Source organism: Hyla sarda, chromosome 12, assembly GCF_029499605.1.
Source record: "Hyla sarda isolate aHylSar1 chromosome 12, aHylSar1.hap1, whole genome shotgun sequence".
In the NCBI taxonomy this organism is placed as follows: Eukaryota; Metazoa; Chordata; class Amphibia; order Anura; family Hylidae; genus Hyla; species Hyla sarda.
Window position 1 is genome coordinate 52541814 of NC_079200.1, and position 72089 is coordinate 52613902.

Genomic DNA, 72089 nt, shown 5'->3' on the forward strand with positions numbered 1-72089 from the left:
GGCAGGGGTGCCACCCCTCCTATTCCTGCTATTGGTCGGTCAGAGACGACTGACCAATAGCAGTTCGGGGGTGGGGGAGTTAGAGTTCGGTTCCCCGCTCTGTCCACCGACTTTTGTCCTGGAAGAGTGGGGGAACTGGTGGTCATCGGCGCCAGAGGTCACTTACCGGGCGGGCAGCGATGAGATATGGCTCCCTGGTGCATCTCCCTGGTGCGCGATCCTATGGAAGCCAGTGAGTTGTTGCCTAGCAACATATGGAGGGCTACAGTTAGAAGACCACTATACAGTGGTCTCTAAACTGTAGCCCTTCAGATGTTGCAAAACTACAACTCCCAGCATGCCCAGACAGCTGTTTGGGCATGCTGGGACATGTAGTATTGCAAGATTTAGAGGGATACAGTTTGGAGATCACTGTGCAGATCAGTACATGTTGAGAGTTGCAATTTTGCCACAGCTGGAGGCACACTGGTTGGAAAATACTGAGTTAGGTAACAGAACCTAACTGAAGGTTTTCCAACCAGTGTGCCTCCAGATGTTGCAAAAGTACAACTCCCAGCATGCACTGTCTGTCAGTGCATGCTGGGAGTTGTAGTTTTGCAACAGCTGGAGGTTTGCCCCCCCCCCCACCCCCCACACACACACACACTCACACACACACATGTTTTTCTCCTTTTACCCCTTATGAAAAGGAAAAGTTGGGGTCTACACCAGCCTGTATGTGTAAAAAAAATTAACATTTTTACACTAACATGCTGGTGTTGCCCCATACTTTTTATTTTCACAAGAGGTAAAAGTAAAAAAAGACCCCCAAAATTTGTAACACAATTTCTCCTGAGAGGGCGTAAAATTATCTGCCGACACACAACAAGGCTCAAGAGTTAGTGTGTACTATGTACATTTGAGGCCTAAATTGGTGATTTGCACAGGGGTGGCTGATCTTATAGTGGTTCTGACATAAACGAAAAATAAATAAATAAATACCCACATGTGACCCCATTTTGGAAACTACACCCCTCACGAAACGTATTAAGGGGTATAGTGAGTTTTAACACCCCACGGGTGCTTGACAATTTTTCATTAAAGTTGGATAAGAAAATGAAAAAAAAATTTTTTTAACTAAAATGCTGGTGTTACCCTAAATTTTTCATTCCCACAAGGGAAAATGGGAAAAAAAAGCCCCCCAAAATTTGTAACCCCATTTCTTCTGAGTAAGAGCATGCCCCATATGTGGATGTAAAGTGCTCTGCGGGCGTACTACTCTGCTCAGAAGGAAGGGAGCACCATTGGGATTTTGGAGAGAAAATTTGTCCGGAATTGAAGGCCTCGTGTGTCTACAAAGCCCCCATAGTGCCAGAACAATGGACCCCCCCCCCACATGTGACTCCATTTTGGAAACTAAACCCCTCACGGAATGTAATAAGGGGAGCAGTGAGCATTTACGCCCCACAGGTGTTTGACAGATTTTTGGAACAGTGGTCCTTGAAAATGAAAAATTAAATACCCCTTTTAGAAATTAGGAAGTGAGTGTAGGCATGCGTTAATAGGGGGATAAGATTTCTAGGGGCGGAGTACCCCATTCTATAACGTGGGGCCACGGCGTGGCCCCTCGTCATAGCGGGTCGGGCCTGGCACCTAGCAATGGCCAGGACCCGTGGCTAATAGCGCACGGCAGTGATCGCGGTACCGCACGCTATTAACCCTTTAGACGCGGCATTCAAAGTTGAATGCTGCATCTAAAGTGAAAGTAAACTAATGCCGGTTAGCTCAGGGAGCTGCTCGCGATCGCCGGCAAAAAAGCGATCAAAAAGTCCAATCATTACAAAAATGGTACCGCTAAAAACTTCAGATCACGATGCAAAAAATGAGCCCTCATACCGTCCCATACACAGAAAAATAAAAAAAGTTATAGGGGTCAGATCATGACAATTTTAAACATATAAATTTTCCTGCATGTAGTTATGATTTTTTCCAGAAGTACAATAAAATCAAACCTATATAAGTAGGGTATCATTTTAACCGTATGAACCTACAGAATAAAGAGAAAGTGTCATTTTTACCGAAAAATTTACTGCCTAGAAACGGAAGCCCCCAAAAGTAACAAAATTGTGTTTTTTCTTCAATTTTGTTGCACAATGAATTTTTTTTCCGTTTCTCTGTAGATTTTTGCGTAAAATGACTGATGTCATTACAAAGTAGAATTGGTGTCGCAAAAAATAAGCCATGATATGGATTTTTAGGTGCAAAATTGAAAGAGTTATGGTTTTTTAAAGGTAAGGAGGAAAAAATGAAAGTGCAAAAATGGAAAAACCCTGGGTCATGAAGGGGTTAAGGAATTAAAAAGTTAGTGTAGGCATGCCTTACAAGCAGGTAGAAAAAGAACAGTTGGGAGAAATGGCAGGATGCAAAGCAAAGTTTTGTTGGGACAGATTTTGGGTGTGTTCTCGCCCATTAAAAAATTTACTTTAGGGGGGCGTGTCTAGCCATGGTTGTATGAGGACGTGCTGCTGAGGAGCTCCTGCCTGCCGTTAGCTATTTTTGCCCTTCTTGTGCCGTGCCTATGGGGAATAGATCGAGGAACAAAAAGAAGAAGGTCTCTGGCATCCCCCCACCACTTCCCATGTCTCTCGACACTTACTTTACCCGGGCCCAGCCCTCCCGCACGGGGACCCCGATGCCTGCTCTGATGCCCGGCGCCATCTTGGAACAGCGGAGCGGTACACGCACGGCCCCTCCGGCAGCCACGGCTCTGATACAAGGCCGCACTGAAGAGGAGTGCGCCCGCCCTCGGGATCATCATTGCTCACCTCCGGAGCGTTCCGGTGCTCCTCCGGCCATCCCTTCTGAAGCGCTGCGTCCTACGGCTCCTGCCCCTGCTCTCCAGCCCTCCGGCTCTCCCAGGCAGCAAGATGGCGGCACGCAGCAGGCCCACCTTCCTGACGTGGCTCCCGCTCGGCTGGTGTGCGGTCTAGAGCCTGGACCCTCACGGAGCCAGGTAAGAGGAACCCCTGAGAGACCCCCAGCCATGGAGGTGCTTCCTGTCAGCGGTCCCCCCACATTGGACTTGCTCACAGGGGATACCCTGTTAACCCCCACGGTACCTCACCTACAGCCTCCACTAGGCCCATCCCCACCCTCCTGGAGGGGCACTACGGCTATGCTGCATCTGGATGTCCCTCTCCTGAGACCCGAGGGGGCTTCTCCCCCAGGGTCTCCCCAAGTACCTCCTGCCTTCCTACCGCCACCATCTCTATTACTTGCTGGCCTGGCAGCTGGGTCACCCTCCCCCCATGGGTGTCTGGCTCTTCCTGGGCTGCTGGCTCACATTCTGCCTCATCATCTCCTGCAGGGTCTGCACTAGCTGCCTCCCCTCAGGCCTCTGCACCTTCCAGCCAGGGGCCATCACCCTCGCCCCCTCCTGTCCCTCAACTGCCTCCCACACACCAGGAGGTAGCCTGCAGCTTGGATGCCACCCCACCACTTTTCCGCTCCTTATGCATTGTGATGTGGTAGTGCCTCCTGCCATTGCGGCCTCTGCTCCTATCACTCTGGCCGACCTACAGTCGTTGGTACAGTCTCTCCCAACTAAAGATGATATCTCTACACTGACCCGACAGGTGGTCCTCGAATGCAAGCAAGAATTGGCACAACTACGTTCAGAACTTTCCTCTGTGTCCGCCAGGGTGGAGACCGTGGAGGCGGCACAGGACTCTACTTTAACCTCCCTTCAGGCTTTGCAGGCTGTAGTGAGTGGCCACACAGACCAATTGTTCCATCTTCAGCAACACTTGGATGATATTGAAAATCGTAGCCGCAGGAGCAACATCAGAATCCGTGGTTTGCCAGAGGCGGTGTCATCTGGGGAGCTGTGGGAGGCCCTTCCTGCTATTTTCAATGACCTCCTAGACAGGCCTCCTGAGGCGCACATAGAGATGGACCGAGCACATAGAGCTCTGCTCCCACTGAGCTCTGACGACCGCAATCCAAGAGACGTAATCTGCCGGATACACTTTTATGCCCTGAAGGAGGACATTTTGCGACGTGCGAGAAGACGTCGACAGATCACCTACAAGGACGTCCCTGTCCAGTTGTACCCCGATCTCTCATGCCATACACTGGCCCAACGAGCTGCTCTTAAGCCCTTTCTGCAGGTCCTGCGTGACAGGGACTTTCCGTACCGCTGGGGTTTTCCTTTCTCCCAAATAGTGCGCAATAGGGGGCACGTGGTGTCCCTGCGCTCTCCGGAGGATCTTCCCAGCTTTCTCCAAGCCCTGGATTTACCTGAGGTGGTGCTTCCGGAATGGCCTATGTTGCATTCCCCTCCGTTCCAACGGCCAGTCCCGCCCCCTACTTCACCTCCGCCGAGAGCCCCTCGCTCTGGACTCCCTCCTAGAGGCTCTCGCGGACCCCGAGTTGCCCCTCAGTCTCGCGAGTCGCAGCTGCCCTCGGTGACTGCTGCTTCTCGTAGGGCCTCGCAACCTCCCACTTGATCTTTCCACTAGAAATGTGCTATTTAGCAGTTGATTGCTCATTTTTATTAATGTTATCTTCTGGTGCTACTGATAGTTGCCATTTGGGGATTTGGGATTATTGTATTAGAAACTGTAATGTCACTATTCTCTCCCCAGTGCCTCTAATTGTGCTTTTTGTATGTTTTTCCCCCTTTTCATCTGACTCATTTTCATTGTCCTCTAGCACTTTTGGGCTCTTTTCAGCTACTGTTACATATTCAGCAGTGTAGTGGGTTCTGTCTCTCTCGCTACCTGACTAACTTTACCCCCCTATAGGTATAGGGCTCCTGGGGACGATCTGGTCCTTGGGACTTCTTCCCTCCTTTACTACTTATTGTTCTTGTTAGTTTCCACAGCAGTAGTCTCTTCTCTCTGTCTGTCTACTGCTTATTTCGTTACCCCTCTTTTTTCTTTTCTTTTCTTCTTTCTCTTCTCTTTTGTTTTGTTGGTCTGTCTTGTGTAGGTGTTTGCTGCTCTTGTTGTGTACTTGTTCTCCTTTTGTGTTGCTCCTTTTTGTTTTTCCCCCTTGTCTTATCCCTGTGTTTTGTTTCACCCCCCCCTTTTTTTTTTATCTGACCCCCTATAATAGCACCTCATTCCTGTACTAACTCTGGTTTTTTGTTTTCTCTCGGTTTCTCTGAGTTTCTCATGGCAGATCTCAAGATTATTTCTTTTAATGCCAAAGGTCTCAACACCCCGGAATAAAGGGCTCAGATCCTTCACCATTGTCACAAGCAACGGGCTCATCTGGTATGTTTTCAAGAGACACATTTGAAGGTAGGCCACACACCCTCTCTCAAACATCCACACTACACCTCCTGGTTCTGTGCTGACAATCCTCTGTCCAGATCCTGTGGGGTGGCGATCGCCATTCACAAGTCTCTTCCCCATCAGGTTCTGAACTGTACGATTGCCCCGGATGCACGTTACTTTATCTTTTCTTTAAGTATTGGGGGACACGAATTCACGATTCTTAATGTCTACTGCCCGAATCTCCAACAGATCCCCTTTTTGCTTGACTTTATTGATGTTTCTCTCCATCTACTTAGGGGCACTGTCGTCTTATGTGGTGACCTTAATCTTACTTTGCGAGGAGGTAGAGGAAGAAGGACCAACGATAATTCAGGCGCTGCTAGCTCAAAAACACACACACACATGTTTTTCTCCTTTTAACCCTTATGAAAAGGAAAACTTGGGGTCTACACCAGCCTGTATGTGTAAAAAAATTAAAATTTTTACTCTAACATGCTGGTGTTGCCCCATACTTTTTATTTTCACAAGAGGTAAAAGGAAAAAAAGACCCCCAAAATTTGTAACACAATTTCTCCTGAGAGGGCGTAAAATTATCTGCCGACACACAACAAGGCTCAAGAGTTAGTGTGTACTATGTACATTTGAGGCCTAAATTGGTGATTTGCACAGGGGTGGCTGATTTTATAGTGGTTCTTACATAAACGCAAAATAAATAAATAAATACCCACGTGTGACCCCATTTTGGAAACTACACCCCTCACGAAACGTATTAAGAGGTATAGTGAGTTTTAACACCCCACTGGTGCTTGACAATTTTGAATTAAAGTTGGATAAGAAAATGAAAAAAAAAATTTTTTAACTAAAATGCTGGTGTTACCCTAAATTTTTCATTCCCACAATGGAAAATGGGAAAAAAAGCCCCCCAAAATTTGTAACCCCATTTCTTCTGAGTAAGAGCATGCCCCATATGTGGATGTAAAGTGCTCTGCGGGCGTACTACACTGCTCAGAAGGAAGGGAGCGCCATTGGGATTTTGGAGGGAAAATTTGTCCGGAATTGAAGGCCTCGTGTGTCTACAAAGCCCCCATAGTGCCAGAACAATGGACCCCCCCACATGTGACTCCATTTTGGAAACTAATCCCCTCACGGAATGAAATAAGGGGAGCAGTGAGCATTTACGCCCCACAGGTGTCTGACAGATTTTTGGAACAGTGGTCCGTGAAAATGAAAAATTAAATACCCCTTTTAGGAATTAGGACACACACACACAGAGTCACACACAGTCACATACATACACACACACAGTCACACACAGTCACATACATACACACACACAGAGTCACAAACAGTCACATACATACACACACACAGACACAGTCACACACAGTCACATACACACACACACAGTCACACACAGTCACATACATACACACACAGAGTCACACACAGTCACATACATACACACACACAGAGTCACACACAGTCACATACATACACACACACAGAGTCACACACAGTCACATACATACACACACACACAGAGTCACACACAGTCACATACATACACACAGAGTCACACAGTCACACACACAGAGTCACACACACACAGAGTCAGAGTCACACACACACAGAAAATAAGGCATACTTGGCACACCAGAAGGCCTCCTACATAATTCCAATACAAGAAATGATTGTGGGCAGGGGTGTAGCGCTCCTGGGTCCCCCTGCAACACACACACACAGTCACATACACACACACAGAGTCACACATTGTCACATACATATACACACACACACACACACACACAGAGTCACACATAGTCACATACATACACACACACAGAGTCACACATAGTCACATACATACACACACACAGAGTCACACACAGTCACATACATACACACACACACACACAGAGTCACACACAGTCACATACATACACACACACAGAGTCACACACAGTCACATACATACACACACACAGAGTCACACACAGTCACATACATACACACACACACACAGAGTCACACACAGTCACATACATACACACACACAGAGTCACACACAGTCACATACATACATACACACGGAGTCACACACAGTCACATACATACACACACACACAGAGTCACACACAGTCACATACATACACACACACAGAGTCACACACAGTCACATACATACATACACACACAGAGTCACACAGTCACATACATACACACACACAGAGTCACACACAGTCACATACATACACACACACAGAGTCACACACAGTCACATACATACACACACACACAGAGTCACACACAGTCACATGCATACACACACACATACAGAGTCACACACAGTCACATACATACAGACACAGAGTCACACACAGACAGTCACACACAGACAGTCACACACAGTCACACACAGACAGTCACACACAGACAGAGACAGCGACAGACAGAGAGACAGACACACACACTCACCCATCCAGCGCAGCACTCCCTCTCTCCTGGCGCCCTGCGAGTGACGTCACTGACATCCCATGCGGGCGCACAGCGGCGATGAGGGCCGGGGGGCAGCTGACGGACGTGCGCACAGCGGCGATGAAGGGCGGGGGGGGGGGGGGATTGCTGACAGGCGCACAGCGCAGGTGAATGCCGGGGGGGGGGGGGGGAGTGCTGTCGGACGGGCGCACAGCGCAGGTGAAGGCTGAGGGGGTGCTGCGCAGCGTCTTTGTGTCACCCCATTAGGTCGGTGTCACCCGGTGCGGGCCGCACCCCCCGCACCCGGGTCGCAATGCCACTGTATGTGTACATTAAACCTTTTTTCTGCATGTAGTTTAGTTTTCCTGTAGTCTAATTCGGGAGTCACTAAACTCACATAACATTGATTTTCAGACCAAGTTTTCATAGAAAACATTACCCGTTCCTCCTTACATGTGTTACCTGCTTACAAAAAAAGTCTCAGGGTCAGTTTACAAAAATCTATTTATTTCTAAGAGTTTGTAGCCTTGGGAGCCCCAAATATAAAGCTGTTTCCATTTTGTTACTATACTTCACAATTCTCGAGATATAGGGATTTTACTATTTGGGTGACTATCTGCACTTTCCCTGGAGGGCAAGAACTTTATATATAAAGTTGATCAGCAACTAAAATGACAAAAAGACAGCACCTCTTGGGGGGGGGAGAATTTATCAATGCTTACACCGGAAATCTTGCAAAGACACAGAAAAAACAAAATTATTATTATTTTTTTTTTAACAAATATTGTTTGCTTGCACAAAATGTCTTGCTTTTTTTACACCAGAAAATGGGCATGCAAGCCTTGGTAGATTCTTCCTATGAGTCCCTTACCTTCTGATCTTGTGCACATGTTTAGGCGATCCTCAGGCCTATAAAACTACTGTTAAAACTAATATTTGTTAAAGAGAACCTGTCACCAAACAAAACTTTTAATATATTGTTCCTTATGTAATTATAAGACACTTTGCTATTTACTTGCTGTTAAAATTCTCAACCTTTATATGTTTTTTCGTGTGATTCATAAAACAGCCACTAGGTGGCTCTGTTCTGTTCCCTGCCACAAGTCAAACAGTTAGTTTGGTCTCCTCCCGGCCTGGCAGGAGACCAAACTCAGGAAGTGTATGCGGGGTATGGCGAGGCACAGCTCTCGCAAGCTTCATTGACGCCGAGCAAGTGAGCAAGGGGAAAGGTATGATGCAGAGCTTTTTAAAACACTGGATTTTTTTTTAAGAGCAGGAGGGGTGTTAGGAGTAGTTAGGGAATATAATCCGTGGATACTGAGAAATAACCACAGCTTATGTCTAGAACTATATTTTTTTGTTCCTATATCCATTTTTACGTAGATAAATAGACAAACCAACACAGACAGCAAAAAGTAATTGTAATCCACGTGACCTTCATCATCATCACCTCCATAATCTTCAGTTTGTCTCCACACATCTATAGGCCGGGTTCACACACAGTATTTTGGTGAATCTTTATAACCAAAACTAGGAGTGGATCCAAAATACAAAAAAAGTGCCAATCTTCCCATTCTAGTTTTTTCTGCATTGGTTCTACACTTGGTCTTGGCTAAAAATACTGACCAGAATATTATGAATGCGACCTAAGATAAATTTGTATTTGCGATGTCTTTTCTTTATATAAAATAAAAGCAGACTTTTTGCATTATGGGTATCAATGTTTTTTGTTTGGGTCAAAGCCAAAGTGCATTTACTCATAGTTGAGCTTGACTGTAGCTGCATCAGGTTATGTAGCTTCAGTTCCAGCTTTTTACTAGCCGCTCTTGACCTCCTAGCCCGTCCTTATATCCCAACCTCATATTCCATCCTCATATACCGTCTCCATATTCCGTCCTCATATCCTGTCCTCATATCCCGTCCTCATATCTCAACCTCATATCCCGTCCTCATATCCCGTCCTCATATCTCAACCTCATATCCCGTCCTCATATCCCGTCCTCATATCCCGTCCTCATATCCCAACCTCATATCCCAACCTCATATCCCGTCCTCATATCTCATCCTCATATCCCGTCCTCATATCCCATCCTCATATCCCGTCCTCACATCCCGTCCTCATATCCCGTCCTCATATCCTGTCCTCATATCCTGTCCTCATATCTCAACCTCATATCCTGTCCTCATATCCCGTCCTCATATCTCGTCCTCATATCCCGTCCTCATATCCCGTCCTCACATCCCGTCCTCCCATCCCGTCCTCACATCCCGTCCTCACATCCCGTCCTCATATCCCGTCCTCATGTCCCGTCCTCATAACCTAACCTCATAATTCATCCTTTGTACTTTCTAACTTGTGGCCATATCTAATGACATATTGTGGAGGGACACTATGGTGCCTTTGGAGTGTAGTAAGAATTGTTTTAGGTAAGACAAAAGACATGACATCTTTTACATATATAACTAAATGTTTTATTTATTTAGGTTTTTATGAATCTGGTATTGAACTTCTGCTCTGAAGCCTGTAGACGTGCCGACATTGCACATATAGTCGGTTACCTGGAATAAGAGGAAATAATATAAGATTTAGATGTTAAGTAACATAACATTTTTCCTCAGCATTGTCACATTGCATCCCAAATTCTCCCACTTTTTATTTACCCTAGAATGACGTCAATATCTGCAAGGTACGATGACCGACAAGCTGGTATACAATATATGAATGTATACAGAGAATTGGCTAAAGCATCTCAGTCTTTAGTTTCAGACACATTAAAGGGGTTCTCCGCTGCTCAGCGTTTGGAACAAAATGTTCCGAATGCTTAGAGTCGGCACCGGGAGCTTGTGACGTCAAAGCCCCGCCCCTCATGATGTCACCCCCGCCCCCTCAATGCAAGTCTATGGGAGGGGGCGTGACAGCCTATATACTTGCATTGAGGGAGTGGGGTGTGATGTCATGAGGGGCGGGGCCATGACGTCATGAGCTCCCGGCGCTGGCTCTAAGCATTCGGAACAATTTGTTCCAAACACTGAGTAGCAGAGTACCCCTTTAACCCCTTAAGGACTCAGCCCATTTTGGCCTTAAGGACTCAGACAATTTAATTTTTACGTTTTCATTTTTTCCTCCTCGCCTTCTAAAAATCATAACTCTTTTATATTTTCATCCACAGACTAGTATGAGGGCTTGTTTTTTGCGCGACCAGTTGTCCTTTGTAATGACATCACTCATTATATCATAAAATGTATGGCGCAACCAAAAAACACTATTTTTGTGGGGAAATTAAAATGAAAAACGCAATTTTGCTAATTTTGGAAGGTTTTGTTTTCACGCCGTACAATTTCTGGTAAAAATGACGCGTGTTCTTTATTCTGAGGGTCAATACGATTAAAATGATACCCATTATTATATACTTTTATATTATTGTTACGCTTAAAAAAAATCACAAACTTTTTAACCAAATTAGTACGTTTATAATCCCTTTATTTTGATGACCTATAACTTTTTTATTTTTCCGTATAAGCGGCGGTATGGGGGCTCATTTTTTGCGCCATGATCTGTACTTTTTTTTGATACCACATTTGCATATAAAAAACTTTTAATACATTTTTTATAATTTTTTTTTTAATAAAATGTATGAAAAAAGTAGGAATTTTGGACTTTTTAAATTTTTTTTCGTTCACGCCGTTCACCGTACGGGATCATTAACATTTTATTTTAATAGTTCGGACATTTACGCACGCGGCGATACCAAATATGTCTATAAAAAATGTTTTTTACGCTTTTTGGGGGTAAAATAGGAAAAAACGGACGTTTTACTTTTTTATTGGGGGAGGGGATTTTTCACTTTTTTTTTACTTTTACTTTTACATTTTTTTACATTTTTTTTTACACTTGAATAGTCCCCATAGGGGACTATTCATAGCAATACCATGATTGCTAATACTGATCTGTTCTATGTATAGGACATAGAACAGATCAGTATTATCGGTCATCTCCTACTCTGGTCTGCTCGATCACAGACCAGAGCAGGAGACGCCGGGAGCCGCACGGAGGAAGGAGAGGGGACCTCCGTGCGGCGTTATGAATGATCGGATCCCCGCAGCAGCGCTGCGGGCGATCCGATCGTTCATTTTAATCGCGAACTGCCGCAGATGCCGGGATCTGTATTGATCCCGGCACCTGAGGGGTTAATGGCGGACGCCCGCGAGATCGCGGGCGTCGGCCATTGCTGGCGGGTCCCTGGCTGCGATCAGCAGCCGGGATCAGCCGCGCATGACACGGGCATCGCTCCGATGCCCGCGGTTATGCTTAGGACGTAAATGTACGTCCTGGTGCGTTAAGTATCACCTCACCAGGACGTACATTTACGTCCTGCGTCCTTAAGGGGTTAAAGGCATATTCCCATCTCATCGATTGGGTTTTCTGTCCACCCCTGGCAGGTCTGCAGCCACTGGAGGTGGTCAGGAAAGCCAAAGCAATGAATTTGCGTAACCTTCATTGACTTTATTGGGAATTATGTATACAGCAGAGCCCCACGAGCAGCACTGGAGTTACATAAAGAGTAGTAGTGCACCCAAAATTAAAATTCTGGGCCGAAACCGAAAATTTAGGAAGTGCTTGCCTGAAAACTGAAACCAAAACTGACCCAAATCTCCCAGCAGGTTGTGCTATAGATCAATAATATGCAACCTGTGGCTCTGTAGCTGGGGAAGGAGTAAAACTCCCAGCAGGCAATGATAACTACCAGCAATGCAAAAGGGGCAGTAACACAATAAAGTGCATGTACCACTATAGTACACCTTTGGCTGTCAGGACATGCTGGGAGTTGTTTTTTGCAACAGCTGGAGGCACCCTGGCTGAGAAACACTGGTCTATGGAGCCTGTCTAGTGCAACTGAACAGAGACCACGGCAATCTGAGGAGTGAAGCACATAAACACATTCTTCTCCCCATCTGTTCTTAAAGGAAAACTCCAGTGGAAAACATTTTTTTTTAATCAACTGGTGCCAGAAAGTTAAACAGATTTGTAAATGACTTCTATTTAAAGTGTACTCAGGTAGAAAACAGACATGGTCGCACATCTACAATCTTGTGCAATGATCCAATTGCTTCTCAGCATAATATCAAAAACTAACAGGTTGTTAGTATACGTTTTGATCAAAAAGTACAAAGCCCCCTCGCCACGTCAAGGCCACCTATTTAGAGTGGGTCCCTAACGTCCCTAGCATAAAATGGCGTAGCACTGGGCGGCGACCACCACCGCTGCGACACCAGTGCCCACAGGGGGAACGACCCACTGGAAGAGCGGCCCCAATGCCACTCAAACCAGTCTATGGGTCGCACCTCCCCGCAGACACGGCGCCACTGTGTTTTCTATCCCCTCATTTTTTTGTTTGAACATGTGTCTGCACTCTTCCCCACCCCCTCAGCCCAACCCTATATAAGTAGTAGTTAGCTACACAAGGGCCATTTCTTTCCTAGCTGCCTCCCAGTCTGACTGGGAGAGTATGGTAAGTGAGCTATAACATCCTGTTCCCATTGGTGTGGTGCTGTGCGGTGTCCGTTGCTGCCGTGGCGCCGTGTCTGCGGGGAGGTGCGACCCATGGACTGGTTTGAGTGGCGTTGGGGCCGCTCTGCCAGTGGGTCATTCCCCCCCGTGGGCACTGGTGTCGCGGCGGTGGTGGTCGCCGCCCAGTGCTGCGCCATTTTATGCTAGGGACGTTGGGGACCCACTCTGGATAGGTGGCCTTGACGTGGCGAGTGGTTGTACTTTTTGATCAAAAATGTATACTAACAACCTGTTAGTTTTTGATATTATGCTGAGAAGCAATCAGATCATTATACAAGATTGTAGATGTGCGACCATGTCTGTTTTCTACCCGAATTCATACTTCTATTTAAACATCTTAATCCTTCCAGTACCTATCAGCTGCTGTATGCTCCACAGCAAGTTCTTTTCTTTTTGAATTTCTTTTCTGTCTGACCACAGTGCTCTCTGCTGACACCTCTGTCCAGTCAGGAACTGTCCAGAGTTACATCGTTTTTTGCACCATTTTCTTTCTAGATACACTGGCCCAGTAAAAATGCTAACAAACGTGCACATATAATGAGTTTTGATTGTTTTTGTTTCCTTGATTTGTATTAGTTTTGTCCAATGCAAGGGGAATTGTATTCTGCAACTGCATGTTCATCTGAAAGACAAGAAAACAAATGAATAACTTACGTTTATTAAAGGGGTACACTTTGGTCGAATTTTTTTTTTTAAATCAACTGGTCCCAGAAAAATAAACAGATTTGTAAATGACTTCTATTTATTAGCTGCTGTATGCTCCACAGGAAGTTATATAGTTATTTTATGTCTGACCACTGTGCTCTCTGCTGACACTCTTTTTTTATTATAAAAGTACAAAACTTATACAAAAACACAAAACAAGCTTAACCAGCTATAACATAAATAAGAAATACACTGGTACCAAAGAACAAAAACAAAACCCTGCCTAACCGGCCAGCCCAGCTTTACAAAAACCTAAAATATGCCAACCCACCTAACCGAACCACACTCACACACATAACAAAAATGAACAAAAAAAAAAAAAAAATAGCGCTTGGCTTATCAAAATGTGAAAATAAAATTTAGCACTACCTGGCTACAACTCAAAATCATCCATATTCGGGAAACACAAACAAACAAAAAAAAAAAAAAAAAAAAAAAAATTATAAATTAAAATTAAAATACAAAAGCACAACTTGGCTTAGCAAAATATAAACATAAACATAAAATTTAGCACTACCTGGCTACAAAAAAAAAAAAAAAAAAAAAAAAACCTAACAACATGAGAAAATCAAGTGAACCACGTAACATAATAACTGGTCCGACTGCCATGACTACTGTAATGCTGTAATATAGAAACAAAATGAAAACAATATATAAACAATATACATACAAAATCACATGAACATAATAATATAGTATTTAACTAAAAATAAATATATATACACTAAAGAAAACCTACAAAAACAATAGAAAACCCTACCAAAATCCCTACACTAAAACTGTACCCTCTCCCACACCACCCCTCCTGCACATGGGTCAGAGTCCATACCGTTCGTACACAAAGTCCTGTCCCTAACTGACCCATGTCAGGTCCCCAAAAGAAAAGCAAACACCACCACCCACAAATACACCCTCCCCACCTAGCACTCCTCCCAACCAACTTACACACAGACTTATACATACTAACATATACACACTAAACCAAAGCTACCTTTGGCCCAAGTTTGGTCGCCTGTAAGCCCTTCATACCATATCAGCTTAAAACAAAACAAAAAGCTAGCGTGTGCATGCATTAGCCCACCACCAGGAAGAAGGATGGCAGACTTGATACATCAAAAAAATTTTAAACTCTTTCCCTAACTCCCCCCTACAATTTTCCCTAATTCTATCCCTCCATTAAAACTGACCCTGCTCTCACCCTATCACTATCCCTATAACACTGCCCCTAACCAAAATAAAGGTACTCTACTTAAAAAGGTCTAGTACCTAGGGCACATCAAAAGAAAAACCTCTCCACAGGAGAGAAGCCCTACTGGTACCAAGACTGCCATACTCCAAAGACCTGATCTTCCCGAGGTCACCGGTGATGTTCCTACAGACCTCCACCTCGGAGAGGATTTTCTGTTGGGTCGACACTAAACACCGTGCGTTCCACGTGTAGTACCTAATCACTAAACTAACTAAGAATAAAGTGCCCCGATCTCGGCCACCCAGGTTCCTGAATGCCCCATAAGCCCACTCCGGATAGGTTAGGCCGGCAAGTTGACTCCAGCCGATGGAAGCGCCCACCCTGTTGTAAACCCCTATATTAAAGGGACAATGAAGCAGGAAGTGGTCCATGCTTTCCAGCGTGTCCCCGCACTCTTCTCGGGGACATCCCCGGTCATCAGAGTTCCTGCACTTCAGGTTGTCCCTTACATATAGCTTCCCCTGAAAGCAGCGCCAGGCCAAGTCCCAAAACTTCTGGGGGATCCTTTTCATGTTTAAAAGGTACAACCCCACCCTCAGATCCCGACCTGGGCAGTCCCTGAGCGCCAGAGGCTTCTGGAAATGGGTCAACAGAACCCGTTTGTCAAGGAACTGCCTTGACTGGGTCCTGATCTCCCACACTCCCAGACCCCACCGACGTATCGCCTTCAGAGTCGGGGTAGCATAAGCCGGAAGATATCCATGGGGCGTGCGGAGGTCCTTCACTCGCCCTCCTCTCTCCCATTCCTGGAAGAAAGGCCGAAACCATTCCCTGCAGGAGAGTACCCACGGAGGAGCCCTCTCTTTCCAGAGGTTTGCGATGTTAGCTTTCAAGAAGGTGTTCGTAAAGAACACCACAGGGTTTACCATAGATAAACCCCCTAGTCTCCTCGTGTGGTACGTAACCTCCCTCCTGACTAGGTTCATCCTGTTCCCCCATAACAGTTGGAAAAACAGGCTGTAGATCCTAGTGTAGTAAGCCTCTGGCAAGATACATACGCTGCCCAGATAGATAAACAAGGGGAGCAGGTACGATTTGATCAGGTGTACCCTTTCCCTGAGGGTCATAGACCAACCCTTCCATTGGTCCACCTTCTGAGCGGCATCCTGGAGCTTACCATCCCAGTTTTTGGTGGGATAATCATCCTGGCCGAATGTGATGCCTAAGACTTTTGCTGATTCTTGGGGCCCTGGAAGGGTGTCCGGGAGATCAAACGTGGGATCCCCCCCTCCCAGCCAGAGACTCTCACACTTATCCCGGTTGATCTTAGACCCGGATGCCTCCGAGTAGCGGTCCACCTCCGACATCACCACATCGACCTCCTCCTGTGAGGAGACGAAAATAGTGACATCGTCAGCGTACGCCACCACTCTCTGGGTGACATCCAGCTCCGCCAGACTCATCCCGACTCCCGCCAACGGCCCACAATCTACCCTCCGGACGAAGGGATCGATTGCAAACACGTATAAAAGCGGGCTCAAAGGACAACCCTGACGGACTCCGGACCCCACCTCAAAAGAGCGGCCAGACCAACCGTTCACCAGCGGGAAACTCTCTGCCCCTGCATACAAGATCTTAAGCCAATTAACAAAAGTACTCGGTAAGCCATATCTCAGGAGGACGGACCAGAGGTACTCGTGGTTCACCCGATCAAACGCCTTGGCCTGATCCAGGGACAGCAAGTACCCCTTCCAGAAACCCGCACTACTCCGCTCCACTGCCTCCCTGACACCAAGGACAGCACTTAAGGTGCTTCGGCCTGGAACAGAGCAGTGCTGAGTCCCCGAAAGGAGCCGGGGTGCAAACTTCACCAGCCGATTAAACAGTATCTTGGCCAGAAGCTTCCTGTCCGTATTGAGAAGAGCTATGGGCCTCCAATTCTCAATTCGGCTGGGATCTTTACCCTTTGAGAGAAGAATCAGGGCTGACCTCCTCATTGACTTCGGCAGAGTGCCCGAGGAGAGACACTCATTGAATACCTCAGTCAAGAGGGGAGCTAAAGACTCCTTAAAGGTCCTGTACCACTCGGATGTTAAGCCATCCGGACCTGGCGACTTCTTAGGGGCAAGCCCCTCGATCGCCAGTCTCACTTCCTCTTCCCTGATTTCTTCTGCCAAAACAACAAGAGAGGGGTCTACCCCTGGCTCAGGAATGGTTTCAGCCAGGAAAGCCGACATCCTGTCTCGATCTAGATCCTTCCTTCCCAAGAGGTGCGAGTAGAAGGATCTGACGACCTCCAAGATCCCTGATCTGGACCGATTCAGAGATCCCGTACTATCAATCAGTCCTGAAATGACTTTACTACTCACTGACATCTTACAGTTTCTGTAAGGGTCGGGCGAGCGGTACTTCCCGAAATCCCTCTCAAAAACCAAAGATGCGTGCCTATCGTACTGACACCTCATCAGCAAGGATTTCACTCTGGAGATATCCTCTCGGCTACCTCCAGTCGAGACGAGAAGCTCGAGTTTCCTCCTCAGACCCTGATACAAGCGATACCTGTTCAGGGACCTGAGGCTCGAGAGCTGGCGGAAGAACCCCGCAACCCGCTTCTTGAATATCTCCCACCACTCTGACTTACTACTACAAAGGTCCAGTAAAGGTACCTGACTCTGAAGAAAATCCTCAAAGGACTGTCTTACCTCCGCTTCCTCCAGGAGGGACGAATTCAGCTTCCAATAACCTTTTCCCATCCGGGGGGTCTCTGAAACATTCAGGGAAAACAAAATCATACAGTGATCGGAGAACTCCACCTCAACCACGGACACTGCGGAAGAGACGGCTTCCTCCTTCAAATAAAACCTATCTATTCTAGACCTGCGACTACCTTGATGATAGGTGAAACCCGCGTGGCCCGAGGGGCTCCGGATGTGGGCATCCTCTAGGCGAGCTTCTCTAGTTATGCTAATCAGTGCCACACTATCGCAAGTCAGCGGACCATTGGAGCCTCTCCTATCTTGGGACCTCGTGACATTATTGAAGTCCCCTCCAAAGATCACCTGCCGACTCGTAAAAAGAAAGGGCTTAATCCTCATAAAGAGATCTTTACGGCCCCGCTTAGTTTGCGGGGCGTAGATGTTAATGAGTCGGAGCTCTTGTCCCTTCATGAAGACATCTAAGATCAGGCACCTCCCCATTTCTAATTCAATAACCCGTCGGCATTCAACAGGAGCGGTAAAAAGGACCGCCACCCCACTATACGACTCAGCCGCAAGAGACCAGTGGGAGGGGCCGCGCCTCCACTCTCTCCTGGCTTTTACCAGGGAGGCTAGATCTGACAACCTGGTCTCCTGCAGATACAAAATGTCGGCTTCAACACGGCCGAGAAAATCAAAGGCTGCAAATCTAGCCGTATCCGACTTTATGCTGGCACAATTAATAGATGCCAGCGTCAATGGGGTGAGTGCCGCCATACAGGGTGATTGAATTAGATGGCCTCACCCTTTATTTCTTTTTCCCCTTCTTTTTAGCCCCCTCATCCCCCGAAGACGACGAAAGGGCAGGACCACTCTTACATCTTTTTTTAGACTCCGATTGGTCCATAAGGTCCCCGTGTCCGTCCGGCCCCGGTCTAGCCCTGCCCTCTGAGGAAGGTGCCTCGACAGGACAGGGCCCAGTTCCCCCCAGAGGCTCTTTCTCCCGAGGCACCCCGCCCTCACCTTCCCCCTCCAAGGAGGGGGAGGAGATGGTATCGAGGACGAGGTACCGGTTTGACAAGTCAATCAGAGGGGGGGCAGCCAGGCTTCCGCTTTGGACCTGGCCCGTAGTACCAGGAGCTTCAGAGGGCTCTGACCTCTTCTTTCTCCCTTTCCTTTTGCCCTTTTCTTTCTTTTTGGGCCTCACCCCACTTTCCTCATCCACACTTTCATAGTGGGAGGAATCGGAAGGGTCGGCCATATTGCTTTCCTCTCTGTGAAGTCTCCTGATCTCCTCATCCAGCACATTCTCCACCAGGGCTTCAGCAGTTACAGGGCCAGCTTCAGGAGCAGGGACTGAAGCTACCCCCGCCACCTGGGCACTCTCCAGCTCCCTACTCCTTCTACGATTTTCCTCCCGCCTTAGTTTGGCAGGGCCCTTTTTCCTCCTCACTAGCCCTGTTGCGCCCCCATCCCTGCCCGTACCCTCCCCAGCCGAGGCAACGTCACAGCTCTCCTCAGCTGGAGCGGCCGCCGCATGGGCGAAGGCGCTAGGACAACGGCTGAAAGGGTGTCCGAGGACACCACACAGGTGGCACCGGATCTGCCGACAGGATGCGGCCAGATGACCCACCCCACCACACAAAGCGCAGACCTGCACAGTACAGGCTGCGCTAAAGTGGGTGGGGCTGCCACACCTGTGACAGACCTTAGGCTGCCCCTGGTAGAAGACCTGGATCCTATCACGTCCAAGGAAGGCGGCTGACGGAATGTGGGCAACCGTACTCCCTGAACGCTTGAGTTTGACGGAAAACGTCCAGGCCCCGGACCAGATCCCGTGCTCATCCAAGTTTTTCTTGGGCATGTCCGTCACATCCCCATACCGTCCGAGCCAGGTCATGATATCATAACAAGAAAGTGACTCGTTACGGGTCAAAACGGTCACCTTCTTGACAGCATTCTGACGGGAAATCGCCTTTACGGCGAACTCCCGCCAGCCGGGCTCGTTTTTTGCCACTTCGTAGTTCGACCAGAAGAGTTCAAGACCCTCCGGCCGAACGAAACTGACATCAAACTCAGACGAACCATAGGGGTGAATCAGAGCAAAGATGTCATTCGCCCTGAATTCCATCTGCAGGAGGAGCTCAACCACTTTTGCGCGAGGTGGGCACGCATCCTCGCCCCTCCAAATCAGACGAACCACATTCCTACGGTTATTGTCCTGCCCGGATGTCGGGAGGGACCAGACCACCTCCCCATTCCTCTCTCGGAAAGCCCCCAAACCATGCCTCTCTATCCAGAAAGACAGGTCGACCTCACCCCTTCCCTCTACCTGGATCGACCTGTCACCCCTGCGTAGAGCCTCCAGGAGGCGCTGTTGCAAATGGCCCCCAGGGCCGGACGGAGACGAGGACCCCCCTGAACCCCCGGCAGTGACATTAGCATAGCTCCTAGGAGCAGTCACTACCGGGGGGGCAGCCGGACCAGACCCAGAACCAGAACCATCAGCATAACCACTCACACCACTACTCCCATCTTTATTTACATCCATACAAGACCTCCCATTCATACCACAACTACTCCCACCATCCTTCACTCCACTGACACTCCTCTTATCCACAAGACTTCCACACTCATTCTCACATCCTGCACTCTTATGCTGACTAACAGATTCTGGGCTGGCTGGGACTTGTAGTGTTGCAGGTTTTATCACACTTTTCTTTTCTGGCTTAGCTGCCGGGGTCGATGCTGATAGTTCCTTCTCCTTGGCTGAAGTCACTTCCGGAGTCCGGGGCTGCATCTCCGGGCACACCCCAGCTCCTCCCACAGTGCCAGCACCTGCTTTGCCCGACTGCACGGGCTCTGTGGATGATGCCGGCGCACGGACACTCCCCCCCCTCACGGAGGAGTGCCCCGCAGCGCCCACAGAATACACAGTACTTGGAGGACCGCCCCCCGAGCACACAGACCTACCATTCTCCTCCACCGGCACCCGGACACTCCCCCCCCTCACAGGGAAGTGCCCCGCAGTGCCGGTAATGCCCACAGCACTCGGGGAACCGCCCCCCGAGCACACGGCAGCATAGCTTACCCCGCCACTGCCCACCATGAGCCCATCCTGCCCCTTCCTACTGGCAAGATGGGTGGGCTTCATATCTATTGCGTCCGCAGCCTTTTCTGACGCCATGCTGTATCCCCTATGCTGGCTCCGTTCCACCACAGAAACAGAGTCTGGCAGTCTGGGGGACCCAGCAGCCTGAACCAGCTTTGCAGCTGGCCCAGACTGCTGGAAAGGAACAAACACGTACTGCACTGTTTCCTGGGTCTTTTGTTTCTTTGCCTTACGTTTCACCACCACATCCTCACACTGGTCGTCTCCAAAGGTAAAGTTCTGGAGGTGGGCTGGGGACTCCTGCATAACAATCGCCCTTAATAGACCCCCAGCCGCACTCTCCACATCATCCTCCTCACTATCACTTGGTGGTAGTGCCACCTGTGCTGGCTCGATGTAGCTGTCTTGGGTGTCACAGGGAGTAGCTACAGGAACAGCATCCATCTCCACCACTTGTGAATTTTCTTCCACCTCCTTTACACCTTCACCATCATTCTCACTTTCTTCACCGCCACTACTCTCCCCATCATCCACCTCCTCCTTACCTGGGGATTTCATGGCGGCAAACCGGTCTCCATTCACCAGCTTCTCCTTTAAGAGACCGCTCCCCTCAAGTATCTCTGCTCTCCTCTCGTCCAGCTTTGCAATCTCACTCTTCAGAGCCGTAATCCTCTTTTTCAGCTCTGGCCTATTCTTTTTGGATGCTGTGTTCGCCAGGTTCTGAGCAACACGAAGATCCTCTCTGGCCATCCTCATCTCCTTGCCACACTGGTCATATTCCGCAAACCGTGCGGCCATGCGGGAGCAGTATATTTCGCTCGATTCCTTGGGCCCTCTCTCAGCCCACATTTCCAAGCTTTTCCTCCGTGCCTTCCTTCCACCAGATTTCTGTCTTGCACCCGTTGCCGGGGGAGCAGAGCCTGCATTACTGCAGACTCTGCCAGATCTTCTCCCCCGGGCCGGAATGGCTGTTGCTGTTTGCTCTCCACCCCCCGCCAGCCTTGAAGAACGGGAGGTGGAGGCCCTGGGCTCCATGCAGGGAGGCTCTCCCCAGGAGCCTGACACACTCCTGGGAAGGCAGATGGATCACCTGCTCTGGTCTGATCTGCTGGAAGTTTGTGGAGCTCAATAAGGGACACACCCGCACGCTGCTCACACTGAACTGTTGTGTTCACAGGAAGTGCTCTCTGCTGACACCTCTGTCCATGTCAGGAACTGTCCAGAGTACAAGCAATTCCCCATAGCAAATCTCTCCAGCTCTAAACAGTTCCCAACATGGACAGAGGTGTCAGCAGAGAGCACTGTGGTCAGACAGAAAGGAAATTCACAAAGAAAAGAACTTCCTGTGGTGCATACAGCAGCTGATAAGTACTGAAAATATTAAGATTTTTAAATATAAGTAATTTACAAATCTGTTTAACGTTTTGGCACCAGTTGATTTTAAACATTTAGTTTCCACTGGAGTACCCCTTTAAAGCCGACAAATCTGCAGCAATGTGTGATGTCATCTTGTCTGTGTGAAGCTAAATCTCTGAGGAATGTTTCCAGTACCTTGTAGAAAGTATGCCATAAAGAATGAAGGCAAAAGGGGCTCCAACCCGGGACTAGCAAGGTGTACCTAATAAAGTAGTCAGTGAGTCAATGCCAAATGTTAAAGGGGTACTCCGGTGGAAAACTTTTTTTTATTTTTTTTATCAACTTGTGCCAGAAAGTTAAACAGATTTGTAAATTATGTGATTCCGAGAGATGTCAGCTCACCCGATCCTCCGCACGGCAATATGAAGCCTCCAACTTAAGAAGAAATGTGCAAAAAACCAGCGGTATGCAAAACTTCCCCTTTATTGAATTCCAAGATAAAACCTCGACATGGAAACGTCTCAAATAACAATCGATAAAACCTCCTGGACAAGCAACATGACACGTTTCAGGTCATGTGACCCTTCATCAGATGCATGATGAAGGGTCACATGACCTGAAACGCGTCATGTTGCTTGTCCAGGAGGTTTTATCGATTGTTATTTGAGATGTTTCCATGTTGAGGTTTTATCTAGGAATACAATAAAGGTGAAGTTCTACATACCGCTGGCTTTTTGCACATTTCTTCTTAAATTTGTAAACGACTTCTATTAAAAAATCTTAATCCTTCCAGTTCTTATTAGCTGCTGAATACTACAGAGGAAATTATTTTCTTTTTGAAACACAGAGTTCTCTGCTGACATCACGAGCACAGTGCTCTCTGCTGACATCTCTGTCCATTTTAAGAACTGTCCAGAGTAGGAGAAAATCCCCATAGAAAACATATGCTGCTCTGGACAGTTCCTAAAATGGACAGAGGTGTCAGCAGAGACCATTGTGGTCATGATGTCAGCAGAGGCTCCGTGTTCCAAAAAGAAAATAATTTCCACTGTAGTATTCAGCAGCTAATAAGTACTGGAAGGATTAAGATTTTTTTAATAGAAGTAATTTACAAATCTGTTTAACTTTCTGGCACCAGTTGATTTAAAAAAAAAAAAAAAAAAGTTTTCCACCAGAGTACCCCTTTAAGATTCCTCCCTCTGATTTCCCAGAGGTTATAAGATGCTCATGCTCAACATATACAAGGCATCTTTGGATTCCCAATGACCAGTGTAGGCCCCTTTTATGCCTCAAGTACATTCAAATCCTAATAGATTACCGTACACCACTGAGGTTCACATATGGCATACTTGTACCTTTGTAAAAATTACATATATTTTCCTGTTATTCTTCCAATTTTAAGCAAGGAACCAGTGAGACTACCACTAATTTAACCCTTTCACTGCCAATATTTTATCTTTTATTTTTACATAAATATAAAACTTTATTAAATGTTTTGCTGACATTTTTCAATACACACAAGTATTTCATTAAAATGAACTTTTACTATAAGGGCAATCCAGAGAAAATAAACAATTCTGCCATTTCTTGGTCCCTTAGATGAACCAAACTAGAATTTGTTTTTAATATCATGTATACATATGTCTGCCCTTTAAGGCTATGTGCACACACAGTATTTTGAGACTCGTTTGGCTTTGGAAAAGTAAATTTTTACAGGCAAAAATGAGTATGAAACCTTCAGACATTTTTCTGGCATAGTGTGTGAACATAGCCTAAGACACTGTAGGACTTTGTATAACACACGCTTGCTTTCCTTTAGGGTAGGGTCACACATAGCACATCACAGCAGGTTTCCCGTAGCTTAAATTTTGCTTGCAAATTTTTTTGTTTGCGAAATTACGTAAGCAGAATTTCCTCCATGGAAAAACGCAAGTGGAATTTTGGCTGCGAGAAACCTGCTGCGGTTGTGCTAAATGTGACTTTCCACATAGGCTGGGAAACCTATAGATCTCATATATTTCTGTATACTCGGTTCACAGGGAGTTAAAGGGTTGCTCCATTGGAAAGACGGGGGTTTAGTGGAGAAAAAATACTGCATGACCAATCTTTTTATTCCGCTCAACTCCCCTAAAATACAGTACATCTGATGGACCCCATTCTACTTAATGGGATAAATGTGGACCTGGTGGTGTCAGTTGTGCTCCGGCCCGTTTAGGGTCCATTTTACGCAAAAATAAAATAAAAAAAAAACGAGCAGACCCTGAACCAGTCAGAGCACAACAGGCAGTGTGAGCCTAGAAAGTGTTTATCCATGTAAGGATCCACATGAAATGTACAAGAACCAACAAGATGAATAGAAGAAATTGAAGGGTTCTTCTGAACGTTCTTCACGAGTTATAGAGTATGTCCCATGATCTTGTTAAATTTTATAATCCCCCCAGTTCTCTGCCCCCATCATGATAAACCACCCCCTGCCTTTATTTTTATTATTTGTTAGTTTTCCACCTTGATATTCCTCTGTATTTTCTGCTCAGTCTCAGTCAGATTCACAGACTGGGAAGGGGTGTTCCCCAGCAGGCGTGACATCATATGAAGCCATACAGGGGAGAACTTCCTCCCTCACTCTGCTACACACAGCCCAGAGCAGTTCAGTGTGAGATGGGCTATGATTGGATAAGGCTACACACACCCCCCTCAGCATTCCAGACAGCATTTTCTGATTTTGGACTTCTGTCAAGCCAACAGAAGTCCCAACTTTGTGCATGAGAAGGGGGGGGGATGTGCTTTGGACAAGTATGGAGACACCTAGTGGCAGCTTTTCTAAACACAAAATAAAACATAGAAAACTTCATTTTTTTAAAACAATGTAGAAAAGATTTAGAAAGATTTTTTATTCATCATAAGGAGTGCAATAGCAGGGACTGGTTTTAATGAGGTGCCCATATAAAGCCCATTTGGACATTCAACTTTTTGCTGCTATAAGGGTTTGGCTTAAAGGGGTACTCCAGTGGAAAATATATATATATTTTTTTTAAGTCTACTGGTGCCAGAAAGTTAAACAGATTTGTAAATTACTTCTATTTAAAAATCTTAATCCTTACAATACTGCTGTATACTCCAGAGGAATTTCTTTTTTCTTTGAATTTCTTTTTTGTCTGACCAAGGTGCTCTCTGCTGACACCTCTGTCCGTTTTAGGAACTGTCCAGAGTAGGAGCAAATCCCCATAGCAAACCTCTCCTGCTTTGGACAGTTCCTGACATGGACAGAGGTGTCAGCAGAGAGCTGTCCGTTGGCTGTCCGGGCATGCTGGAAGTTGAAGTTTTGCAACATCTGGAGGGCCACAGTTTGAGACCACTGTCTTACAGTTTTCTAATCCCATCTTTCCTGTCTCATAGTAATCGTAGATTTTCACTATGGCTGGTTTCAGGTCCTCGACTTTATTATCTTGTTCAACAGAGAATGAAAGATTGACAGAGTCTTGTCCCAACTACAAAGAAAAGGTTGGTGAATATGGCTGATCTGGAGTCAGAAATTCATTGTGTTAGCTATACCTCAAGGTGGGAAAATGGTTGCATAACAGCACATTTAAGGTAGGTTTCTACACAGATTTTTTTATAGCGTTTTTTGGATAACTTCCACTGCATTTTTTCAGCTAGAAGTGGATCCAGTAAAACAGAGAAGTATACAGTGGTCCCTCAAAATACGATGGTAATCCGTTCCAAATGGACCATCGTGCAATGTAAAGTATAGGACAGTGGTCTACAACCTGCAGACCTCCAGATGTTGCAAAACTACAACACCCAACATGCCCGGACAGCCAACGGCTGTCCGGGCATGCTGGGAGTTGTAGTTTTGCAACATCTGGAGGTCCGCAGGTTGAAGACCACTGGTATAAGAAGTTGTAATCACCTGTCCCCACCGCTCCGGATCGTCATCGCACGTCACCGCTGCCCTGGATGTCGCCTTCCATCGCTTTCGCCGCATCCCCGGGGTGTCCCCGACGCTCCGGCAAGGCCTCTGCTTCCCCGTCATCCTCGCTCTCCGTCGCTGCTCTCCGTCGCCTATTGGATGACGGGACGACGTGCGCGGCGACGTGATGATGACGATGGAGAGTGCCGACGATGCAGGACGTCCCGGAGCCCCGAGGACAGGTAAGTGATCGTCAGCGGACCACATGGGGCACCGTAAATGGCTATCCGGCGGCAGCTGAAGCAGTCTGCGCTGCCGGATAGCCGTTTGTGCGATGGCCCCGACATAGAAAAGCATCGTATGTTGAAATGATCGTATGTCGGGGGGTCACTGTAAGTCCTTCCTTTATATGTCCTATTCCTTTTGAATCCACTTCTGGCTTTGGCTCAAAAACTGCAGTGGCGGTTCCCCATATAAAATGCCAGTAAAACCTGTGTAGAAAACTAGCCTTACTCCGAATATAATATATAGACAAGCGTTATTAGTACTTATCAGCTGCTCTTCTAGTGAATGTCATGCATGTGATCTCACCTCCTGCAGATACAAGGTCACCATGTCAATCTGGATTTCACTTCTTTTTATCAATTTCTCCTTTTCTAACTGTGAAGAAAAAAGGATCAAAGTTCAGGTTATAGTTAAAGATGAGCAAACCTTCAAAAATTCTATTATTCTCGAGTAGGGATCGACCGATTATTGGTTTGGCCGATATTATCGGCAGATAATCACGATTTTGGGCAATTGCCTCCCCCATCCCCGGTTTTATAATTACCTATTCCCGGGAGCCAAGGTCCACACTACTTCTGGCTCCTGCTGCGTCCTGCTATTTTTTTTTATTCACATATACAATATGTCCACTTTATGTTTGCATCATAAAATTTAAGTTTTTTTTTACTTTTGGAAGACATCAGAGGGCTTCAAAGTTCAGCAGCAATTTTCCAATTTTTCACAAAATTTCCAAACTCACAATTTTTCAGGGACCAGTTCAGGTTTGAAGTGGATTTGAAGGGTCTTCATATTGGAAATACCCCACAAATGACCCCATTATAAAAACTGCACCCCCCAAAGTATTCAAAATGACATTCAGTCAGCATTTTAACCCTTTAGGTGTTTCACAGGAATAGCAGCAAAGTGAAGGAGAAAATTCACAATCTCCATTTTTTACACTCCCATGTTCTTGTAGACCCAATTTTACAAGGGGTAAAAGGAGAAAATGTATACTTATATTTGTAGCCCAATTTCTCAGAAGAGTAGGAGTCATATTTGGCTTTTTGAGAGCAAATTTTGCTCGGGGGCATGTCGCATTTAAAAAGCCCCTATGGTGCCAGGACAGCAAAAAAAAAAAAACACATGGCATACCATTTTGGAAACTAGACCCCTTGAGGAACATAACAAGAAATAAAGTGAGCCTTAATACCCCACAGGGGTTTCACGACTTTCGCATACGTAAAAAAAAAAATTCACTAAAAGGTGTGTTTCCCCCCCAAATTTCACATTTTTGCAAGGGTTAATAGCAGAAAATACCCCCCAAAATTTGTAACCCCATCTCTTCTGAGTATGGAGATACCCCATAAGTTGACCTGAAGTGCACTACGGGCGAACTACAAAGCTCAGAAGAGAAGGAGTCATATTTGGCTTTTTGAGAGCAAATTTTGCTCGGGGGGCATGTCGCATTTAGGAAGCCCATATGGTGCCAGGACAGCAAAATAACCCCCACATGGCATACCATTTTGGAAACTAGACCCCTTGCGGAACATAACAAGTCGTAAAGTGAGCATTTACCCCCCACTGGTGTCTGTCAGATCTTTGGAACAGTGGGCTGTGGAAAATTTTTCATTTGTACAGCCCACTGTTCCAAAGATCTGTCAGACACCTGTGGGGTGTAAATTTTCACTGCACCCCTCATTACATTCCGTGAGGGGTGTAGTTTCCGAAATGGGGTCACATGTGGGGTTTTGTTTTTTTTGCGTTTGTCAAAACCGCTGTAACAATCGGCCACCCCTGTGCAAATCACCTCAAATGTACATGGCGCACTCTCCCTTCTGGGCCTTGTTGTGCGCCCCCAGAGCACTTTGTGCCCACATATGGGGTATCTCCATAGTCAGGAGAAATTGCATTACAAATTTTGGGGGGCTTTTTTCCCCTTTACCTCTTGTCAAAATGAAAAGTATAGGGCAACACCAGCATGTTAGTGTAAACAAATTATTTTTTTTACACTAACATGCTGGTGTAGACCCCAACTTCACCTTTTCATAAGTGGTGAAAGGAGAAAAAGACCCCCAATATTTGTTAGGCAATTTCTCCCGAGTACGGCGATACCCCATATGTGACCCTATACTGTTGCCTTGAAATACGACAGGGCTCCGAAGTGAGAGCGCCGTGCGCATTTGAGGCCTGAATTAGTGATTTGAATAGGGGTGGACATAGGGGTATTCTACGCCAGTGATTCCCAAACAGGGTGCCTCCAGCTGTTGTAAAACTCCCAGCATGCTTTGACAGTCAATGGCTGTCCGACAATATTGGGAGTTGTTGTTTTGCAACAGCTGGAGGGCCGCAATTTGGAGATCACTGTGCTGTGGTCTCTAAACTGTAGCCCTCCAGATGTTGCAAAAGTGCAAATCCCAGCATGCCCAAACAGCTGTCTCAGCATGCTGGGAGTTGTAGTTGCGTACCTCCAGCTGTTGCATAACTTCATCTCCCAGCATGCCCTTTGGTGATCAGTACATGTTGGGAGTTGTAGTTTTGCAACAGCTGGAGGCACACTGATTGGAAAATACTGAGTTAGGTAACAGAACCTAACTGAAGGTTTTCCAACCAGTGTGCCTCCAGCCAGGGCCGCCATCAGGGGGGTACAGCCCAGGGGCGGACATATCGCCTGTGCAGCCGGTTCAGCTGCACAGGGGCCCAGCGTGAGAGGGGGCCCACTGCCCTCTCCAGGTCCGGCCCCAGAGGCGAGCATTAGGCCACATACCACCGCATACTCCCCGACCACGGCAAGTTTGACAGCACCCGGATGGACGCTGCGTTCAACCACCCCTGCAGTCAGTGGCGTCTCTGGGGGGGGGGGGGGGTTAGGGGGGGCCAAAGGGGGCCACGGCCCCCCCTACATCATGATTGCCCCCCCTAGCAGCAGTAGGTCACTAGCAGCTCTCATGGCCACCAGTAAGGGGCCCGAGCCCCCGCTGCACCCCCGCCCCCCGGAGCCATCTACTCCGCCATTCTTTTTTTAGATAAATCTACAGCCTGCAGCCCTGTCACCACGCAGGGGCCGCGCTATGCAGACTGAGAAGAGCAGACAGGAAGCTCCCCCCCCCTCTCTCACTCCCCTGTATACTGGACCTTGTGGAGCAGGCCCGCTGTGTGTATACAGGCCCGGACACCACCAGTATGGAAGACTTACCTGCCCAGTGCCCACTGCTGATGCTGCCCTTTTAAAGTAAGTAACTTGCTTGGGGGAGAGGGGGAAAGTTGTAGGAGACAGTGGGAGGTAGTTTAGTGTTTCCCAACCAGGGGGCCTCCAGCTGTTGCAAAACTACAACTCCCAGCATTCCTTTGGCTTTATGAGCATACTGGGAGTTGTAGTTTTGCAACAGCTGGAGACCCCCAGGTTGGGAAACACTGATCTATCTATCTATCTATCTATCTATCTATCTATTATATATCTATCTCCTATCTATCTATCTATCTATCTATCTATCTATCTCATATCTATCCATCCATCTATATCCATCTATTTATGCATCTATCTTTCTCATATCTATCTATCTATCCTCATATCTATCTCATATCTATCTCATATCTATCTATCTAGCTATCTATCTCCTATCTATCTATCTATCTCATATCTATCCATCCATCTATATCCATCTATTTATGCATCTATCTATCTCCTATCTAGCTATCTATCTCATATCTATCTATCTATCTATCTCATATCTATCTATCTATCTCATATCTATCTATCTCATATCTATCTCATATCTATCTATCTATCTATCTAACTCAGATAGATGAGAGATAGATAGATAAATAGATATGAGAGATAGATAGGTAGATGGATGATATATAGATGGATGCACAAATATATATATATATATAGAGAGAGAGAGAGAGAGAGAGAGAGAGATATGAGATAGATAGAAAGATAGATAAATAGATGATATATAGATAGAGAGATGATATATAGAAATACACATAAATAGATGGATAGATAGATGATAGACAGATCGATAGATAGAATGTAGATACATAGATATTATATAGACAGATAGATATATAGATAGATTAGATAGATAGATAGGAGATAGATGGATATGATATAGATAAATTTATATGATATAGATAGATAGATAGATCACTTTCCCAACCAGGGGGCCTCCAGCTGTTGCAAAGCTAAAGCTCCCAGCATTCCTCTGGCTTTATGAGCATACTGGGAGTTGTAGTTTTGCAACAGCTGGAGGCCCCCCTAGTTGGGAAACACTAGCTAGAGGCCCCCTGGTTGAGATACACGGATCTATCTATCTCATATCTATCTATCTATCTCATATCTATTATCTATCTATCTATATATCATCTATCTATCTATCTACACAACTAAAGATCCAGCGGCACTCCCAGATAAGGTGCAAAAACATAGTGTTTTATTCCCCCATGTATGTGTGACGTTTCGATAGCATCCCGCCATCTTCATCATACGTACAGAAGTCACAGGGGGGTACACACTTAAAATATAACTTTTAATCAGACACGTTCTAAAAGCATAGGCCCCACAACAAAATTAAGCCAGTATGGTAATTGGACACCAGATCTGTGATATGCAATACAGACCGTGTATGGATGAGGTGTGTATTGTATAGAGGGATAGGGTCTAGAAGAGCAGGGTACACAAATAATTGGTCACCCTAGTAATCCCTGTCGGGGAGATGTGGTGAGGTCTACCCCTGCTCCCACAGGGACCGTCGGAGCACTCGCCCTAGAAAGGGCGACCCCTGCCCCGATCTACCCCTTGGACTACACCCTAGAAATCCCTAGTAGTAAAAAATAGCCCTTGTTCTGGTGTACCCGACGCGTTTCAACCACATCGGTGGGTTCATCAGGGGTTAACCAGGCAAGATACAGTACAAGGATAAATATTATCAATAATTAAACTAATTACAAAAATAGAAAGATGTAAATAGTCGGGAAAAAGCGGAACCGTGAGCGCACATGTAGCTGGAGCACCTATGCGGTTTATGCAATAATGGTGCTAACACTTATGCTTATATTAACCTGGTGACAATGTTGCCCTCAGGTGGCTACTCACGGTTACCAACGCTGCCGCAGTGGCGGTATCCCTAGGTGCACTGCCACAGTGGTGGGCAGTGCCTTCAGCCGATCGGTGTCCTGGCTGGCTGGAGAAGCGCTGTGCAGGGCAGGTAAGTGTGTCTCTGTGTGTGTCTGTGTCTGTCTGTGTATTTGGGGGGGGGGGGGGCTATGGCTACCTAATGTGAGGAATCTATGCTACCTAATGTGGGGAAACTATGTTACCTAATGTGGGGAATCTGTGCTACCTAATGTGGGGAAACTATGCTACCTAATGTGGGAAAACTATGCTACCTAATGTGGGAAAACTATGCTACCTAATGTGGGGAAACTATGTTACCTAATGTGGGGAATCTGTGCTACCTAATGTGGGCAAACTATGCTACCTAATGTGGGGAATCTATGTTACCTAATGTGGGGAAACTATGTTACCTAATGTGGGGAATCTGTGCTACCTAATGTGTGGAAACTATGCTACCTAATGTGGGGAAACTATGTTACCTAATGTGGGGAATCTGTGCTACTTAATGTGGGGAAACTATGCTACCTAATGTGGGGAAACTATGTTACCTAATGTGGGGAATCTGTGCTACCTATTGGGGGGAAACTATGCTACTTAATGTGGGGAAACTATGCTACCTAATGTGGGCAAACTATGCTACCTAATGTGGGGAAACTGCTAACTAATGTAGGGAATCTATGCTACCTAATGTGGGGAAACTATGCTACCTAATGTGAGGAAACTATGCTTCCTAATCTGGGGAATCTATGCTGCCTAATGTTGGGAATCTATGCTACCTAATGGGGGGGAATCTATGCTACCTAACATGGGAAAGCTATGCTACCTAATGTGGGGAAACTATGCTACCTAATGTGGGGGGCTTGAATGAGCTGCGGCATATGGGAGGCCTTAATAAATAATTAGAAACTTATACAGCAAGTGACATATGGGGGTCCACCTGAGTAAGTGACACATGGAGGGGGGGTCCTGAACAATTGATGTTTTGGGGGGGGGGGCAGGCACATTCTTTGCACAAGGGCCCTCTGCTGTCTGTGTCCGCCCCTGGTACAGCCAGTACCCCAGTAAGGGGCCCGAGCTCCCAAGGAGGCCCGGCCCCGCTGCACCCCCCCTCTAGTGGCTGGAGGACACATACAGATCAGCCACTGTGTCAGCCTGTCAGAACTCAGGACCTGCGCACCGCAGCTACAGCTGCACACACAGGTCCTGCAGCTAACAGAGTGATACAGTGACCAGAGGTCCGGAGGCTACAGAGTCTACTATATACTGTACAGACAGGACACTCACTGCTGCCTCTACTGTCTGCCTCCTCCTCACTGGTTCTGACTCCTCCTGCTGATGGCACAGAGGAACAGGAGCTGCTCAGGGGAAGATCTGCAACACTGGGTGAGAGGAGAGCCTCATCATATTACTGTGCGAGGGAGGCTGAGAGTCCTGCTATGTGTGAGGAGGGGGCTGGATAGGGGGTCCTCTTATGTGGAAAGAAGGGGGGCAGGGGGGGCTGAGAGTCCGGATATGTGTGAGGTGGGGTCTGGATAGGGGGTCCTCTTATGTGGAAAGAAGGGGGCAGGGGAGGCTGAGAGTCCTGCTATGTGTGAGGAGGGGGCTGGATAGGGGGTCCTCTTATGTGGAAAGAAGGGGGGGCAGGGGGGGCTGAGAGTCCTGCTATGTGTGAGGAGGGGGCTGGATTGGGGGTCCTCTTATGTGGAAAGAAGGGGGGGAAGGGGGGGGGCTGAGAGTCCTGCTATGTGTGAGGAGGGGGCTGGATAGGGGGTCCTCTTATGTGGAAAGAAGGGGGCAGGGGGCGCTGAGAGTCCTGCTATGTGTGAGGAGGGGGCTGGATAGGGGGTCCTCTTATGTGGAAAGAAGGGGGGCAGGGGGGGCTGAGAGTCCTGCTATGTATGAGGTGGGGTCTGGATAGGGGGGTGCCCGTTATGTATAGAGAAGGGGGGCAGGGGGGGCTGAGAGTCCTGCTATGTGTGAGGAGGGGGCTGGATAGGGGGTCCTGTTATGTGGAAAGAAGGGGGGCAGGGGGGGCTGAGAGTCCTGCTATGTGCTAGGAGGGGGCTGGATAGGGGGTCCTCTTATGTGGAAAGAAGGGGGCAGGGGGGCTGAGAGTCCTGCTATGTGTGAGGAGGGGGCTGGATAGGGGGTCCTGTTATGTGGAAAGAAGGGGGGCAGGGGGGGCTGAGAGTCCTGCTATGTGTGAGGAGGGAGCTGGATAGGGGGTCCTCTTATGTGGAAAGAAGGGGGGCAGGGGGGCTGAGAGTCCTGCTATGTGTGAGGAGGGGGCTGGATAGGGGGTCCTCTTATGTGGAAAGAAAGGGGGCAGGGGGGCTGAGAGTCCTGCTATGTGTGAGGAGGGGGCTGGATAGGGGGTCCTCTTATGTGGAAAGAAGGGGGGCAGGGGGGCTGAGAGTCCTGCTATGTGTGAGGAGGGGGCTGGATAGGGGGTCCTCTTATGTGGAAAGAAGGGGGGCAGGGGGGCTGAGAGTCCTGCTATGTGTGAGGAGGGGGCTGGATAGGGGGTCCTCTTATGTGGAAAGAAGGGGACAGGGGGGGCTGAGAGTCCTGCTATGTGTGAGGAGGGGGCTGAATAGGGGGTCCTCTTATGTGGAAAGAAGGGGGCAGTGGGGGCTGAGAGTCCTGCTATGTGTGAGGAGGGGGCTGGATAGGGGGTCCTCTTATGTGGAAAGAAGGGGGGCAGGGGGGGCTGAGAGTCCTGCTATGTGTGAGGAGGGGGCTGGATAGGGGGTCCTCTTATGTTGAAAGAAGGGGGGCAGGGGGGGCTGAGAGTCCTGCTATGTGTGAGGAGGGGGCTGGATAGGGGGTCCTCTTATGTGGAAAGAAGGGGGGCAGGGGGGCTGAGAGTCCTGCTATGTGCTAGGAGGGGGCTGGATAGGGGGTCCTCTTATGTGGAAAGAAGGGGGGCAGGGGGGGCTGAGAGTCCTGCTATGTGTGAGGAGGGGGCTGGATAGGGGGTCCTCTTATGTGGAAAGAAGGGGACAGGGGGGGCTGAGAGTCCTGCTATGTGTGAGGAGGGGGCTGAATAGGGGGGTCCTCTTATGTGGAAAGAAGGTGGGGGCAGGGGGGGCTGAGAGTCATGCTATGTGTTAGGGGGGGGGGGTCTGGATAGGGGGGGCTATAATGTGGAGAGAAGGTGGGGGCTGAGAGTCCTGCTATGTATGAGGTGGGGACTGGATGGGGGGGTGTTATGTGGAGAGAAGGTGGGAAGGGGGGCTGAGAGTCTTGCTATGTATGAGGTGGGGTCTGGATAGGGGGGTGCCTGTTATGTATAGAGAAGGGGGGCAGGGGAGGCTGAGAGTGCTGCTATGTGTTGGGGGGGGGGTCTAGATAGTGGGGCCTCTTATGTGGAGAGAAGGGGGGCAGGGGGGGCTGAGAGTCCTGCTATGTGTGAGGAGGGGGCTGGATAGGGGGGTGCCTGTTATGTATAGAGAAGGGGGGCAGGGGGGGCTGAGAGTCCTGCTATGTGTTGGGGGGGGCTGGATAGTGGGGTCTCTTATGTGGAGAGAAGGGGGGCAGGGGGGGCTGAGAGTCCTGCTATGTGTGAGGAGGGGGCTGGATAGGGGGGTGCCTGTTATGTATAGAGAAGGGGGGCAGGGGGTGCTGAGAGTCCTGCTATGTGTTGGGGGGGTATAGATAGTGGGGCCTCTTATGTGGAGAGAAGGGGGGCAGGGGGGCTGAGAGTCCTGCTATGTGTTGGGGGGGTCTAGATAGTGGGGCCTCTTATGTGGAGAGAAGGGGGGCAGGGGGGGCTGAGAGTCCTGCTATGTGTGAGGAGGGGGCTGGATAGGGGGGTGCCTGTTATGTATAGAGAAGGGGGCAGGGGGGGCTGACAGTCCTGCTATGTGTTGGGGGGGGGGCTGGATAGTGGGGCCTCTTATGTGGAGAGAAGGGGGGCAGGGGGGGCTGAGAGTCCTGCTATGTGTGAGGAGGGGGCTGGATAGGGGGGTGCCTGTTATGTATAGAGAAGGGGGGCAGGGGGGGCTGAGAGTCCTGCTATGTGTTGGGGGGGTCTAGATAGTGGGGCCTCTTATGTGGACAGAAGGGGGGCAGGGGGGGCTGAGAGTCCTGCTATGTATGAGGTGGTGACTGGATGGGGGGGGCTGTTATGTGGAGAGAAGGGGGGGCTGAGAGTCCTGCTATGTGTGAGGAGGGGGCTGGATAGGGGGGTGCCTGTTATGTATAGAGAAGGGGGGCAGGGGGGGCTGAGAGTCCTGCTATGTGTTGGGGGGGTCTAGATAGTGGGGCCTCTTATGTGGACAGAAGGGGGGCAGGGGGGGCTGAGAGTCCTGCTATGTATGAGGTGGGGTCTGGATAGGGGGGTGCCTGTTATGTATAGAGAAGGGGGGCAGGGGAGGCTGAGAGTCCTGCTATGTGTTGGGGGGGGGGTCTAGATAGTGGGGCCTCTTATGTATAGAGAAGGGGGGCAGGGGGGGCTGAGAGTCCTGCTATGTGTGAGGTGGGGGGGGAGGCTGGAGAAGGGAGACCTGCTGTTACTACTGTTTATTGTCTTTTAATTGGGGGACAATATGAATTACACTCAGGTCACCCAGGTGTTTCAGAGTAATCATAATTTATAAATTCTGCCGCTACCTGGGAACTATTCCTTGGGGTGGGTCTCAGGACTAGTTACTCAGGTCCCTGTGCAAAATATAACTGGGAAAATAGTGTAAAAACATTTTTAACAACCGCCTCTCAAAAACTGAAACATTGCGCTGATTGTTTAAATAAAAAAAAAATATTTTTTTTAATCCTGGCTCCTAGATTCAAGACAAATTTGTTAAAGGAGTGCTCTGCTACTTTACTCCTTATCCCCTATCCACAGGATAGGGGATAAGTGTCCGATCCAGAGGGGACCTGGCACAGTGCCCTGGCTCCCTTTGCACATGAAGCGGGGTTATATACAGCGTTATGTATTTCTGGCTCTTCCATAGAGATGAATGCGTTAGGAGAGCGACATGCAGGAATTCGTGAGGGGTTTCTGTGGTCGGACCCCTTGTAATCAGAAACGATCTATCTTGTGTATAGGGGATAAGAAGTAAAGCAGCAAAGTACCCCTTTAAGCCCTGTAGTATACAGAATTAGGTCAGTAACAGTATGATGGTATTATCTATGGTTATATTTCCTTTTTCCTTCCTTACTCTTTGAACTCACGGGATCTTGTTTTTCTTGTCCTGTGCTTAAAACATTTTTTTCATAGATGATGGGGAAGATAGCAGGCATGCCAAGGAGACGGCCAAGGGGGCCCAGGCCTTGAGCTGTGTGAGGGGCCCCAAAATGTCTGATGGCATCCCTGCCTCTAGCTGTTGCAAAAGTACAATTCCCAGCATGCACGATCTGTCAGTGCATGCTGGGAGTTGTAGTTTTGAAACAGCTGGAGGTCCCCCCCCCCCCCCCATGTGAATGTACAGGGTACATTCACACTTGCGGGTTTACAGAGGGGTTCCTGCTTAAAGTTTTCAAATTTTCCATCGCAGCGCAAACTCCTAGCGGGAAACTCACCATAAACCGCTGCCAGTGCGAATGTACCCTAAAAACACTTAACTACACTACACTAACACATAATAAAGGGTAAAACACTACATATACACACCCTTACACTGTCCCCCCAATAAAAATGAAAATGTATCGTATGGCAGTGTTTACATAATGGAGCCTCCAGCTGTTGTAAAACAACAACTCCCAGCATTTCCGGACAGCCACTGACAACAGCTGGAGGCACCCTGTTTGGGAATCACTGGCGTAGAATACCCCTATATCCACCCCTATGCAATCCCTAATTTAGTCCTCAAATACGCATGGCACCCTCTCACTTCGGAGCCCTGTCGTATTTTAAGGAAACAGTTTAGGGCCACATATGGGGTATTTCCGTACTGGGGAGAAATTGCAATACAAATTTTGTGGGGCTTTTTCTCCTTTTACCCCTTATGAAAAGGAAAAGTTGGGGTCTACACCAGCCTGTTAGTGTAAAAAAAAAATTACATTAACATGCTGATGCTGCCATATACATTTATTTTCACAAGAGGTAAAAGGAAAAAAAGACCCCAAAATTTGTAACGCAATTTCTCCATAGTACGGAAATGCCCCATATGTGGGGGTAAAATGCTCTGTGGGCACACAATATGGCTCAGGAGTGAGCGCACTATGTACATTTGAAGCCTAAATTGGTGATTTGCACAGGGGTGGCTGATTTTACAGTGGTTCTGACATAAACGCAAAAAAATAAATACCCACATGTGATCCCATTTTGGAAATTACACCCCTCACAGAACGTAACAAGGGGTATAGTGAGCCTTAACACCCCACAGGTGTCTGACGAATTTTCATTAACCTCTTCAGGACATAGGGCGTATGGATACGCCCTGCATCCCGAGTCCTTAAGGACCGAGGGCGTATCCATACGCCTGTGGGAATTCCGGCTCCCACCGCTAGCCGGTTGGGGACCGGAGCCGGATGCCTGCTGAAATCGTTCAGCAGGCATCCTGGCATATCGCCCAGGGGGGTCATTATGTCCCCCCATGTCGGCGATCGCCGCAGATCGCTGGACAATTCAGTCCAGCGATCTGCGGCGATTCCGGGTCAATCGGGTCTCTAGTGACCCGGTGACCCGGAATTACTGGCTGTTCGGGGCCGTCTCTGACGGCCCCGAACAGCCAGAGCCTGCAGGGGTGAGGTGGCACTGGTGCCACCTCACGATCGCCCTGATTCGTCGGCCGGATTACCGGCCGACCAATCAGGGCGCCTGCTGCGGGTGTCACTCCCGCACCCGCCCCGCCCCTCTTCCGGAGGACGTGAGCGGGTGCGGGACGTGCACCCCGGGTGCTGGGGACCCCGATCCCCGGCGTCAATGTTGGGATCGGGGCCCCAGCAGTAGCGGCGGCGGCTGGACTGACCTCATGCGGCTGGATCGTTGGAGGTGAGTGACAGCCTCCTGCTGTTGCTTAGCAACAGCTCCCAGCATGCAAAAAGGGCATGCTGGGAGCTGTAGTTATGCAACAGCAGGAGGCAGACCACCACAACTCCCAGCATTCCCTTATGGGCATGCTGGGACTTATGGTTTTGCAACAGCTGGAGGCACATTTTTTCTATGGAAAAGTGCACCTTCAGCTGTTGTATAACTACAACTCCCAGCTTGCACAAACAGCTAAAGTGCATGCTGGGAGTTGTAGTGGTGCATCTGCTGGTTGCATAACTACAACTCCCAGCATGCCCATTGGCTGTCGGTGACTGCTGAGAGTTGTAGTTTTGCAACAGCTGAAGGCACACTGGTTGTGAAACTCAGATTTTTTTTTTTACCTAACTCAGTGTTTCACGACCGGTGTGCCTCCAGCTGTTGCAAACTACAACTCTCAGCAGTCACCATACACCATGCACCGTACATGCTGGGAGTTGTAGTTTTGCAACAGCTGGAGGCACACTGGTTGTGAAACACTGAGTTAGGTCACAAACTCAGTGATACACAACCAGTGTGCCTACAGTTGTTGCAAAACTACAACTCTCAGCAGTCACCGACAGCCAATGGGCATGCTGGGAGTTGTAGTTATTCAACAGCTGGATGTCTCCCCCCCCCACCCCTAATGTGAACGTACAGGGTACACTCACATGGGTGGAGGATTACAGTAAGTATCTGGCTGCAAGTTTGAGCTGCCGCAAACTTTCTGCTAGCTCAAACTGCCAGCAAAAAACTACTGTGAACCCCCGACCGTGTGACTGTACCCTAAAAACACTACACTAACACAAAAAATAAAATAAAAAGTTAAAAACACTACATATACACATACCCCTATACAACGCCCCTCCCCAATATAAATTAAAAACGTCTGGTACGCCACTGTTTCCAGAACGGAGCCTCCAGCTGTTGCAAAACAACTCCCAGTATTGTCGGACAGCCGTTGACTGTCCAGGCATGCTGGGAGTTTTGCAACAGCTGGAGGCACCCTGTTGGGGAATCACTGGCGTAGAATTCCCCTATGTCCACCCCTATGCAAGTCCCTAATTCAGGCTTAAATGTGCATGGCGCTCTCACTTTGGAGCCCTGTCGTATTTCAAGGCAACAGTTTAGGGTCACATATGGGGTATCGCCGTACTCGGGAGAAATTGTGTTACAAATTTTGGGGGGTATTTTCTGCTTTTACCCTTTTTAAAAATGTAAAATTTTTGAGAAAACAAGCATTTTAGGTAAAAAATTTTTATTTTTTTTTTACATATGCAAAAGTCGTGAAACACCTGTGGGGTATAAAGGTTCACTTAACCCCTTGTTACGTTCCCCGAGGGGTCTAGTTTCCAAAATGATATGCCATGTGGTTTTTTTTTTGCTGTCCTGGCACCATAGGGGCTTCCTAAATGCGGCATGCCCCCCAAAAACTATTTCAGAAAAACGTACTCTCCAAAATCCCCTTGTTGCTCCTTCGCTTCTGAGCCCTCTACTGTGCCCGCCGAACACTTTACATAGACATATGAGGTATGTCCTTACTCGAGAGAAATTGGGCTACAAATACAAGTAAAAATTTTGTCCTTTTACCCCTTGTAAAAATTCTAAAATTGGGTCTACGAGAACATGTGAGTGTAAAAAATGAATATTGTAAATTTTCTCCTTCACTTTGCTGCTATTCGTGTGAAACACCTAAAGGGTTAAAACACTTACTGAATGTCATTTTGAATACTTTGGGGGGTTTAGTTTTTATAATGGGGTCATTTATGGGGTATTTCTAATATGAAGACCCTTCAAATCCACTTCAAACCTGAACTGGTCCCTGAAAAATACTGAGTTTGAAAATTTTGTGAAAAATCGGAAAATTGATGCTGACCGTTGAAGCCCTCTGGTGTCTTCAAAAAGTAAAAACTCGTCAATTTTATGATGCAAACATAAAGTAGACATATTGTATATGTGAACCAAAAAAAAAAATGTATTCGTAATATCCATTTTCCTTACAAGCAGAAAGCTTCAAAGTTAGAAAAATGCAAAATTTTCAAATTTTTCATCAAATTTACGGATTTTTCACCAAGAAAGGATGCAAGTATCGACAAAAATTTACCACTATGTTAAAGTAGAATATGTCAAGAAAAAACATTCTCGGAATCAGAATGATAACTAAAAGCATTCCAGGGTTATTAAAGTTTAAAGTGACAGTGGTCAGATGTGCAAAAAACGCTCCGGTCCTTAAGGCCAAAATGGGCTCCGTCCTGAAGTGGTTAAAGTTGGATGGGAAAATGAAGAAAACATTTTTTTTCACAAAAATGCTGGTTTTACCCTAAATTTTTCATTTTCCCAAGGGAAAATAAGAAAAAAGCCCCACAAAATTTGTAACCCCATTTCTTCTGAGTAAGAACATACCCCATATGTGGACATCAAGTGCTCTGCTGGCGCACTACAATGCTCGGAAGAGAAGGAGCGCCATTGGGATTTTGGAGAGAAAATTTGTCCGGAATTGAAGGCTACGCGTGTTTACAAAGCCCCCATAGTGCCAGAACAATGGACTGCCCCCCCCCCCACATGTGACCCCATTTTGGAAATTACACCCCTCACGGAATTTTGTAAGGGGTGCAGTGAGCATTTATGCCCCACTGGTGTCTGACAGATTTTTGGAACAGTGGTCCATGAAAATGAAAATTGTAATTTTTCATTTGCACAGCCCACTGTTCCAAAGATCTGTCAAACGCCAGTGGGGTGTAAATGCTCACTGCACCGCTTATTAAATTCTGTGAGGTGTGTATTTTCCAAAATGGGGTCACATGTGGGGGGTTCACTGTTCTGGCACCACGGGGTACTTTGTAAACGCACATGGGGTTACAAAATTTGGGGGCATTTTCTCCTATTACCCCTTGTAAAAATGTAAAATTTTGGGGGAAAAACTGCATTTTAGTGAAAAAAAAAAATTTTCATTGAGGGGTGTAGTTTCCAAAATAGTATGCCATGTGTTTTTTTTGTTCTGGCACAATAGGGGCTTCCTAAATGTGACATGCCCCCCAAAAACCATTTCAGCAAAATTTGCTTTCCAAGAGGCAAATGTGACTCCTTCTCTTCTGAGCATTGCAGTTCGCCCGCAGAGCATTTTACGTCCTAACATGGGGAATTTCCATACTCAGAAGATATAGGGTTACAAATATTGGGGGGCATTTTCTCCCATTACCCTTTGTAAGAATGGTACATTTTGAAAAAAAAACTGCTCTTTATTGAAAATTTTCTTTTTTCATTTACACATCCGACTTTAACGAAAAGTCGTCAAACACCTGTGGGGTATTAAGGCTCACTGGACCCCTTGTTACATGCCTTGAGGGGTGTAGTTTCCAAAATAGTATACCATGTGGGGTTTATTTTATTTTTATATATTTTTATATTTTATATTTAGGGGCTTCCTAAATGTGACATGCCCCTCAAAAACCATTTCAGAAAAACTCACTCTCCAAAATCCCATTGTTGCCCCTTCCCTTCTGAGCCCCCTACTGTGCTTGCCGAGCACTTCACATACACATATGAGGTATTAATTGGGTTACAAATTTTGGGGGGATTTTTCTCCTATCACCCCTTGTGGTGGATGACTATGTGAGCTTCCTCTCTATTCATACAGGGTAAAAGAGACCTCCATTCTGGTCAGATCCCTACCAATAAGCTAGCTATTACCGATCCTGTGGACAGATGATCATTTTAAATATTGGAGTTTCCACTTTAATCCTCTCCTGTGCCTCATAGTGATCCTTAGATAATATTAGAGGAACACTTTCCAAACTCTGTAACACCCTCTCTGGAAAATATTGGTAAATCCTGGGTGGTGATAAACCCTAGAGATTACCCATTTTTAGAATCTGTCTATGGTGTAAAATAAAGACAACCATACAATGTTCATGGACAACTTTGCATTTATTATCTGAGACCTAGTAAAGAAGATTGTTCAGCAAAGTCAATTGTCAACCTGTCTACATCTTATATAGAATTTATCCTTCTCCCATAACTAAGACTGGACACTCAAAAATAATTTATGTTGCTCGGCTTAAAAAATAGGTCCTAATGGTGGTGAAGCCGTATCATGACATATATACTGTACAATAATGACTATGGACCTACAACCTAATGTATGTGGGTGATGACCACTTATTGGATGTAGCAGAACATTACAGGACCTTACAAGGCTTTATTATTCCAGCCATTACAGCAGGTACAATATCTGGTTATTCCTGCACCAGGATCATTTGGATTCCCCCACAACCGCCCTTGTTATAACCTTCCAGCAGAGTCTATGGGCACCACTGCCAACCTATACAGCACATAAAAGTCACATCACTCTGCTCCATCTACTAATAAAACAGCACTACAAGAACCAGCCATGAATGTCTCCATTCTTCTGGACACTAGGCTATCACCATGATGCGCACATTACAGTGTATATGGATGCACAGGTCCCTGGACCACTTGCAGCAGGTGCCACCTGATGTTGCTATGACAACATGTCACCTGGACAACGGCTGTTGTTGTTGTTTACCCACAACTGTCAGTTGGACCGAGCGGACGGACGTCTATAGGATCCCAAAGATGGCGGCTACTGGAGGAAGAGGAGATGGCGAGAAGGAGAGAGGAAAGAAGATGAAGAGAGAAGAGGAGGACGAGGAGGAGGAGAAGAGAGGAGATGAGAGAAAGAAGAAAGAGGTGGGCGAGGAGCTGAAGAGAGGAAAGAAGAGGAAGAGAGAAGAGAGCGAGGAGGTGGAGAAGGAGAGAGGAGCGAAGAGGAAGAGAGAAGAGGAGCTCGAGGAGGAGGAGGAGGAGAGAGGAGATGAGAGGAAGAAGAAAGAGGTGAGCGAGGAGCTGAAGAGAGGAAAGAAGAGGAAGAGAGAAGAGAGCGAGGAGGTGGAGAAGGAGAGAGGAGCGAAGAGGAAGAGAGAAGAGGAGCACGAGGAGGAGGAGAAGAGAGAAGAGGAGAGGAAGAAGGAAGATGAGAGCAAGGAGGGGAAGAGAGGGAAGAAGAGGAAGAGAGGAGAGGAGATCGAAGAGGAGGAGAAGAGAGGGAAGAAGAGGAAGAGAGAAGAGGAGGAGAAGAGAGGAGAGGAGAGGAAGAAGGAAAAGGAGATCGAGGAGGAGGAAAAGAAGAGGAGAGGAGAGGATGCCAGAGTATTGGAGGATGAGGATCCAAGACCAGGCACCAGTCAGGCCCCCGGAACATCAATCAACTACCCCAAATTTAACATCAAACACCTTACTGTCCATCAGGTATTGGGTAGGGGCAGCTTTGGAGTGGTAAGTTTATTTAAGTTTATTTTATGTTGAATGGACAATCAATGTAATTTTATCTCATATGTATTTAATGTGCAGCTGAATGTAGGCTATTGCTTTCTGTTATCAGCCCTTATGCTCATGAGGATAGCTGTACATCATGGGGTGAATAACAGACAGTCCAGTATATAACCGGCCCCCATGATCACTCCTATATATCACATATCTGCAGCACTAGAGACCTCCAGTAATGTTTATATCCCTGTGTGTGACAGATATCGGGCCCTTATATAACGCTGCACTGTAATAAGTCCCCATATTAGATCTGGTCTGCTAGAGAGGGGTATTAGACTGTATTAGAGAGTAATCCCTATCTAGTTAGTTACCTTAATAATAATTTTTCTATGTCTGGTAAAATTATTGCCAGAAAATAAATGTCGGTGATTTTCCTCCCCATAATATAGTTTTTGGGAGTAAAACTTTTTTTTACTTAGCACCAGCAAGGGCAAAGCTATAGGGAGTGCAGAGGTAATTATACTGGGGCCCTGGTGCCTAACGGGACCCCAAAGCACATCTGCCCTATAAGTGACCAGTATTATAATTGGCAGATGGGGCCCAGAAGCTACAAGTTACACCTCTGAGCACCAGTATATTCAACCACTGCCCTGTGGGATTTTCTGTTGTTTTTCTCTTCATTTATGTATTTTATGATGTATTGTTTACGTATATTTAATAAAATAATGTCTTTTTTTGAGATTGTTGTTGGGAAGTCTTCTTTGTTTCTGTAGAATTTAATGTTTAATGGTATAGTTTGTAGGACATTTATTGACAGAAATTTTGAAAATACATTGGGGGAGATTTAGTAAAACCTGTCTAGTGGAAAAGTTGCTGAGTTGCCCATAGCAACCAATCAGATCGCTTCTTTCATTTTTGAAAAGGCCTGTAAAAAATGAAAGAAGTGATCTGATTGGTTGCTATGGGCAACTCAGCAACTTTTCCTCTGGACAGGTTTTGATAAATCTCCCCATTGTTATTTATCTGCCTGGTTCTCTTCTATATATATATATATATATATATATATATATATATATATATATATATATAGAAGAAAATGGCGCAGCACTCAAAAATTGTAGAAATGTAGAAAAAACTGTGAATTTATTCCTTCATGTACAACATAAGGCTTTTTTTGTTGGACATGAAGGAATAAATTCATAGTTTTTTCTACATTTTTCGAGTGCTGCGCCATTTTCTTCTATTGCATGGACTGTGATCTGGTCGGGGGGCGCTGGCACTGTGCACTTTTGGTTCAGTAGTGCTGCATTGACTGAGTAAATATATATATACTTTTCTTTTTTTCTTTTTTTTCTTTTTCCCTTAGGGGAGATTGATAAAAACCCGTCCATCAGATCACTTTTTTTTAATTTTGCAAAGGCCTTTTCAAAATGAAAGAAGTGATATGATTGGTTGCTATGGGCAACTACATTCTGCAGTTTTGTGTGAAATACTCTGAAATAGTTGTGTGAAAAGTTAGGATTTTTTTTTTTATTCCAGATTCTTTACTTGTAAGAAAGATATAGGATTATATATATAATTTATGCCACATACATTAGGTATTTATGTGCATCTATGTCTACTCTTTGTTGACATCATTTGTTAAATGTTATTTTACTTTTTTAGGACATTGACGGGGTTTAGAAATTTGGCAACAATTTTGTAAATTTTATATTTTTAGAGACCAATTCAGTTCAGAAGTGGATCTGAGGGGCCTACGTGTTAGAACCCACTCATTATATGAACTGTACCCCTCAAAGTAATAAAAATGACTATTAGCCGTGAAGTCATGATACTCCGGCCCCTGTATCGCCAGTCATTACGCACAGAGCGAGTTTGCTCTGTGCAGTGATGACAGCGGGGTGCCACAGCCGAGATCGCGGGGGTCCCCAGCAGCGGGACCCCCGCGATCAGACATCTTATCCCTTTGGATAGAGGATAAGATGTCTAGGGTAGGAGTACCCCTTTAAGTACCAGGGCACCAAGATGTATATTTACCTCTAATGGGAGAGATTTATTAAAACCTGTGCAGAGGATAAGTTGACCAGTTGCCCATAGCAACCAATCAGATCGCTTCTTTATTTTATTTTTTTAAATGAAAGCAGCGATCTGATTGGTTGCTATGGGCAACTGCTCCACTTTTCCTCTGCACAGGTCTTTATACATCTCTCCCAATGTTCTTAAGGGGTTATCATTCTCATAATACACTGTAACAAAAACCTCCTTATGTCCCTATCATCAGGATAACACACTGTAACAAACCTCCTCCTCATGTAATCACCTTACTACTGGGGTGACACACTGTAACAAACCTCCTCCTCATGTAATCTCCTTACTACTGGTGTGACACACTGTAACAAACCTCCCCATCATGTAATTTCCTTACTACTGGGGTGACATACTGTAACAAACCTCCTCCTCATGTAATCTCCTTACTACTGGGGTGACACACTGAAACAATCCCTCTCCTCATGTAATCTCCTTACTACTGGGGTGACACACTGTAACAAACCTCCTCCTCATTTAACCTCCTTACTACTTGGGTGACACACTGTAACAAACCTCCTCCTCAAGTAATCTCCTTACTACTGGGGTGACACACTGTAACAAACCCTCTCCTCATGTAATCTCCTTACTACTGGGGTGACACACTGTAACAAACCTCCTTCTCATGTAATCTCCTTACTACTGGGGTGACACACAGTAACAAACCTCCTCCTCATGTAACCTCCTTACTACTTGGGTGACACACTGTAACAAACCTCCTCCTGATGTAATCTCCTTACACCTGGGGTGACACACTGTAACAAACCCTCTCCTCATGTAATCTCCTTACTACTGGGGTGATACACTGCAACAAACCTCCTCCTCATGTAATCTCCTTACTACTGGGGTGACACACTGTAACAAACCTCCTCCTCATGTAATCTCCTTACTACTGGGGTGACACACTGTAACAAACCTCCTCCTTATGTAATCTCCTTACTACTGGGGTGACACACTGTAACAAACCTCCTCATCATGTAATCTCCTTACTACTGGGGTGACACACTGTAACAAACCTCCTCATCATGTAATCTCCTTACTACTGGGATGACACACTGTAACAAACCTCCTCCACATGTAATCTCCTTACTACTGGGGTGAGACACTGTAACAAACCTCCTCCACATGTAATCTCCTTACTACTGGGGTGGCACACTGTAACAAATCTCCTTCCAGGTAATTACATGTGACATGTGACCTCTCCTCCAGCTCAGCCCCGCCTCCTCCACAGCATCACACAGGTCCTTCAACCATGATCTTTTCTCTCCTCCACAGCTAAGCTCCGCCCCCACATGTGATGGTGACATCATCACAGGTCCTACACCTCCAGCATCTAGCAGTCCGGGCCAGGGGAGGAGACAGAGGGAGGGTAAGAACAGAGAGGTCGGTCCTGCAGGACTAAAGTAACAGGGACGGCATTCCTCCTGTGGAAAAAACAAAGGAACGCCGTTCCTGCAGGACTCGAGCCCTGTTTGTTTCACAGAAATTAAATCAAAGTGGAAGTGGAATTCAAAATGTAATAATTTTTTTTTTGACAGATGCTATTTTGTTCTGACATATTTAACACCTTAAGGCTAAGTTTCTTCTTGTTTTTTTGTGCTGCGTCTTTTGGGTTGGAAAAAAATGCCTGAAAAAGCGCCAGTGCAATGTCCTGCGTCTGGTGTTTTTTTGGCGTTTTTTCTTGCGTTTTTTCATTTGTGTGGAAGTTGCACCTTGGCAGTTTTTTCTGGTACCAAAAATTTGTTCAGCACAAAAAAAAGAAAAAAAGAAAAAAAAAAAAAGGATGCAGCAGTGATGGAAAATTTTTATTAAATGAAATGTATATATTTTATAACAATATTTTTATTATTTTTTAATATAGTGTGTGTGTGTTTCACTTTTTTCTCTATTTTTTTTTTTTTTTAGGTAGTACTACTCCCAGCATGGAACACACTGTTCCATGATGGGAGTAGTAGTACCTGAACTAATAGACATATCGCCCCGGGTGTCAGTCCTGACACCCGATACGATCGTCCATAATATAGTAGAGATGCAGAGCGGCTCTATACAGCGCTCACATCTCTGCTCTGTACTCCGGCCAGTGATGTGAATAGAACATCATTCATATTTTCCGCAAAGAGCTGTAGCCGGATGGTGGCAGCCAATCACAGCTCTGAGGGAAATATGAATGATGTTCTATTCATATCACTGGCCGGAGTACAGAGCAGAGATGTGAGCGCTGTATACAGCCACTCTGCATCTCTGCTATAGACAGGACGATCGCAGCCTAAGGCTAAGTTTCTGCTTTTTTTTTTGTGAAAACGCCAAGAAAAACGTCAATTCTGCCGCATGGCGTTTTTTCGGCCAAAAAACGCTGCAGCCAAATGTTAGCTGTAAATCAATGAGAAATCGCAAAATTCTTATTCCACTTGGTGTTTTTCACTTTGGTGTTTTTTTTTTAATGCCTTTGGCGTTTTTTCACTCTTTTTTGGCGTTTGTCAGATCCTCAGTATTCGCAGCATGTTGAGCCACTGGCGATTTTTTTTGTCAAAATCGTGGCGTTTTTCTCCCATAGAAGTCTATGAGAGTGAAAAAACGCCAAGAAAAACCATATGGGGGTTTTAACTAGTGTTGAGCGGCATAGGCCATATTCGAATTCGCGAATATTCGCAAATATATGGATGAATATTCGTCATATATTCGCGAATAATCGCATAATCGTAATATTCTAGTTTTATTTCCGCATATGCGAAGATTCGCGTATGCGAAAATTAACATATGCGAAAATTAGCATATACAGAATTAGTATAAGCGAAAATTCGCACACCAGTCTCACACAGTAGTATTAGAGCCTTCTTTACACCACACAAGCTGGAAGCAGAGAGGGATGATCACTGTGATGTGTACTGTGAAAAAAAATATATATATTCGTAATTATGAATATATAGTGCTATATTCGCGAATATTCGTGAATTCGCGAATATGCGATAATCGCGTATAAAATTCGCATTGCGAATATTCGCGAGCAACACTAGTTTTAACTTTGGCGTTTTTGCAGGCAGTTTTCATTCTTTTTTGGACTTTAGCGATCCAAAAAAGTGATGGAAATACCTTTTTTAATAAAATTTCGTAGGGTACCACAAAAAAAAAGATACAGTAGTGAAGGAAAAAATTGTATCTAATGAAATGTATCTTTTTTATAACAACATTTTTATTACTTTTTAAACAGGGATCAATTTATGTGGGCGGATGGGGACCTAAAAATGTAGCTGACAATAATAAAACTGTAGTCTGTGTGTGTTTTTCACTTTTTTTCTTTATTTTTTACATTTTTTTAGGTAGTACTCCTACTCCCAGCATGGAACATACTGTTCCACGATAGGCTTAGTAGTACCTGTACTAATTGACAGATCGCCGTTGCGATCCTCGTGTATAATGTATAGATGCAGTCGCTTTTCTATGGTCCCCTGCACTGACATATATATACACATATTCATATTTCCTGCAGAGAGTTGTGATTGGCCAGATGGTTCCAGCCAATCACAGCTCTCCATGGGAAATAGGAACATGTGTATATAAACGTCAGTGCAGGGGACCATAGAAGAGCTGCCGCATCTATACATTATACAGGAGGATCACAGCAGGTGTCAGTAGTGACATCCGCTGTGATCTTTCCTTACCTGCAGGTACTACTACTCCCAACATGAAGCACAATCTGCTCAATGCTGGGAGCTGTAGTACCTGCATTAATAGACAGATCGCAGCGGGTGTCAGAAGTTACACTCGTTGCGATATGTCTATTAATGCAAGTACTACTGCTCCCAGCATGGAGAAGAGTGTGCTCCATGTTGAGAGTAGTAGTACTTGCAGGTAAGAACAGATCACAGCGGGTATCACTACTGACACCCGCTGCGATCGTCCTGTCTATAGCAGAGATGGAGCGGCTGTATACAGTGCTTGCATCTCTGCACTATACTCGGCCACTCACTCATTCATATTTCCCTCTGAGACCTGTGATTGGCTGCAATCATCCAGCCAAACCCCACTCTGGGGGGAAAATATGAATGATGTTCTATTCACATCACTGGCCGGAGTACAGAACAGAGATGCGAGCGCTGTATAGAGCCGCTCCATCTCTGCTATATTATGGACGATCGCATCGGGTGTCAGCACTGACACCTGGGGCGATATGTCTATAGTACAGGTACTACTACTCCCATCATTGAACAGTCTGTTCCATGCTGGGAGTAGTAGTACTACCTAAAAAATGTTAAAAAAAAAAAAAAAAAGTAGAAAAAAAAGTTAAACACACACTTTATTTAAAAATAATACAAATATTGTTATAAAATCTATACATTTCGTTTAATAAAAAATTTTCCATCACTGCTGCATCTTTTTATTTTTTTTTTTTTGGTACTCAACAAATTTTGGGTACCAAAAAAAATTTGCTAAGGTGCAATTTTCACACAAATGAAAAAATGCAAGAAAAAAAACGCCAGACGCAGGAAATTGCACTGGCGTTTTTCATGTGTTTTTTTCTACACAAACAACGCAGCACAAAAAGACAAGTAGAAACTTAGCCTTAGGACTTAGCCATTTTTACCTTAAAGGGGTACTCTGGTGGGAAACATTTTATTTTTTTAATCAATTGGTGCCAGAAAGTTATACAGATTTGTAAATTTCTTCTATTTAAACATCTTAATCCTTCCAGTACTTATCATCTGCTGTATACTACAGAGGAAGTTCTTTTCTTTTATAATTTCTTTTCTGTCTCACCACAGGGCTCTCTGCTGACACCTTTGTCTATGTCAGGAACTGTCCGGAGCAGGAGCAAATCTCCATAGCAAACCTATCCTGCTCTGGACAGTTCCTGACATGGACAGAGGTGTCAACAGAGAGCACTGTGGTCAGACAGAAAATCAATTAAAAAGAAATGAACTTCCTGTGGAGCATACAGCAGCTGATAAATACTGGAAGGATTATAATTTTTAAATAGAAGTAATTTACAAATCTGTTTAACTTTCTGGCACCAGTTGAATTAAAAAAATGTTTTCCACTGGAGTACCCCTTTAAGGAATAATTTTTCCAATTTCGTTTTTTCCTCCTGAACTTCTAAAAATCCTAACACGTTGAATTCTTTCCTTCATATAGGGGCTTGTTTTTTGTGTCACTAATTGTACCTTGTAATGACATCACTTATTTTATAATATAATTTGCAAGGGAAAACATTTTTTTTTGTGGGGTGAAATAAAAAAATGCCATTTTGCAACTTATTAGGGCTTCCAATTCTATGCAGTGCACTTTTCGGTAAAAATACACCTAATCTTTATTCTATAGGTCCATACGGTTACAAGGATACCCAATATATGTAGGTTTTATTTTATTTTACTACTTTAAAAAAAATTAAACCTACATGCACCAAAATTAGGATGTTTAAAATTGTCATATTTTGACCCCTATAACTTTTTTATTTTTCTGCATATGGGGCTATATGAGGGCTCATTTTTGTGCCGTGGTCTGTAATTTTTATTGGTACCATTTTTGTTTTGAAGGGACTTTTTGATCGCTTTTTATTAATAAAACTGATAGCAGTTGGGACCCACTGGGTTTGAAGCGTCCTCCGCTCATGAGAATGCTTTAAACCCCGGTAAAGGGACTCAGGGCATACATGTACGCCCTGAATCCTTAAGGACTCGGGTTAAGGAACGTACCTGTATGCCCTGCATCCTGAGCTGGTAAAAATATCCCATATGTGGCCCTAGAGCGTTACGTGACTCACACAGGCCTCAGACATGACGGAGCACCTATTGGATTTAGTTTTTTCCTTTTATTTGGGATATTTTATAGGCATCATATCAAGATACAGAGGCCTTGGGGTCCCAAAATATTTTTGCAAGACAAATTGATGTTTTCATTGGTACAATTTTGGTGTACACGTAACACTCTGATCTCTTTTATGCAATTTTTTATTAGGTGGTATGAATAAAAAAATCTGTTCTGACACAATTTTTTTATTTAGTTTTTCACTGTCATTCCCAATACAATATAAAAGGCATGTTATCTTTATTCTGTGGTTTGTAGGATTACAGTGATACCTCATTTATATACTTTTTTCATGGTTTATCCCATGTATGTCACTATATTCTGTAACTGTAACTTTTTTTTTCCCAATACAATTGTGTGAGGGCTTGTTTTTTGCAGGGTAAGTTGCGGTTTTCAAAGCCACTATTTTTCGGTGTTCACCATGCAGTATAAATTACATGATTATTTGATTCTGTAGCTCAATACGATTATGGTGATACCTTATTTACGAACTTTATTTTATGTTTTATTATATTTATACTATAAAAACAATTTTTGATTACAAAAAAAACTATGTTTACCAATCACCATTTTCTGAGAGCCATTTTTTTATTGGTTTATTTTTATGGTACTACTTTTGGGTACATGTCATATTTTGATGATTTTTTATTTTAGTTTTACAGAGGCGATATTAACATAAAGCAGTACATTTGGCAAGTTTTTTTAATCAATTTTTTATAGCGTTCATCATTAGTGTTAAATAACATGAACATTTTATTTATTGTGTTGTTACGAATGTGGCCATACTAAATATGTCTGTCTCTCTCTCTCTCTCTCTCTCTCTCTCTCTCTCTCTCTCTCTCTCTCTCTCTCTCTCTCTCTCTCTCTCTCTCTCTCTCTCTCTCTCTCTCTCTCTCTCTCTCTCTCTCTCTCTCTATATATATATATATATTTTTTTTTTATTTATTTTTTTTTATTTTTTTTACTAAAAACATAATTCATTTTGGGCAGAATGTAACTTGTGTATGTTTATGTATTTTGTATTTATATGTGCAGTTTATTTTAACATGTATTTATTTATTTATTTGTTTATTACATTTTTAGCTTTTTAACTGTCCCACTAGGGGACTTTCTCTCTGGTTGCCATGGCTACCATCAGGACACCGAGTTTGCATTACGGGGTCCAGTTCACCCAAATCGGTATGACTTTTATTTACCATCACTAGACTGATTTCAATGTACAATGCTATGCCTATTGCAAAGCATTGTGCAGTGTGATGTGGCAGGAGGCAGGTAAGGGGACCCTCTTCTGCCATTTTAGCTGATCGGACCGAAGAGCCAACTGAACTAGCCAGAATGTACGATTTAATTATTTGATCCCGGAGTCACTAGTGTTGAGTGTCTGGTGCTCATAGTAGCTGACACTCGACACTATAAAATGAGTGCAGCTCCTGTGCTCGCTTCAAAGTCACTTAACGCTGTAGGGCGTACATTTATGCTAGGTTGGAGATTCCATAGATATTCTCGTTGTAATGACTCTGTAAATTAACCTATGTGGTATTGGAAATACATAATATTTCACATAGTCTTCCATTTGCTCAATTGCTCCCTTTGCTTTCTTTCAGGTGGGCCTAGCATCAGTCCCCGGCCGAAACAACTACGTCGCCATCAAAGGTATCACCAAAACAGCGGACAATGCAGCAATCCTACAGAGAGAGCGACGGATACTCATGCTGGCCCGAGACTGCCCGTTCCTGTGTCACCTGTATGCTGCACAGCAGTCTCAGGACCATGCCTTCTTCATCACCGAGTACCTGTCCGGCGGCAGCTTGGAGGCTTTACTCACAATGTGCAGCAGTCTAAACATCGAAATAGTAAGATTCTACACAGCAGAGATTGCATGTGGCCTCCATTTCCTTCACAGACAGAACGTCGTCCACCGGTAAGTATAACTTCCTTGTCATGTTGTGAATAATGAATAGGAAAGAGGCCTCCAATACCAGAGAAGATCCAGCACTCAGGTATGGGTTAAAAATCTTCCAGCTTTATTTTGAATATATTGAAATGTCCAGTGGGCTACAAATTAAATAAAAACCAACGCGATTCGCTGATGTCTTTTTCAAGGCTTAAAGGGGCACTGTCATTTAAAAAAACTTTTTATATTTTGTAGTACTACTGATAAAATGACTTTTATTAAAAATACATTTATTTTAAAAAAATAAAAATTTTACTAAAAAATAAAAAATTAACATAGCCGCTACTAGAGGTCATCTATCTTTATGCAGACAGACTACTCTGTATTTTGCAGCATACTAAATACCATAAAGCATGTTGGTATCCAGTATAGGAGATCACTGCTGCACCACTGCAGCCTTCAGCTGTTCTGAAACTACAACTCCCATGATCGAATTTGTAGTTTTGCAACAGCTGAAGGCACCACTGCTCTAACACAGTGCTTTACAAACACTAAAGCTCCAGCTGTTGTAAAACAACGACTCCCAGCATGCTTGAACACCCAAAGCTTTTTTCTGACTCCTGAATGACAAAGAGGCTGATCATACATTCATGAGTATGTGAAAGACTGTTGAGACCCAATTAGCTCCTAGCAGGCTATATCTACCCCTCCCCCTTACTACAATAATTAATTAAATAATAACTGACACAACAACAATTTAACTTTTCCGTGGGTGGGAATCGGCCACAGCTTTATTTATAAAATTACTTATATAAATAACAATTTAACTGTAACAAAGACACCGATTGGCTTCTTACCAACCCGAGAGGTGCTGCCACACCGTCCTGTGTGGAGGTCTACCCCGGGTTGACCCCGCTTTCACCGTCTTCTTACCGCCAAGCTGTGACTTACAATAAACAGAGATACAAAAAAGGGAGGGAGGGCAAAACTCCGGGTCCTGGGCAGATTGAGGGGGGAAGGGAGGCACCACAGCTATAAATACCCAGGGGAGGGCCCCTGAAAGCCCGGGAAACTATTGAACCCCTGATTGGTGCACTCCTTCCCCCCCACCCATGGGACATACCACTATAGCCACTGGCAAGTTTTACATTGCCTGTATATTTCTTAACCCCTTACTGCTCACCAGTCAGGGGGCAAGCTAGTTATGCACAGCTTGCCCCTCCAGCTGAATGACACATATAGTAACAGCTATGTTGATTAGCATCCAGCTTTATTAGGAACAGATAGAACATATGTGCATAAAAACTACTGTTCTTTTATCGTTGAAATTCTTGCACTAATTTATAAAGATCTATTTTTATATTTACACATTTAATATTGTATATACTCACCATAATGTCTTAGGAATACTGCAGGCAAACTCCAATAATCTTCCTCTCTGTGTAACATGTACAGCATGAAACCAGAGAGGAAAGGGTTACAGGAGGGCATTGATTTGCAGACTGCCAGGCTGCTCCCAGACTCAGAGCAGATGCCTCATCCACAGTGAGAGAGAGAGACGCCCCTTACCCAAGGCAAGAAGACAAAGGAAGTGAGCAAGATATGAATGCTACTTGTTAGGGATATATAGGTCCTAGACCCATAAAATTTATATATGTTTATTATCAGGATTAGGTACTGAGTAACATTTTTTATTTTTTTGGCACAATGACAGGTACGTTTTAAAGTAATGGCCCTCGACACGATATAAATAGTATATAAGAAAAAAGAAAAACCTTTTTGTTTGTGCACCTGTGTAATCACCAACACTTTCAAAGATACAAAAAAATAACTCCTTATTGACTAACATCATTTTGCAAGGGGTGTACACAATAAAGATAAACAATAGATAAGTATAATATAATGGGATACCATGATATTAATAATCATTTAAATGATAATAATAGTATACATAGATAACATAAATCCCACCATATGAACTAATGTTATAAATCCTGTAGTATAGTGGCAGGAGTAAAAAGGCATCACACAAGAGAGATCCAGCGAGGAGGTTTAATAGAAATACATTATGTCACGCCCCCCTCCCACAAACTTGCATTGTGGGGGCGGGGCGGGACATCAGATGGGGGCGGAGTTGGGACATTACAATACTCCGGCCCCATAGTCGTGACCCAGCAGACTCGGAGGCTGCAGCGCTACATGCAGCTCCCAAAGGTGCATGCGAGATGGGACCCCCGCAGCGGTGGGACCCCCGCGATCAGACATCTTATCCCTTATTCTTTGGATATGGGATAAGATGTCTTAGGGCCGGAGTACTAGTTTAAGACCATTGGGAATTCTAGTATCCATTTTTAATATCCACAAGACCTCCCTTGGACATCCCATTAACCGGTTACATCTAAGTGGTGAGCTGTAAAAAAATCATTTTTCCTTCTTTATTGTAAATAATCCACCCAACTTTCCATCAGTGAATTTTGAATAATTTTACTATTGTTTTTTATTTATCAATCTTTTTTCTTCTTTAATTGCAGAGATATCAAGCCAGATAACATCATGCTGGATCGAGATGGACACATCTGCATCATAGACCTCGGACTTGCCCAAGATGGCGTCACCTCCTCCAACAAGATCCAAGGAGTGACGGGCACATTACTTTACATGGCCCCAGAGGTGCTCCAGAGGAAGAGTTACCATGCAGCGGTTGACTGGTGGAGCCTGGGGATTGTTGTATCCCGGATGTCAGCAGGACGTTCCCCATTCTACTTTGGCTGCAACAGAGAAATGGCTCACGATTCCATCACCAGAGAGAAGCCTAATATTCCATCTTGGCTCCCTGCTGACCTGAAACATCTGATCCAACAACTGCTGCACAAGAATCCTGAGAAGCGGCTGGGTGTGAACAGGAACATCAGAGACCATCCATTCTTCACCACCATCAACTGGGAGGAACTGGAGCAGAAGAGAGCACAGCCGCCATTTACACCATTCGAGGCAGCTCTGAAGAAGGGAGACCTGCGGTGGTCAGAGGTAGAGACAGCTCTTCACCCCTTGGAAGGATTCTCTTTCATAGCTCCAAGCTGGGAATGGTAAGATCAGCCCATGGCCCAGAGCTCTGTACCATCTGAGTGCTGCACCCAGGAGCGGCCTGTGCTTGTAACACCTCAGCACAGGCCGGTAAGTATCACACATCATCACACATACATTAGGATCACACACATACAGGTAGATAGAAATATACACACAGGTACATATATAGATAGTATAGACACATACACACAGACACACACACAACAGATAGGGGTAGATATCGGCTCTGATCCTGGGACTTGTTCCGATCGCCATATTTGGGGTCAGGAAGGAATTTTTCCCCTTTGAGGACAATTGGCTTATTCCTCAAGAGTTTTTTGCCTTCCTTGGGATCTTCTCAGCCATAAATAGGTCAAGTATGATAAATCTTTAATTTATTACTAAATATTCCCACAAATAAAATAATATAAAAATAAATTATAAAAAAAAGGTATAGCATATAAAGTATTTATAACATATAGTTTTCCATATTAGATAGGTCAGGTACTGGCTTTTGATCCTGGGACTTGTTCCGATCGCCATATTTGGGGTCAGGAAGAAATTTTCCCCCCTTACATAAGGATAATTGGCTCTTTCCTCAAGGGGGTTTTTGTCTTCCTTTGGATCAACACAGTATATAAAAATGCTTTACCTATACATTTATATTTCACACATAGCAAAATAGAACATAACACACATTTCTATGCCTCGCAGTATCCCCAGTATACCCTTCCTATAAATAAAAAGTCCTTTTTTCCTTTTACATCTTTGTGTCTGTGTCTTTATTTTCATTGGATGGTCATGTATTGATGTATTGTTTTAATAAACCCCTTTGAGAAGACCCCCCCCCCAAAAAAAATAAAAATTGTATTTAACTTCTTAACGACCAAGGACGTATATGTACATCCTTGGCCGGCTCCCGCAATATAACGCGGCGTCACGTGGTGACCCCGCGTCATATCGGGTCGGTCCCGGCATGTATCTGAAGCCGGGACCCGGGGCTAATAGCGCACGGCAGCGATCGCTATTAAACCTGCCCGGCTGCTCAGCGGGGCTGATCGGGACCATCGCAGTGATAATGCGGTGTCCCGATCAGCTGGGACACGAGCGGAGGTCCTCTTACCTGCCTCCGGTGTGTCCCCTCTGCGATTGATTGCTCCAAGACTGAGATTCAGGCTTGGGCAATCGACCACCGATAACCCTGATCACTGCAAAGCTATTGCTTTGCAGGGATCAGGGTATAAGATCAGTGTGTGCAGTGTTATAGTTCCCTAGAGGCAAGAGCTAAGAGAGTGAATTGATTGACTACAGCCCCTTATATATTAAGGAGGCTGGACAAAGCTCATTGGACAGCAAACCTGTAAGTCCTGACCCAGGGAACTCTGGGTACATCACATGACCCTGTAAGGTCCTTAAACCATAGTACAATCATAATTAAAGGCACGTGACCTGCTAAGGTCCTATACATAATATTTCCTATACATTAAATATATATATATGAACACAATTTACATGAGGCGACCAGGGGTAAGCCCTGCAAGAGTGCCCTATGAGAGTGAAGGAACTCTGGCTGAGGGGACTTTAGACAGGGACAGGACCAAGTCCTGTACCGGGACACCACATTTAAAAATGAAAAGTGAAAGAAGCGATCTGATTGGTTGCTATGGGCAACTGGTCAATTTTCCTCTGCACAAGTTTTCATACATGTCCCCCAATGTGTATTACTATTATCATAATAGACTTATCTCCCAACCGTCCCGGATCTGACGTGTCCTGCTTCTGTGATTTCCTGTGATGCACGGAGCCTCAGTGTGATCACTACTCACAGTACAGAGCGAAGCCCCAGGAGATCATGGAGTGTCTGCTCTATCATGTCATCTCCCCTGAGCTAAGAGGAAGCACTCATTGGTCCTGCAGCCTGGGAAAGGCACCTGCATCAACCAATCAGAGGCTTCCTGTTACAGGGGGCAGGGGGAGATGCTGCAGATGGATCAGCTACTTAACCCCTAAAGTAAATGTTTTTCTTATTCAAAATCTTTATTAATTTTCAATAAACAAAAAAACAATAACAAGGCACGACAGTGACAGAGGCACAAGGTGTTAAGCATGGCCTCAATGCAAGATAAAAAAACAGAATAAGTCATAAAGACCGTGCATGGCAGAAAGTGCGGTCAGCACTAGGAAGTCCGTTACTCGCGCAACAGACAGGAAGGACATCATGTCAAAGCAATCAGTATACTCAACAAGGAACACCAACTTAGAATATGTAATAACCACATCAATGCTAAAGCGGCAAGGTTCAGAAGGGAAAGAATAGAGGGATATAGATAAAAAGTGAAGAACAGAAAAATAAGAGGGTATGTAAAACACAGAAACAGGCAGACATGACAACATACAGAGACAAGGGTCTTACAGACAGACAAGAAACAACAAGGGAAGTAGGGCGGGAAGGTTACCAAGACAGACGAGAGAAAGCGTAGCCAAAAAAGGGTCATGGCGTCATAGAGGATCCCAAGGCCAATAGGTCAAGGTACTCGGAGGTAGACTGGAAGGATGACCAATCATACCACGTTTTGGTACATCTTTCATTTTCTGCAGGGGTCAAGGCAATTAACTCCTCCATGTGCTGAAAATAATTCACCTCTGCAAGCCACTCCCCAACAGTCGGGGGCGTGGAAAACCTCCATTTACGGGGAATAACTGACTTAGCAGCCTGCAGAAAATAGCGTAAGAGAGATTTCCGGAAGGAAGTAGCAGAAATGTCAAACATGAAGAGCAGGACTGCCTCAGGGGAACAATTGGTCAGTGTGGCCACTTACTACAGCCTGCAAAGCCTGAAGGGAGGTTAAAGTAGAGTCCTGTGCCGCCTCCACGGTCTCCACCCTGGCGGACACAGAGGAAAGTTCTGAACGTAGTTGTGCAAATTCTTGTTTGCATTCGAGGACCACCTGTCAGGTCAGTGTAGAGATATCATCTTTAGTTGGGAGAGACTATACCAACGACTGTAGGTCGGCCAGAGTTATAGGAGCAGAGGCCGCAATGGCAGGAGGCACTACCACATCACAATGCATAAGGAGCGGAAAAGTGGTGGGGTGGCATCCAAGCTGCAGGCTACCTCCTGGTGTGTGGGAGGCAGTTGAGGGCAAAGGAGGGGGCGAGGGTGATGGCCCCTGGCTGAAAGGTGCAGAGGCCGGAGGGGAGGCAGCTAGTGCAGACCCTGCAGGAGATGATGAGGCAGAATGTGAGCCAGCAGCCCAGGAAGAGCCAGACACACATGGGGGGGAAGGTGACCCAGCTGCCAGGCCAGCAAGTAATAGAGATGGTTGCGGTAGGAAGGCAGGAGGTACTTGGGGAGACCCTGGGGGAGAAGCCCCCTCGGGTCTCAGGAGAGGGACATCCAGATGCAGCATAGCCGTAGTGCCCCTCCAGGAGGGTGGGGATGGGCCTAGTGGAGGCTGTAGGTGAGGTACCGTGGGGGTTAACAGGGTATCCCCTGTGAGCAAGTCCAATGTGGGGGGACCGCTGACAGAAAGCACCTCCATGGCTGGGGGTCTCTCAGGGGTTCCTCTTACCTGGCTCCGTGAGGGTCCAGGCTCTAGACCGCACACCAGAAGAGCGAGAGCCACGTCAGGAAGGTGGGCCTGCTGCGTGCCGCCATCTTGCTGCCTGGGAGAGCCGGAGGGCTGGAGAGCAGGGGCAGGAGCCGTAGGACGCAGCGCTTCAGAAGGGATGGCCGGAGGAGCACCGGAACGCTCCGGAGGTGAGCAGTGATGATCCCGAGGGTGGGCGCACTCCTCTTCAGTGCGGCCTTGTATCAGAGCCGTGGCTGCCGGAGGGGCCGTGCGTGTACCGCTCCGCTGTTCCAAGATGGCGCCGGGCATCAGAGCAGGCAGCGGGGTCCCCGTGCGGGAGGGCTGGGCCCGGGTAAAGTAAGTGTCGAGAGACATGGGAAGTGGTGGGGGGATGCCAGAGACCTTCTTCTTTTTGTTCCTCGATCTATTCCCCATAGGCACGGCACAAGAAGGGCAAAAATAGCTAACAACAGGCAGGAGCTCCTCAGCAGCACGTCCTCATACAACCATGGCTAGACACGCCCCCCTAAAGTAAATTTTTTAATGGGCGAGAACACACCCAAAATCTGTCCCAACAAAACTTTGCTTTGCATCCTGCCATTTCTCCCAACTGTTCTTTTTCTACCTGCTTGTAAGGCATGCCTACACTAACTTTTTAATTCCTTAACCCCTTCATGACCCAGGGTTTTTCCATTTTTGCACTTTCATTTTTTCCTCCTTACCTTTAAAAAACCATAACTCTTTCAATTTTGCACCTAAAAATCCATATCATGGCTTATTTTTTGCGACACCAATTCTACTTTGTAATGACATCAGTCATTTTACGCAAAAAACTACAGAGAAACAGAAAAAAAATTCATTGTGCAACAAAATTGAAGAAAAAACACAATTTTGTAACTTTTGGGGGCTTCCATTTCTACGCAGTACATTTTTCGGTAAAAATGACACTTTCTCTTTATTCTGTAGGTTCATATGGTTAAAATGATACCCTACCTATATAGGTTTGATTTTATTGTACTTCTGGAAAAAATTATAACTACATGCAGGAAAATTTATATGTTTAAAATTGTCATGTTCTGACCCCTATAACTTTTTTTATTTTTCAGTGTATGGGATGGTATGAGGGCTCATTTTTTGCGTTGTGATCTGAAGTTTTTAGCGGTACCATTTTTGTAATGATTGAACTTTTTGATCGCTTTTTATTTATTTTTTCATGATATAAAAAGTGACCAAAAATACGCTTTTTTTGGACTTTGGAATTTTTTTGCGCATACGCCATTGACCGTATGGTTTAATAAATAATATATTTTTATAATTCAGACATTTCCGCACGCGAAGATACCACATATGTTTATTTACACTGTTTTCTTTTAAATAGGAAAAGGGGGGTGATTCTAACTGTTATTAGGGAAGGGGTTAAATGATCTTTATTCATTTTTTTTTCCACTTTTTTTTTGCAGTGTTATAGGTCCCATAGGGACCTATAACACTGCACACATTGATCTTTCACATTGATCACTGGTTTCTCATAGGAAACCAGTGATCAATGATTCTGCCGCTTGACTGCTATTGCCTGGATCTCAGGCACGGAGCAGTCATTCGGCGATCGGACAGCATGGAGGCAGGTAGGGATCCTCCGACTGTCATGTAAGCTGTTCGGGATGCCGCGATTTTGGCGCGGCGATCGCGAGCAGCTCCCTGAGCTAACCGGCATTAGTTTACTTTCACTTTAGATGCAGCATTCAACTTTGAACGCAGCGTCAAAAGGGTTAATAGCGTGCGGTACGGCGATCACTGCCGCGCGCTATTAGCCACAGGTCCTGGCCATTGCTAGGTGCCAGGCCCAACCCGCTATGACGAGGGGCCACGCCGTGGCCCCACGTTATAGAATGGGAGCTGACCCATGGCATACATGTATGCCATGGGTCGCGAAGGGGTTAAAGGGGTACTCTGCCCCTAGAAATCTTATCCCCTATTAACGCATGCCTACACTCACTTCCTAATTCCTAAAAGGGGTATTTAATTTTTCATTTTCACGGACCACTGTTCCAAAAATCTGTCAAACACCTGTGGGGCGTAAATGCTCACTGCTCCCCTTATTACATTCCGTGAGGGGTTTAGTTTCCAAAATGGAGTCAAATGTGGGGGGGGGGGGGGGTCCATTGTTCTGGCACTATGGGGGCTTTGTAGACACACGAGGCCTTCAATTCCGGACAAATTTTCTCTCCAAAATCCCAATGGCGCTCCCTTCCTTCTGAGCAGTGTAGTACGCCCGCAGAGCACTTTACATCCACATATGGGGCATGCTCTTACTCAGAAGAAATGGGGTTACAAATTTGTGGGGGCTTTTTTTTCCCATTTTCCCTTGTGGGAATGAAAAATTTAGGGTAACACCAGCATTTTAGTTAAAAAAATTTTTTTTTCATTTTCTTATCCAACTTTAATGAAAAATTGTCAAGCACCCGTGGGGTGTTAAAACTCACTATACCCCTTAATACGTTTCGTGAGGGGTGTAGTTTCCAAAATGGGGTCACACGTGGGTATTTATTTATTTTTCGTTTATGTCAGAACCACTATAAAATCAGCCACCCCTGTGCAAATCACCAATTTAGGCCTCAAATGTACATAGTACACTCTAACTCTTGAGCCTTGTTGTGTGTCGGCAGAGCATTTTACGCCCTCTCAGGAGAAATTGTGTTACAAATTTTGGGGGTCTTTTTTTCCTTTTACCTCTTGTGAAAATAAAAAGTATGGGGCAACACCAGCATGTTAGTGTAAAAATGTTAATTTTTTTACACATACAGGCTGGTGTAGACCCCAACTTTTCCTTTTCATAAGGGGTAAAAGGAGAAAAACATGTGTGTGTGAGTGTGTGTGTGTGTGTGGGGGGGGGGGGGCAAACCTCCAGCTGTTGCAAAACTACAACTCCCAGCATGCACTGACAGACAGTGCATGCTGGGAGTTGTACTTTTGCAACATCTGGAGGCACACTGGTTGGAAAACCTTCAGTTAGGTTCTGTTACCTAACTCAGTATTTTCCAAACAGTGTGCCTCCAACTGTGGCAAAATTGCAACTCTCAACATGTACTGATCTGCACAGTGATCTCCAAACTGTACCCCTCTAAATCTTGCAATACTACATATCCCAGCATGCCCAAACAGCTGTCTGGGCATGCTGGGAGTTGTAGTTTTGCAACATCTGAAGGGCTACAGTTTAGTGAAGGGCTACAGTATACCACTGTATAGTGGTCTTCTAACTCTAGCCCTCCATATGTTGCTAGGCAACAACTCACTGGCTTCCATAGGATCGCGCACCAGGGAGATGCACCAGGGAGCCATATCTCATCGCTGCCCGCCCGGTAAGTGACCTCTGGCGCCGATGACCACCAGTTCCCCCACTCTTCCAGGACAAAAGTCGGTGGACAGAGCGGGGAACCAAACTCTAACTCCCCCACCCCTGAACTGCTATTGGTCAGTCGTCTCTGACCGACCAATAGCAGGAATAGGAGGGGTGGCACCCCTGCCACCTTACTCCTATGCCTTCAGGGGGATCGGGGGTGTCTTAGACACCCCCGATCCTCCTTATTTTCCCGGTCACTGGAGACCCGTATGACCCGGAATCGCCGCAGATCGCCGGTCTGAATTGAACTGATCGCTGACATGGGGGGGGGGGGGGGGGTTTGCACGTGATGCCTGCTGAGGCATGCTTTGTACACTTAAAAAAAAAAATCACAATTTTTCACAGACAGAAATAAAATAAATGAGTCAAACAAGTCAAAGAACGGTTTAAAAACAGGGGAACTTTATTATTTATTAAAATGTTTGTGTAGGGATTTTTGTAACCTTCCATCACTCACAAAGAGCGTACAGTAACTAACTCAGGACAGGAAAAACCTCCAGAGGGGAGGAAACCTGTAGGGAATCCATGGCTACTGTATTGCCCTTCCTCTGGGCATACTAAAGGAGGTTACCTCTAAAATTTGGGCAAAGTGTCTGTGTATGTGCGTGATTCGAGGGTTTATGCCTTCATCCAACTTCTTGCTGTAAGTCCGGAAATATGTGCCTTATTACAACGTCTTGATAGTCCGGAAATGCTACTCCACATCCTGGAAATAGTGCATCTAAGATAGGAAAACAAAAAAAGAGAGATTATTTACATGGTTATTATAGAAATGCACATGGAACTGCACTAAAGACCTTTTGGACACAATAATGTGACACTTACCAATCACAGTGATGTATTCAACTTCACATTCCCGTGCTCCTACAGTGTCCAGCATCGGCCCCTCACTGATGAAGAATGAGCAGGAGCTGTGTTATTTCTGCTCAGTGCTGCTCTCTGGTGGACAATGGTTATGACATCACATGTGTGACACGCTGTTACCTCCTGGGAGTTCTATTTGAGCAGTGCTGCTCTCTGATTGGCTTAAACCTAAAAAGCTTTTTAACATATTCTGCATGACTGTTACCTAAGGGATTTTTTTTTTAGCATTTTTTAAATAAAATGACACTACTCCCTGTGGGTGTGTTATATTTGTTTATAAACCCAGTGCGACAAACAGGATGCGACATAATAATAAATACCAGGGGAAAAATGCAGACGGGTAAGAAAGCAAGATAGACTTACAACCCGATTTTCTAAGTAAATGAGGGCCAGTGTGTACCGCAGAGGTGGAGCGTACTATTACTAACTTTGTCCTCAGTCACTCGCAGGATACCACTTCCCCCGTGGTGAAGTGGGAGGCTGCCAAATGTGTCTTGTGCGGCGTTTTTATCAAACACGGCACTCGCCTTAAGAAAGAGAAAGCGTACACTCTGCGCCGCACGCTGCAGAAGGTTGCTGAGCTCGAACTGGCCCACAAGCCCACACTCTCAGCCTCAACGTTGGGGGACCTCCTTGTTGCACATCAGGAGGCTCGGTGATTGCTTGATGCTTCCTCTAAACGTGTTTTACTGCTATGCCGTAGCAAGTTTTATGAGTTCGGGGACAAGAGTGGGCGAATGTTGGCCAGAGTGCTTAAGGAACACCTAGCGCGCTCGCACATACCATGCCTTAAGACCCCTACTGGATCGGTGGCACACACTACTCCTGCCATAACTGATGTGCTTAGGGACTATTATACAACTTTGTACAATCTCCCCCCCCCCCCCCCCCGCATCTTCCAGCCCTCACCCGGACTCCTTCCCCCGTTCTGATGTTCCTGGTATCCCAGAGGATGCGCGGGACTCTCTTGAGGCCCCTTTCTCCCTGAGTCAAATTCTGGGGGTTATTACCTCCCTTCCTGGGGGCAAAAGTCCAGGGCCAGATGGCTTTACCACGGCCTTCTACAAGGCGTTTGTGGAACGCCTCGCCCCTATGTTACTGGATTCCTTTAATGGGGTGTCTCTGGAAACTCCTTTCCCACAGCAGTCTACCCTGGCTCATGTCGCAGTCCTCCCTAAACCGGGCAAGGACCCGCAGGTCTGTGCCAGTTACAGACCTATTTCATTATTGAATGTGGATCTGAAGATTTTTGCTAAATTGATTGCTCTTCAGTTGGGGCCTCTTTTACCAGGCCTTGTTTATTCGGATCAGGCGGGCTTTGTCCCGGGGAGGGAAGCCCGCGACAACACCCTTAAAACCCTGGACATTATTCATTATGCTAACTCACATAACAAAACCCCTTATGATTCTTTCCCTGGATGCCGAAAAGGCATTTGACCGCATATCCTGGTCTTCCCTGCAGCACACTCTGTCGGCCATTGGTCTTGGCCCAGTTCTCACTTCCAAGATTCTTTCACTCTACCAGACCCCCTTGGCGCGGCTAAAAATCAATGGTGCCTTGTCCCGTCCTTTCAATATCCACAACGGGACTCGTCAGAGCTGTCCCCTGTCACCCCTACTGTATACCGTATATACTCGAGTATAAGCCGACCCGAGTATAAGCCGAGACCCCTAATTTCAACCCAAAATCCCAGGAAAAGTTATTGACTCGAGTATAAGCCTAGGGTGGGAAATACCTCATCCCCCCCTGTCATCATCCAGACCCGTCATTAACATCCTCATCATCCCCTTGTCATCATCCCACACATCCCCCCTTCATCATCCCCTTGTCATCATCCCACACATCCCCTTATCATCCCACACATCCCCCCTTCATCATCCCCTTGTCATCATCCCACACATCCCCTTATCATCCCACACATCCCCCCTTCGTCATCCCCTTGTCATCATCCCACACATCCCCCCTTCATCATCCCCTTGTCATCATCCCACACATCCCCCCTTCATCATCCCCTTGTCATCATCCCACACATCCCCTTATCATCCCACACATCCCCCCTTCATCATCCCCTTGTCATCATCCCACACATCCCCTTATCATCCCACACATCCCCCCTTCATCATCCCCTTGTAATCATCCCACACCCCCCCCCCCTTCATCATCCCCACCCCCCTTCATCATCCCCACACCCCCCCCCCCCTTCATCATCCTCTTCTCATCATTCGCCCTCAGTGGTCTTCAACCTGCGGACCTCCAGAGGTTTCAAAACTACAACTCCCAGCAAGCCCGGGCAGCCATCGGCTGTCCGGGCTTGCTGGGAGTTGTAGTTTTGAAACCTCCGGAGGTCCGCAGGTTGAAGACCACTGCGGCCTTCAACCTGCGGACCTCCAGAGGTTTCAAAACTACAACTCCCAGCAAGCCCGGGCAGCCATCGGCTGTACGGCCTTGCTGGGAGTTGTAGTTTTGAAACCTCCGGAGGTCCGCAGGTTGAAGACCACTGCGGCCTTCAACCTGCGGACCTCCAGAGGTTTCAAAACTACAACTCCCAGCAAGCCCGGGCAGCCATCGGCTGTACGGCCTTGCTGGGAGTTGTAGTTTTGAAACCTCCGGAGGTCCGCAGGTTGAAGACCACTGCGGCCTTCAACATCATCCAGCCCCCTCTCACCCCCCCTTTAGTTCTGAGTACTCACCTCCGCTCGGCGCTGGTCCGGTCCTGCAGGGCTGTCCGGTAAGGAGGTGGTCCGGTGAGGAGGTGGTCCGGGCTGCTATCTTCACCGGGGGCGCCTCTTCTCCGCGCTTCCGGCCCGGAATAGAGCCGTTGCCTTGACAACGACGCATCTGCGTCGTTGTCAAGGCAACGTGACTATTCTGAGGCCGGGCCCGAAGCGCTTAGAAGAGGCCTCCCCGGTGAAGATAGCAGCCCGGAACCACTATCCCACCGGACCACCTCCTCACCGGACAGCCCTGCAGGACCGGACCAGCGCCGAGCGGAGGTGAGTACTCAGAACTAAAGGGGGTGAGAGGGGACGGGATGATGTTGAAGGCCGCAGTGGTCTTCAACCTGCGGACCTCCGGAGGTTTCAAAACTACAACTCCCAGCAAGCCCGGACAGCCGATGGCTGCCCTGGCTTGCTGGGAGTTGTAGTTTTGAAACCTCTGGAAGTCCGCAGGTTGAAGACCACTGCGGGTGGGGGAGTTCACTCGAGTATAAGCCGAGGGGGGTGTTTTCAGCACGAAAAATCGTGCTGAAAAACTCGGCTTATACTCGAGTATATACGGTATATTGATTATGGAACATTTGTTATCTGCCATTCGCCAGAACCCTGATATCTCGGGCATAACTATTGGAGACCATGTGTATAAATGCTCAGCCTTTGTTGACGATCTGTTGGTGTATGTTGCCAACCCCCACGTGACTCTCCCGGTCCTGATGGCGGAGCTGGTTAAATTTAAAAATAACATGGCCAAATCCGAGGTCTTAAATGTTTCCCTCCCTCACTCAGCAGTAGACCTTATTAAACATAACTTTTCCTTCGCCTGGCCCTCAGGAGGCCTTTCATACTTGGGCACGAAAATCCCGGCTAACCTGTCCCTCCTCTTTTATAGTAACTTACCCCCTCTATTGTCTCAATTTGATGCCCTTTTACGGTCCTGGAACAGGAAACAGTTTTCCTGGTTTGGAAGGGTAAATATACTGAAAATGACCCTCCTACCTAAATTACTCTATCTTTTACAAACACTGCCGATTAGTATTCCTGCTCAGTTTTGGAGGGCCCTGCAGAGCCGTTTTGGGACTTTTGTCTGGGCCTCTGGCCGTCCTCGTATCCGGCGGGGCACGCTCATTTGCCCTAAGGGGGCTGGAGGTGTGGGCCTTCCTGACTGTCGCCTTTATTATATGGCGGCCATGCATGCTCGTTTACTGGATATTTTGCATAACTCAGCCTCTAAACTCTGGGTGCGCATTGCGCATGATGTTACCCCCCTCTCTTTAGTGGGGCTTCCTTGGTCTTGGCCCCCACCTCCATCCTCCTTGTCTCTCCTGTCGTTCACCTCCAGGCAAACCTTCTCTGCCCTCCATTGTTCTTCAGCTAGAGGGTCTTTGGTGGACCCCTCTGGTCCCTTACTGCCAATCACTGATCACCCGAACTTTCCCCCGGGAGTTGCTTCCAGTGGATTCCTGGGTGGGGTTAAATCTGACCCACTCCGTTTTTTTCACGTGTTGTCTTCTGAGGGCTTATTGCCCCTTGCTGACATATGTCCAGTTGAATCTCCCCATCCCCGTAAGCCTTTTGAATACATACAACTAAAACATTTCTACTCTTCGGTGTCACGCTTGGCCCACCTGCATCGGGAGTTAATTCCCTTTGAGGGACTTTGCATGGCCCCCCCTTGCCCCCCCCCCCCCCCACACCATAGGGTTTCTGTACAGATTGTTGCTTTCTCAACACACCTCTTCTTTGCCCTCCTTCTGTAGCGCTTGGGAGGCGGACCACGGCTCTCAGTTCTCCCCGGAGCAATGGCAGAAATGCTTTCACCTTTCACATAAGTCAATCATACCTAACAGATCACAAGAGACGAACTACAAAATACTCTTCTGCTGGTATAGGACTCCGGAGCAGTTGCATCGATGGTACCCGTCAGTCTCTGACCTTTGTTGGCGCTGTGGACAAGCGACTGGTACGATGTTGCACATCTGGTGGGGTTGTCCCTCACTGCGTCCATTCTGGACTTCAGTACGCTCTATCACTCACGATATCACCGGTGTGACTGTTCCGGATTCCCCTGAGGCAGTTCTGCTCTTCATGTTTGACATTTCTACTACTTCCTTCCGGAAATCTCTCTTACGCTATTTTCTGCAGGCTGCTAAGTCAGTTATTCCCCGTAAATGGAGGTCTTCCACGCCCCCGACTGTTGGGGAATGGCTTGCAGAGGTGAATTATTTTCAGCACATGGAGGAGTTAATTGCCTTGACCCCTGCAGAAAATGAAAGATGTACCAAAACTTGGTATGATTGGTCATCCTTCCAGTCTACCTCCGAGTACCGTGGCCTATTGGCCTTGGGATCCTCTGTGACGCCATGACCCTTTTGTGGCTACGCTTTCTCCCGTCTGTCTTGGTAACCTTCCCGCCCTACTTCCCTTGTTGTTTCTTGTCTGTCTGTAAGACCCTTGTCTCTGTATGTCGTCATTTCTGCCTGTTTCTGTGTTTTACATACCCTCTTATTTTTCTGTTCTTCACTTTTTATCTATATCCCTCTATTCTTTCCCTTCTGAACCTTGCCGCTTTAGCATTGATGTGGTTATTACGGATTGCTTTGACATGATGTCCTTCCTGTCTGTTGCGCAAGTAACGGACTCCCTAGTGCTGACCGCACTTTCTGCCATGCACGGTTTTTATTACTTATTCTGTTTTTTTTATCTTGCATTGAGGCCATGCTTAACACCTTGTGCCTCTGTCACTGTCGTGCCTTGTTATTGTTTTTTTGTTTATTGAAAATTATTGAAAATTAATAAAGATTTTGAATAAGAAAAAAATTAACTTTAGGGGTTAAGTAGCTGATCCATCTGCAGCCTCTCCCCCTGCCCCCTGTAACAGGAAGCCTCTGATTGGTTGATGCAGGTGCCTTTCCCAGGCTGCAGGACCAATGAGTGCCTCCTCTTAGCTCAGGGGAGATGACATGATAGAGCAGACACTCCATGATCTCCTGGGGCTTCGCTCTGTACTGTGAGTAGTGATCACACTGAGGCTCCGTGCATCACAGGAAATCACAGAAACAGGGCACGTCAGATCCGGGACGGTTGGGAGGTAAGTCTATAATCATAATAGTAATACACATTGGGGGACATGTATGAAAACTTGTGCAGAGGAAAATTGACCAGTTGCCCATAGCAACCAATCAGATCGCTTCTTTCACTTTTCATTTTTAAATGTGGTGTCCCGGTACAGGACTTGGTCCTGTCCCTGTCTAAAGTCCCCTCAGCCAGAGTTCCTTCACTATCATAGGGCACTTTTGCAGGGCTTACCCCTGGTCGCCTCATGTAAATTGTGTTCATATATATATATCTAATGTATAGGAAATATTATGTATAGGACCTTAGCAGGTCACGTGCCTTTAATTATGATTGCACTATGGTTTAAGGACCTTACAGGGTCATGTGATGTACCCAGAGTTCCCTGGGACAGGACTTACAGGTTTGCCGGCCAATGAGCTTTGTCCAGCCTCCTTAATATATAAGGGGCTGTAGTCAATCAATTCACTCTCTTAGCTCTTGCCTCTCTTAGTTATCAAGCAGCACAAATCTCATCAGCATCAATTCAAGTCAGCTAGGCCAAAGCCTAAGATCCAGCAGCCACTAAAACGTGAGTTACCAAAGCTCAAACTACCTAATCCTGTGTGACTACTACCAGCTAAAATATTATAATTAGTAGCACAGTGGCCTGCATCAAAGCTCATTGCTTCAGAGTCCCAGCACAACCTGTGAGGAACCTGTATCCCGGTTCACTCTAGAGAGACTGTTATGTTTGAAGACTGTTGTATAAAATCTTCAAGTAAAGTTCTTCAGTTTATTCATAAAATCTGCTGTGGATATTCCGTTATTCTCCCTACCGTTTCTGGGACGGTTGGCGGTAGGACTATTAACACTAAGGAAACCTCGCCCTGGCATCATGACATCTTAGGGTTAATACCAACAGACCCTACACTACCACTACAACAACCTAGACACAATTACTCTCTCCTGCCCACCACATAAAAATGAAAGAAACTATCTGGTTGCTATGGGCAACCACTTTTCCTCTTTACAGGTTTTGATAAATTTCCTTCAGTGGTTTTGGCAAAAATTACACAAAGATGGCGTCTTGGGAGAATAGAAATGAGGACGCAGTTGTTGTGGTGTGTTTTATTTTTAACCAAATAAACCTCAAACAAAAATTGTGTCTGTTCCTAGGCTTAGGCTGGGACTAAACACAATGTATCTGTGGCGTTTTTCAAAGCCCACATTGCCTTATCTTAGGTGGTCTCCCCCCCCCCCCCCTTCCGACAGACGTCTGTCCAGCTGTTGCAAAACTACAACTCCAAGCATGCCCGGACAGCAAATAATATTACAAATACTGAGTATAAACAAATATAACACACCCACAGGGAGTAGTGTCATTCTATTTAAAAAATGCTAAAAAAAAAAAAATCCCTTAGGTAACAGTCATGCAGAATATGTTAAAAAGCTTTTTAGGTTTCAGCCAATCAGAGAGCAGCACTGCTCAACTAGAACTCCCAGGAGGTAACAGCGTGTCACAATGTGATGTCATAACCATTGTCCACCAGAGAGCAGCACTGAGCAGAAATAACACAGCTCCTGCTCATTCTTCATCAGTGAGGGGCCGATGCTGGACACTGTAGGCACGCGGGAATGTGAAGTTGAATACATCACTGTGATTGGTAAGTGTCACATTGTTGTGTCCAAAAGGTCTTTAGTGCAGTTCCATGTGCATTTCTATAATAACCATGTAAATAATCT

The 72089-nt window shown here is 46.0% G+C and overlaps 2 protein-coding genes and 1 long non-coding RNA gene across 8 annotated transcripts in view; 2 read left to right on the forward strand and 1 right to left on the reverse strand.

Moving 5' to 3' along the window:
• Positions 1-10192: 10192 nt before the first annotated feature.
• On the reverse strand, positions 10193-47275 carry LOC130296355 (alpha-2-macroglobulin-like). 4 transcript variants are annotated; one of them, XM_056547793.1, is made up of 5 exons: positions 47161-47247; positions 26865-26933; positions 25749-25851; positions 13659-13927; positions 10193-10295 (listed from the first exon to the last, which is right to left on the reverse strand). In XM_056547793.1, the coding sequence occupies exons 1-4, from the start codon at positions 47167-47169 to the stop codon at positions 13878-13880; spliced, it is 231 nt and encodes a 76-aa protein (XP_056403768.1). In that variant the 5' UTR covers positions 47170-47247; the 3' UTR covers positions 10193-10295; positions 13659-13877. The 4 variants fall into 4 exon arrangements, 1 of the variants encoding a protein (XP_056403768.1); XR_008849187.1 differs by lacking the exon at positions 25749-25851 and having other exon boundaries at positions 47093-47275; XR_008849188.1 differs by lacking the exon at positions 25749-25851 and having other exon boundaries at positions 47161-47253.
• LOC130296352 (protein kinase C delta type-like) lies at positions 42862-56870 on the forward strand. Of its 3 annotated transcripts, none has more exons than XM_056547783.1 (4): positions 42862-43900; positions 47252-47359; positions 53383-53699; positions 56204-56870. In XM_056547783.1, exons 1-4 carry the CDS (start codon positions 43034-43036, stop codon positions 56760-56762), a joined length of 1851 nt encoding a protein of 616 aa, XP_056403758.1. In that variant the 5' UTR covers positions 42862-43033; the 3' UTR covers positions 56763-56870. The 3 variants fall into 3 exon arrangements, with proteins under 3 accessions (XP_056403758.1, XP_056403759.1, XP_056403760.1); XM_056547784.1 differs by lacking the exon at positions 47252-47359 and adding an exon at positions 52862-52957 and having other exon boundaries at positions 42863-43900; XM_056547785.1 differs by lacking the exon at positions 47252-47359 and having other exon boundaries at positions 42870-43900.
• A 13403-nt stretch (positions 56871-70273) lies between these two features.
• The window catches only part of LOC130296358 (uncharacterized), a 2185-nt gene continuing 369 nt past the window's right edge, over positions 70274-72089 (forward strand). The window contains exons 1-2 of the long non-coding RNA XR_008849192.1: positions 70274-70380; positions 71946-72010. This is a non-coding gene — a long non-coding RNA (uncharacterized LOC130296358). The remainder of the gene's footprint in view (positions 70381-71945; positions 72011-72089) is intronic.

What these genes read in the sequence shown, in the direction of transcription:
- LOC130296355 (XM_056547793.1), bottom strand. An exon ending in TGACCTTGTATCTGCAGGAG is followed by an intron (nt 25,852 to 26,864) that starts GTGAGATCACAT and finishes TTTTCTTTGTAG; the next exon opens with TTGGGACAAGACTCTGTCAA. An exon ending in CTACGATTACTATGAGACAG is followed by an intron (nt 13,928 to 25,748) that starts GAAAGATGGGAT and finishes CTTGTCTTTCAG; the next exon opens with ATGAACATGCAGTTGCAGAA.
- LOC130296352 (XM_056547783.1), top strand. Translation starts at nt 43,034, where the DNA reads ATGATGCGCACATTACAGTGTATATGGATGCACAGGTCCCTGGACCAC. An exon ending in GTAGGGGCAGCTTTGGAGTG is followed by an intron (nt 43,901 to 47,251) that starts GTAAGTTTATTT and finishes TCTCCTCCACAG; the next exon opens with CTAAGCTCCGCCCCCACATG. An exon ending in GGGAGGGTAAGAACAGAGAG is followed by an intron (nt 47,360 to 53,382) that starts GTCGGTCCTGCA and finishes GCTTTCTTTCAG; the next exon opens with GTGGGCCTAGCATCAGTCCC.